Source organism: Arachis ipaensis, chromosome B8 (assembly GCF_059453495.1).
Source record: "Arachis ipaensis isolate K30076 ecotype BB chromosome B8, ASM5945349v1, whole genome shotgun sequence".
NCBI classification, from domain to species: Eukaryota; Viridiplantae; Streptophyta; class Magnoliopsida; order Fabales; family Fabaceae; genus Arachis; species Arachis ipaensis.
The window spans coordinates 79,252,926-79,325,014 of NC_142443.1; the positions used below are offsets into that span (position 1 = coordinate 79,252,926).

General features: G+C 39.5%; 1 protein-coding gene and 1 non-coding gene across 2 annotated transcripts; one reads left to right on the top strand and one right to left on the bottom strand.

Annotated features, from left to right (window-relative positions):
• The first annotated feature begins 47,777 nt into the window (after window positions 1-47,777).
• On the top strand, window positions 47,778-51,798 carry LOC148548563 (uncharacterized). Its single transcript, XM_088495643.1, has 4 exons — window positions 47,778-49,172; window positions 50,043-50,647; window positions 50,762-51,073; window positions 51,639-51,798. Exons 1-4 carry the CDS (start codon window positions 47,778-47,780, stop codon window positions 51,796-51,798), a joined length of 2,472 nt encoding a protein of 823 aa, XP_088351769.1.
• A 10,279-nt stretch (window positions 51,799-62,077) lies between these two features.
• LOC148548564 (small nucleolar RNA R71) lies at window positions 62,078-62,185 on the bottom strand. Its single transcript, XR_015898169.1, has one exon. It is a non-coding gene; the product is annotated as a small nucleolar RNA R71 (small nucleolar RNA).
• Between the last annotated feature and the right edge of the window lie 9,904 nt (window positions 62,186-72,089).

Genomic DNA, 72,089 nt, shown 5'->3' on the forward strand with positions numbered 1-72,089 from the left:
CTAATCTTGCTTTCTAAGGCTTGCTCTTCTTCTACCAATCAATAAATATTTAATGCACAAATACACATATCAAGAGGTCTTTTAAGGGTTGTAATGGGGTTAAGGTCAAGGTAGGATTGTATTTGGTCAAGTCGACTAAAATCTGAATCCGTAATTAACCTAAACTTCTCACCTAACTTAAGACAATCCATATAATCAAAATACAAAATCTAACTATCCATTAACCATATTTTCCACATATTCATGCATCCTAACTATCCATTATTTGCTCTTTTTTTTCTTTTTTTTTTATTTATTTTCTTTTCTTTTTTCTTTTCTTTTGTTTTTCTCAAATGCATATGATTAAATTATTGAATGCATGAACATGTCCTAAACATTTCTTTCACATTTTCATAAAAATATATAACACCCAATTCTTAAACCAAATGTTTCCAAACCCAACTTTCCCACACTTAAATCATGAACACTTTCACTAGTCTAAGCTAACTAAGGATTCAAATTAAGGACATTATTATTTTCTGTTTAGAGTTAGTGATGAGCTAAAGTAAAGAACAAAGGGGTATAATAGGCTCAACATTGGTTTGCAAAGGATAATGAAAGGGTAAGGTCATATGGGTATGTAAGCTCAGTAAAACAAAGGCCTCAATCATATAAGTGCATGCATACATCAAATAATGGAAATGTAGAATTAAGCAAGACAAATATCACAATTTTAGAGAGAAAAACACACACCAAAAATAAAATATTGGTTGATAAAATGCAACCAATCAAATACGCTCAAGAATCTCACAGGTTTTGTGTGTTCGAGCTCTAAACCATGTTCCAGTATAATATTCCTTCAAAAAAGTTTATCAAAAATTTTAAATCAAATTAGTAAAATGTTATAAAAGGTTTCTTGAAAAAGAAAATATTACTTCAACCAAGTATTGGTAAAATATGCACAAAAATCTGACAAACATGCAGTCCAACATGCAAATGCAACAACTAATTTAACAAGAAAAATTAAACATTGGTGTTGAAATAGGAAATGACTAACCCACGGAGATTAGTATCGACCTCCCCATACTTAAAGATTGCACCGTCCTCGGTGCATGCTAAGATGTGCAAGTGGATGGGTGGTTCCAACTGACGCTTTTTCCCAAGGATTGTGCAAATGGACTTGTTGGTCTCCCCATTTAGAAGCTTTCCCTTTTCTTGCTCGGTGCCCATCCTGAAAAGAGAAGAGGAAAGTTACATGTAAAGTTAAGGGTTAAAGCAAGGAAGAGCACAGTACAAGTGATAATCAATGCCAAGGTAAAGAAGGATGACTTTTATCACATGGTCGCGACTACATGTGATCAGTTCATCAATGGAAATATAGCAAGTGCATATGCTGGCAAGATGCAAGATGTTTATTAGCATGCCGGCAAAGGCATGAGTAGCATAGATCAAGCATTAATTGCCCAATTTGATTATCAAATGTTCCAAACTAACAATCTATTTGTATTGACAATTATATTCAATCAATAAAATATTGAAAGGGGTTTTGTGAAAAACAGGCATTAAGGTTGAAGGATAGAATAAGTAAAAATGCACAATGCCATACGGGCTTTTTCACAAACACTTAGCTTGCATGGTGAATATGTTATTGAGAGTATGAAATTTGAACATGCAAGCAACCCTAAGAAGTAATATTACTTATCAAACAATGCCTCAATATACTCACAAGAAGATATAGGAGAAAACAATCACCCAAATAAATTTCGAACACCAATAAACAGGATTTAAAACGAAAAAGAAAGACAAAGAAAACATAGATAATGAAAGTAAAAAGAAAAAGAAGAAGTAAACATATATAAAAGTAATAATGGAAAAGTGAAAGAGGAAGAAGAAAAGAACCTTGATGAGGAAGATGAAGAGGGAAAGAAGAAAGTAAAAAGTAAGAAGGAATAAAGAAGAAAGAAGGAAGAAGGAAGAATTAAGAAGGGAGAAGAAAGAATTAGGACTGGGGGAGAAAAGATAAGAATTCTGGCGCAGATCTAGTTAAACTGTGCGTCGCATGCGACGCGGATGCGTGCATCACGCATTCGCGTGGGTTGCGCTATTTTCAAGTGACGCGTACGCATGGGGGACGCGTACGCGTGACCTGAACTGTGCTATTGGCGCGAGAGCAGCCTCGCGCACGCATAACTCTCTGTTTTAATACGCGGATTGCCAAAATTTAAGGCGATGCGTACGCGTCAGGGACATGCATGCATGAATGACCTGTATTGGAAAAATGAGGTGTACGCGTCAGGGACGCGTACGCGTGATGGGGTTTGTGCTTCCAGCACAATTCCAGCCCCACACCATCATAACTCTCTGGCCAAACACTCATTTACACCGATTTGCAGGGCCACGCGTACGCATGGGTGACGCGCATGCGTGGAGGGCTGATTTTGCAAGCGATGCGTATGCGTCAGGGACGCGTACGCATGGGCGTGTTTGTGCCTAAGGCATGCCTCGAGCCATGCTTCCGCGTAACTTTCTGTCTCATTCTTCTTTATTTTGCATGCACTTATGACGCGTACGCGTCGGCGACGCTTGCGCATCGTGTGCTTCTTTTTTTTTATGCAGTATGCAGAATGCAAAATGCAGATGCTGATGCAGACATGATGAATAAATCACCAAGAAAAATAGAATAAAATAAAACGAAGAATAAAACAAAACAAAATAAAACTAAAACAAAAAAAGAATGATTATACCATGGTGGGTTGTCTCCCACCTAGCACTTTTAGTTATAGTCCTTAAGTTGGACATTCGGTGAGCTTCTTGTCATGGTGGCTTGTGCTTGAACTCATCCAGGAATCCCCACCAGTGTTTGTAATTCCAATAGCCTCCGGGATCCCACACTGTTTGCATAAAGCCTTAAAGCAAGTTAAAGCAAGTGACAAGGCCCCAAGAGTGTTGATTGCTAGACTGAATTCCGGGGTCCCAAACCTTGCTTTTGCACCCGTCTTCTTGTTGATCACCATTATTCTAACCGGGTGGCAGGCAATCTGAATTCTCACTAAGGCATCCAAACAGCTTCCTAGACCTATACAATTTAGTATTCTTCCAACCATGATAATTCAGCCGTGAGCTTTCTACCACAATGAACCTAGGATTGTGTTGCCAACCACTGACCATCTCCCTCTTACTCTTATAGCCACAAAGAGCTCTAAGTTGCCCATCCATCTCAAGTGAAGCATATTCAAGTGGGCTAATTAAGCGCAGAGATGAGAGATTTACCCACTTGAATGAAGGGATAGATGGTGATGGCTTTGGGGGAGAGGTCTCCAACAACCTTGGCAAGGTGATTTCAAGCTCCATTCCCTTGTGCTCTCCCTTGACATCATCCACCTCTTTGCGAGCTTCTTCAGTTTCAACCTCTTCCTCTTGGTAGCTTTCTTCCAATTCAAACTCTTCTTTTCATGGCTTACCAAGGGCATGGAGGGTTGTGCTTCTTCTTCTTTAATCTCCATCTCTTGATCAACCACTGCAAAGTCTTCAACCTTGATATGTCTTGGAGGTTGTACACCCTCCTCAACATCAACATCAAACACCTTGGAAGGAGGCTCTATGACTGGACTTTCCTATGGAGGTTCTGCATCTCCGAAGTCTGCTACCGCTTCTTCCTCTTTAATAATTGCTGCTTTGTCCAGTTGTTTTAGTATAAAATTGTACTCCTCCTTGATGATTTCCTTTTCATGACAACTCCCTTCAACTACTCCTTCATCTTCAAGGGTCTCTCCTATCTCCACATTTTGGGCCTCCTCTTGCTCTAAGACAAAATCAGACTCCTCCTTGATGTCTTCCTTTACTAATTCTTCAACCACTCCTTCGACTTCAAGGGTCCTTACTACCTCCACCTGTAGGGCCTCCTCTAGTTTCTTATGAAGTATTAATTCGCGAAGATGATCCCTTTTCTCTTGTTCCATGTCAATAGCATGACTGGGATCATCTTTCTCTTGGATTGATGGATGTGGGTGCTCTTCCATGGAGGGTGGTGATGGGATGGGAAGATCATTATGTGGTTGAAAAGGAAGCGCACTAGAGTTTGAGGGTTGAATATTGGGGGTAGAGGGTTGGTTCATGTGGGATATAAGATTTTGGAGTGTAGAGGTGAGACCAATGATGTTAGAGATGACTGTGTTGTTATCCACTGGAGGTTGGGATGGATAGGGGGTTCAATTGTTGGGAGAAAGGGCTCATAATACGGAGGTGATTCTTCTTGATAAGGATATGGAGATGGTAAATATTGAGGTGGTGGTTCTAGGTGTGGTTCATATGGTGGTTGGTGTGGTGGATAAGGATTAGGGTCATATGGAGGTGAATGGTGGAAAGGGGCTTGTGAGTATGGTGGTTCAGAGTTATGTTGAGGAAGGAGTTCATAAGCATATGGTGGGGCTTGTTGGTAACTACAAGGGGGTCCACCATATTCATCATCTTTGTACGCTCCCTGGAACGGCTTTTGACCATAGTAATTTGGTGGAGGTGGTTTGTCACGAAAGGGTCCAACATAACTATTGTCTTGGTATGCATCACAGAATAGTTGTTGGTTATAGCGCATTGGAGGGGGTTGTTGCCAAGAGGGTTGATCAAATCCTTGTGGCTCCTCCCATCTTTGATTCTTCCAACCTTGATGCCTGTTCTCATTATAGCTTCCATTCCTTACAACAACATTGGAACCAAACTTAAAGCCAGAGGGGTGAGAATTCATAGTAGCTAATAAAAATTAAAAACAAAAACAAAAACAAATAAACAAGCAAAAGTAAATATTACAATAACCAATAATAAGGAACACGTTTGCAATTCCCCAGCAATGGCGCCATTTTGAACAAACCGATTTTTGCTACTAAAGAATTTACAATAAAGTCTCGTTGCTAGTATAGTTTCTAAACCAACAAAGAATCTTTTCGTACAAAAACTTATTTGTCACTAAAGCAAACCCAATAAAATTTATAACCGAAGTATTTAAACCTCGAGTCATCTCTCAAGGAATTGCAGGGAAGTATGATTTATTATTGGTTATGGAAAAGTATCTTTTTGGGTTTTTGAAATAGGGAACAAAGAAATAAATTGGCAAGAAAGTAAATTAATAATAATGAAAACCATTGCAAGGTATGAGAACTGGAAATCCCATCATAGTTATCCTTATCAATTGTGATGAGAATTGTTCATTACTCTCACTTAGTTAACCCTTACTAAATAAAGAAAAGTCAAGTGGACCAATCAATGGGATTTCTCAACTCCTAGTCAACTCCTATGGAAAGACTAGCTTTAGAGAGATCCAAATCAATCAGCAAATTCCAACTTTCAATCAACAAGGAGTTTGATAACTCAAGTGTCACCAATTACTCAACCAAAGCAAAGGGAGAGAAATCTAAATATTAAAAGCATTAATAACATAAATAGAAGAAACAATCATAAATCTGAAATACCTCAAATTGCATTAAATAGGAATTCAAATCTAACATGAAGAGTTCATAAACCAAATTGGGAAAATAAGTAATTAACAAGTGAAACAGATAAACCAAATTACTAGAATAAATAAAAGTAGAAGAGAAACTAAATTAAAGGAACATTGAACCTGGAATGGAGAAGAAGTAATTCTAAAACTAAGAGAAATCCTAAATCCTAAAACCTAGAGAGAGGAGAGAGCCTCTCTCTCTAGAAACTACATCTAAAACCTAAATTTATCAATATGAAAGTTCTATGATTGAATGAATTGATTCCCCTACTTTATAGCTTCTAATATGTGTTTTTTGGACTGAAAATTGGGTCAGAAATAGCCCAGAAATTGCCCCCAGCGATTTCTGATACGTCCAGCACGCGGCAAAGTCACGTGTATGCGTGGATTGAATTTTCTCCAGGTCACGCGTGCGCGTGATCCACGCGTGGGGTCGCCTATCTTCGGAGCAGCTATGGCAAATTATATATCGTTGCGAAGCCCCGGATGTGAGATTTCTAATGCAACTAGAACCGTCTCATTTGGACCTCTGTAGCTCAAGTTATGGTCGATTTAGTATCAAGAGGTCAGGCAGGACAGCTTTAGCAATTCCTTCAGTTTCTTGTATTCCTTCCACTTTTGCATTCTTCCTTTCCATCCTCTAAGCCATTCCTGCCCTATAAACCCTAAAATCACTTAACACACATATTAAGGCATCGAATGGTAATAAGAGAGGATTAATAATTAGCAATTTTAAGGTCAAAGAAGCATATTTTCAATCAAAGCACATAATTTAAGAAGGAAAATGTAAAACATGCGAATTATATGAATAAGTGAGTAAAGACTTGATAAAAAACCACTCAATTGAGCACAAGATAAACCATAAAATAGTGGTTTATCAAGAATCATCCTCGATGCTAGTGATCAGGCTCATGGTGAGGGTCAACAGTCGTATCTGGCTCTGGCTGGGGCTCAGACTGGGGAACTGGCTCCTCGGGAGCCTGCTGGGTCTCCTTAGTAGCCTGTGCCTGTGGAGGGGCCTCTTGTTGAACCGGCTCCTCAACATGCTCCTCCTCGTGCTCTGCCTCGTGATCCTCCTCATCGGAAGCGGGAGAGTCGGGGAGAGGGGGTAGCTCAATGCCCTGTGAGACAAACACCTGGTCTATGCGATCGAGATGTCGCATGATATCGCTGCACTCCATGAAGCGAAACAGGCGCTGTACTAGCTGATATGTCGGCTCGGGTGCTGGTGGTGGTGGTAAAGGTGCTACTGCTGCTAAAGAAAAAAAGGGTCCTGCCGCTGTTGTAGAGGATGAAGGTCTAGCTGCCTCTACTGCTGCTCTAGCTCGAGAGCGGCACCTGGATGGGGGATTCTCGTGCACCCACGTAACCCACGGAATTGTAACTTCCTTCTCATTGTCATTTGGGGGTGGTGGCGTCACGTCATCGTCCCTCCATGGGGCACCGGCTAACTCAATCATGCTAGTGACCAATGTAGGAAATGGTAGAAGACCACGAATGTGTGCTCGCCACATGCCTCACCTGATCAACCGGGGGAAGTATATCTCCTTCCCCTCCATGACACAGCTAATCAGAAGGAGCATATCCGTCGAAATCTCGAAAAAATGGGTAGTAGGAAGGACATAGTGGGCGAATATCTGCTGCCAAGTCCTAGCCTCTCTAGACAAATAAGCAAATAACATCCCCTTGGGCTTTTGGTTGTTAGAGTCTATCACCCAAGGGGCATCCGGTGTGGCAATAACGTACTTCAGCACCTCATAATCAAAGGTCATAGCATTCATAGCTATCTCTGCCTGTTGGTATGCACATGTGTCACCAGTCTGGGGTAGACAATGCAAAACACCCTCAATAGCAGCCTCAGTCACTAAAACCTGCCCGCCCCGTAGGTTTATTCTTCCCAAATTCCTATCAACAAGAGTCGTACGGAAGAGGTTGCAGTAAAACTCCTTGACCCATGAAGTGTTTATTCTTCCCAAATTCCTATCAACAAACCTTAAGCCTAGTTCCTGAATACGAGTATTAATGGAGCACCTTAGGTCGTTAGGAAGGGCTAGTTTCTTCTCAATGTTCAGCTTTGTCTTCCGATAGGTAGGGAAACGCAGCTCATAGTAGAGATTGGGAAATCTGTATGTGTCAGTGGGTGGTAGTAGCTGATTCTGTTTATCCACTTCATTAAGTGGGTTCTTTGTATAGTTGGGATAAGGAGAGAGGGTGGAGGCTTGAAATTTCTTCCTCTTTCTTGAGGTAGTAGCCTTTGCTTTTCCTCTATCGGCCATCTGAAAGAAAATATGACATGATATAAACAACTAGGCAAATAGGGGATGGAAAGCAACGAATGGCATATTAACATGAAGTGAGTTAAAATGAAGAAAACTTGGAATACAATCAACAGGAAGTAGCATTCAACACAAAAGCCATAAACTAAGAAGTCAAGCAATATATGCACAATGCTTGTTCACTAAGCTCAATGAGCATCATAACAAAAAAGAATGGTTAGAGAGTTAGTTGAAAATTAAAAAGAGAAATCAGCATGTTAGGCAAGTTAAAAGTTAGAAAACTGGTTCAAAGGTTAGGGGTATGATGGTCATTTGCTTATTCACAATGAATCACAAGTATGGATATCAAGCATACTCACAAACATGGGGAGGAAGCAGTCATTGATGATGAAATATGATATTGCAAAAGAAGCAATTAATTGAGAGCGAGTCATCAATCAATGTCACGGTCACTAAAGTTGTAATAAGTGGTGAGAAAGTGTGGATTGCACACTAATGTAACCAAAAGCAAGTTGGAAAAAAATATTGAGGCAACAATGTTGCATTAGTGGAATAGACCAAGTATTGCAAATGAATGAACCATCTTCAAGAAAAATGCAAGTTGAAGCCAAAATTGGAGCTTAACATAAGTAAAAAAAAAACGCATTTGATTCAACTTGACATGTGAGAGCTCATGAAGGTTAGAATAGATGCATATTGCGGGAAACAAAGTAAAGACATGGAAATGCTGACCGATTCACCCTATGAACCGAACTTGGTGAGGTAAAGAAATCTGAATTTTAAAAGTTGCAAGTTCAGTTTTAGGTGTTAATTTTGAAGAACAAACATTTTCTAGAAATTTGGGCAGCATTCCGGTAGTAATTCAGACGTTCCCGAATGACAAATAGCAGTAGGAAAAAAAGGTCACAACAATCCAAAAATTGCAGCAAGTATGGGCAAGTATGGATTTCAGACATACAGGCACCATCAGTCAGGCAAGGTAGTAGGAAAATTGTGGAACAGAGACAGTAAGCAGTAACATGTACACATAATAATCTCTCAACCAACACTCAGCTAACAAACATCATTCAGAAAATGAACACAAATGGAGCACTTATCAGGCCTAGAATCATCTAACCATATCCTAACTACCTAACGCATTTATTTCTATCTAGCCTATCATGCAGGACTGACCAACTAACTAATCTAATCTAAGAATATCAAAATTAATAAGAGCGGTAAAGAAATAGAGCAATGAGGCAGGGGGAACCTGGAAGCAGAGGCAGAACAGAATAGAATTAGAGGAACGGGAGGAATGGGCAGCAAAGTGGTGCTGCCAGTAGCGGCGGCTCACGGCAGCGCAGGCGGTTGCGGTGGTCATGGCAGACAGAGGGCAGAGAAAGGAGGAGGTGAGAGAAGTGAGAATGAGAGGGCGAGGGAGAAATAAAGTGCGAGAGAAGAATAGAGAGGGGAAGATGGAGAGGGTGGCGGCGACGGCGGTGGTGTGGCCGGCGCGGTGGTGGCAAAGCATGAGGGGGGGTTGGCAATGGGGGGAGGAGGAAGAAGAGACGTTTCGGGTTAGGGGGGAGGTGAGGTGCGCGACTGCGTTGTATTTTTTGCATCCCTTAGGGTATATGAATTTAAACCCACGCGTACGCGCTAAGTGCGCGTCCGCGTGAGTGGGACCATGAGTGAGTGGCGCAGAAGCGCCAGGTGCGCTTTCGCGTAGATGGAGGGTGTAGGCATGGGTGCGGACGCGTACAGTGCACGTCTGCGTGGGGTGAGTTAGGCTGGGGGCTCAATGCTAGCCCAGGGCTGACACAACTCTCGGGTCATTGGCCTAGAAACTGCGTCTGTTGATTGGCACGCATGCGGCATGTGCGCGGGCGCGCGCATTGCAGATTATGCCAACGGCGCGAGTACGCGCAGTGTGCATACGCGTACTTACGGTTGTGCCATTGGCCTAGTGTTGGCGCGAGAGTGGCCCAACTCTCTTGACCTCTTTTTTTTCAGAAATAAAATCAAAAATAGCTCAAAATCCTCCTAACAGTACCTAAAGCTCAAAATTAGCCAAAAATGACAAAAATTCTTTTTGGCTTTTTGGGAATCTTCAAATATAAGCAAAAGAAACTTGCTCCACAAGCAACCTATAACCAAATTATTGAAACAAGTATATGGAAAGAAAACTACCTACAATGGTAACTCAATTCACTTATTAATCAAAACTACAAGAGAGTGGAAAGAGTTTACCATGGTGGGGTGTCTCCTACCTAACACTTTTAGTTTAAGTCCTTAAGTTGGACATTTGGGAAGCTTTTTTTTCATGGTGGCGTATGCCTGTACTCATCCTTGGATCTCCAAGGATCCTTGCTCATCAATGGTTGACAGAAGTTCGAACCATCTTCACCAAGTTTGGATGGAGTTCCACCCAAGATATGAGCCCCATAGTTGGTCTTCATGCTTTGAACCGGGATCCCATATCTTATTCTCGCACCCGTCTTCTAGTTGATCTTTATGAATTTTCCATTCGGGTGGGTGATGCGAGCGGAAATTGGTGAGTTAAGAATGATTATAAAATATGCGTTGCAAGTATAGTTCTCAACCAACCAGAAATCCTCTTATCAATTTAGAAGGGTGTCACAGAAATTAAAATTAAAATACTGGGAGTATGAATCCCAGGTCGTCTCCCAACGAGTTGCAGAAAAGTGTGCTATTTTATTAATCAGGTGTTTTCAAAAAGATTTGAGTTGAATGGCAGAAAATTAAATTAGAGAATTTATATAAATTTAAATAAAAGCCTTGACTGGGAGTTGATTAGTTGGAAGCCCTATTCTTGTTGCAGTACTCTCAAGACTAATTGATAATTGGGGATTATTCTATTTAGTTGTCCCTCACTAAGTAAGGGAAAGTTAAACAAGTTAGAATGCTATCTCTATCCACAAGTTCCAATCCGCTCTTGGGAGGATTGGTGTGAGTGACTAGAGAGCAATCCAACAATAAACCCAATTACAATCTTTCTCTTGAGCATCCCAACTCAAGGGTTTCTTTCAATCAACTCCCCATCAGGTTAGGGAACTACTCGCTCATTGTAAATGAAGAATTCATAACATAAGAAAGGAAATTAAAGAAAGACATGATAAATAATGATCAAAAGATTAATTAAAAATAAAAGTAATTCTTGTATTAATAAATGCTAAAATAATCCGATGGTAAAATTAAGTAAATTAAGGAACATGGAAGAGTAAGAGACAAGTAAAGAGAATGAACTAGAATGTCGTAGTCTTGATGAGGTAATAACTCTTCTCAATATCCCGATGCAAAAACAATAAACATAACAAAATCCTAAAAACTATGAATGTGTAGAGAGAAAACCTAGAGGAGAGAAAAACTAGATCTAAAAACTAAAACTCTGCGGAATGAATGTTGTTGTTGGTTTCTGCATGTTTTTTGGCTCTAGTATGCTTTTCTGGGCCGAAAACTGGGTCAAAATAAGGCCCGAAATCGCCCCCAGCGATTCTGCAGATTATGCAGATCGCGTATGTCACGCGGTCGCGTCATCCATGCGGCCACGTCATTCGGCTTTCTGCTTTGCCGCGCGGTCGCGTCATTTATGCAGCCGCGTCACTCGTGCTATTCCATGCCGTGCGGTCGCGTCATCCATGCGGCCGCGTCACTGCGATTTCTTTTCTTTCGCGCGGTCGCGTCATCCATGCGGCCGCGTCACTTCTCGCTAGTCATCTCCTCAATTTCCTGTGTTCCTTCCATTTTTGCAAGCATCCTTTCCAATCTCCGACTCATTCATGCCCTAAGAAGCCTGAAACACTTAACACACAGATCACGACATCGAATGGAATAAAGGAGAAATAAAATACATAATTAAAAGTCTCTAGGAAGCAAGTTTTCAATCATGCAATAACTTTAGGAAGGAATTATAAATGCATGCTTATTTAATGAATAAGTGGGTAAAGATCATGATAAAACCACACAATTAAACACAATATAAACCATAAAATAGTGGTTTATCAACCTCCCCACACTTAAACATTAGCATGTCCTCATGCTTAGTTGAAGGAGATAAATGAATAAGTAAGAACATGTAAAACCTATGAAATGCAATGCAACCTATATATATGAATGCAACTATATGATCTTTGTCCACTTGATCAAAAGTAAATAAGCTCTTCAAAACAATTACAAATCAAATTCCACTAACCCAATTCTTATAAGGCAAGAGCAGATAAAAATGCAAGAAGATAGCTCATGAAAGCAGGGAACACAGAAATTCAAGCATGGAACCCTCACTGATGATGTATGTACACTCTAGTCTCTCTAGTGTATAGGGTCATCACTCTATCCTTCTCTAATCATGCTCTCTAATTTTTGTTCTTCTCCTAATCAATCAACAACATTTAATACACCAATGCAAACATCATGAGGTCTTTTCAAGGTTGTAATGGGGCCAAGGTAGGGGTAAGGATATATATATATATATATATATATGGCTAAGTAAGCTTATAAATTGAATCTTTAATTAACCCAAGCTTTAACATAACCTATATATATTCTATATAACTTTAGAATTCGTACCTAGCTACCCAGAAATCTCTTTCACATCCATACTTATGTACCAATCTTTTATTTTGATTTTATCATACATGCATTGATCTTTGAATGCTTGACTCAGCATTGGGGTAATTTTGTCCCCTTATTTATTTATTGAGTATTTTTGAATTTTTTCTTTTTTTCTTTTTTTTTACGTAGAAACATAAAAATGACATAGCTTATCAATGCACATAGAGTTTTATAGTTTCACATGAGTAGGTATCCAAATTCCCATAATATTATCGTGACTCATTCCCTTATTATCCTTTGTTTCCACAATTTCCCATACTTGATTGACTCACACAATTCTATCCTAAGCTAACCAAAGTTTCAATTTGGGATATATAATTGTTTTTCCGCTTAAGGCTAGTAACGTAGTAAAATATAGAACAAATGGGATTTAAAGGCTCAAAGTGGCTAACAAAGGTAATTGAAAGGGTAGGGTTTATTTGGATAAGTGAGCTAAACAAATAATGGCCTCAATCATATGCAAACATATAAATATAATAAACATTGGACATATAGGATGAAACAAAATATAGATTACAGTCATAGAGAAGTAAACACACAAGAATAAAATAATTATGGTTAAATAATGTAACCATTCATAAAGGCTCAAATCTCACAGGTTGTGTGTTCTTTAGCTCAAAAATCATGTTCCAAATACAACTTCAAGCAAATTTAGCATAAAAGTTTTAATTAAAATTAGTGAAATTTTGTTCCAAAGATAGGGTCTTAGAAGAAACATATTGTCTTTTCAATCAAGCAGAACATGCATGCAACTAATCTATTACTATGCAATTTATCCTATTCTACAAAAGAAAAATCTAACTAAATATCCTAATTTATTGGTGCTAGGAAAGAGAAATTACCTCCGGTACTGACCGACCTTCCCACACTTAAGGCTTTGCACCATCCTTGGTGCCATCTGTCAAGAACAAAGGTGGGCTGGTAGCATTATCTCCACAGTCGAGACTATCATGGCTCCCTGTGCTGGTAAAAGAAGTGGAGTCCGGGGTATCTGAGTCCTTGAATTTTCCCATGATCAGCTCCTTGAGGTATGTGAATCGGCGCTTGTTACGGCGCTTGGTGCACGAAATTGTGATCATCAACAATGGCGCCAAAGACTTGGAGCTCTTAAACGTGAATGACACTTTGTCACAATTCCGCACAACTAACCAGCAAGTGCACCGGGTTGTCCAAGTAATACCTTACGTGAGTAAGGGTCGATCCCACGGAGACTGTCGGCTTGAAGCAAGCTATGGTCACCTTGTAAATCTCAGTCAGGCGGATTCAAATGGTGATGGAGAATTGATAATTAAAAGATAAATAAAACATAAAATAAAGATAGAGATACTTATGTAATTCTTCGGTTGGAATTTCAGATAAGCGTATGAAGATGCTTTGTTCCCCCTGAACCTCGGCTTTCCTATTGCCTTCTTCCAATCATTCATACTCCTTTCCATGGCAAGCTTTATGTTGGGCATCACCGTTGTCAATGGCTACTTCCTGTCCTTTCAGTGAAAACGTTCCAAATATGCTGTCACCGCACAGCTAATCATCTGTCGGTTCTCGATCATGTCAGAATAGGATCCATTGATCCATTTGCGTCTGTCACACGCCCCACAATCGCGAGTTTGAAGCTCGTCACAGTCATCCCTTCCCAGATCCTACTCAGAATACCACAGACAAGGTTTAGACGTTCCGGATCTCAGGAATGGCCGCCAATAATTCTAGCCTATACCACGAAGGTTCCAATCTTAGATCAGAAACCCAAGAGATACGCATTCAAGCCATTGCTAGTAGAACAGAGGTGGTTGTCAGGCACATGTTCATAGGTGAGAATGATGATGAGTGTCACGGATCATCACATTCATCAAGATGAAGAACGAATGAATATCTTAGAGAAGAAGTAGGCGTGAATTGAATAGAAAAACAGTAGTACTTTGTATTAATTCATGAAGAACAGCAGAGCTCCACACCTTAATCTATGGTGTGTAGAAACTCCACCGTTGAAAATACATAAGAACAAGGTCTAGGCATGGCCGAATGGCCAGCCTCCAAACGTGTCTAAGATAGCATAAGACTTCTCTAAGATTAAAAGTAGAAGGTCCTATTTATAGAGAACTAATAGCCTAGGGTTTACAGAAATCAGTAATTAATGTAGAAATCTTCTTTCGGGCCCACTTGGTGTGTGCTTGGGCTGAGCATTGAAGCTTCTATGTGTAGAGACTTTTCTTGGAGTTAAACGCCAGCTTTTGTGCCAGTTTGGGCGTTTAACTCCAGCTTTTGTGCCAGTTTTGGAGTTAAACGCCAGAATTCTTGAGCTGATTTGGAACGCCGGTTTGGGCCATCAAATCTTGGGCAAAGTATAAACTATTATATATTGCTGGAAAGCCCAAGATGTCTACTTTCCAACGCAATTGAGAGCACGCCAATTGGGCTTCTGTAGCTCCAGAAAATCCTCTTTGAGTGCAGGGAGGTCAGAATCCAACAGCATCTGCAGTCCTTTTTCAGCCTCTGAATCAGATTTTTGCTCAGGTCCCTCAATTTCAGCCAGAGAATACCTGAAATCACAGAAAAATACACAAACTCATAGTAAAGTCCAGAAGAGTGATTTCTATTTAAAAACTAATAAAAATATAATAAAAACTAATTAAAATATACTAAAAACATACTAAAAATAATGTCAAAAAGCGTATAAATTATCCGCTCATCAGTGCTCTCTCATCTTAGCTTTGTGTTCTTGCCGATCCAACTTCTCAAGTATCTGCTGGAGCAGTTGGGCTATTGTAGGTGCTTGTGGTATTGAAGAAGGAATATCTTCAACTGGTTCAGTAGGCTGGCTGACAGTGGCTGCTGGAAGTCTAAGGTATTTCCCATTGGGGACAAACTGATCATCCCGTGGAAGCATGGCTTTGGTGTCCCCAGCTTTGTAGGAGACTCCGGCTACTGAGACAAGATCTGAGACTAGGGCGGGAAAAGGTAAGTTGCCCACGATTTGTACGTGTCCCATGGCATTTTGGATATGTCCTGGTAGATTCAGAGGTTGGTCTGTAAGGATGCACCATAGTAGAACGGCCATGTCCGCAGTGAAGGAGGACTCGTGAGTGCTCGAAAAGACGTAATGGGACATAATCTGTGCCCATACGCAAGCCTCTAAGGTAAGTGCTGAAGCTGATATTCCCTTAGGGCGGGTACGATGGTATCCGTAGATCCATCTGCTGCCAGGTAGTGCGATAACTCTGAGAACGACGTCCCAGTCAAATTGGTACAGCTGGCGCTTGAGTGCGGCTTCTTGAAAGGCATCCAATCCTTCTGGAATAGGGACTTAGAACTTTTTGAATGGCCTCTTCTGTAATGGGGGCTTGTTTATGACGGACAAAGACAGACTGCAGGGTTGGAAGGTGGAAGTTGGAGTAGAACTCGACTACCCAAGAAAGATTGACCTGCCTTGGCTGTCTTTGTAGGAAACCCCATTGTCTTCGTGTAATCTGCGGCTCAACAAATGTAGCAATATTGGGCGGGAGGAGAAGAAGGTATTCGTTGTTGTAGCTCCTTTCAGCCAGGATGGGGAACATCTGCTCACAATAGCGATTAGGGAATCGCGCAGTGTCCTTTGTTGGGAACATCTGCTCACAGTAGCGATTAGGGAATCGCGCAGTGTCCTTTGTTGGGAACATTTGCTCACAGTACCTCTTCTTGCTGGTTGTTTGTGAGTGGCTTTCTCTTTTCCTTTCTTGGTGGCCATCCTGAAAAAGGGGAGAGAAAGTAAATTAAATTTAAAGGGGGTAAAGCAAGGAAGAGGGTGATGTGAGTGATAATCAATGCACAATAAAGAAAAATGACGTTAACACATGGTCCGGATTACATGTGAAAAGTCCATCAATGGAAATATAGCAAGTACATGTAAGGACAAATAAATGCAAGGGGTTTATTGCCATGCAGGCAAAGGCATGAGTAGCATAGATCAAGCATTGAATGTCCAATTTAAATATGTTATCACTCGTAACTAACTATCACGTTTGTATTGACAATTAAATTTAATGAATAAAAGAGTGAAGGGAATTTGTGAAAAGCAAGCATTGAATAATAGAGTAAAAAAAATGTAAAGAAGTTCAGAATGCCATATGGGCTTTTTCACAAACACATAGCATGCATGTAGAAGAAGTTCTTGAAAATAAGAATTTGAACATGCAAGTGATCCCTTAAAGAGCAATATATAATTGTCGAACAAATTTACAACAATCCACAAGCATATAATAATAAATAGTGACTCAAATAAATTGATAACACCAAGTAAAAAGGGAAAAAGAAATAAAAAGAAAATATGAATAATGAAGGGAAAAAGAAAAGAAAAGATGACATATAAAAATAAGAAGAATAATAGAAAAGTAAGGAGGGAAGGAGAAAGAAAAACCTTGTTAATGGGGGTGAGAGAGAGTAAAAAGTGAGAAAGAAGGAAGAAGGGAGGAAGGGAGGGAGAAGAAATAAGGAGGGAAAAGAGAAAATAGGATTTGGGGAGAAAAAAGATATGATAATTGACAAATTAGGAAAACTGTGCGGCGCAAGCGACGCGGTCGCGTGGGGCACGCGGTCGCACGACCTGTGATTAAACTTAATGACGTGATCGCGTCGGTCACGCGGTCGCATGACCCGTTTTAGGCTAATGGCGCGAGGGTAGCCTCGCACTCGCACAACTCTCTGTTCAAAATCATATTAGTGCCAAATTTTGGGTGACGCGATCGCATGGGGCATGCGATCGCGTGAGTGGGCTTTCAGAAGGATATGATGCGGACAAGTGAGCCATGCGTCCGCGTGGATAGAATTGTGTGTTCAGCACCAAGCCAGCACCACTCTAGCACAATTTTTGGTTGTGCACCCTTTTTACGTCGAAATCCAGGGTCACGCGGCCACGTAGGGGACGCGGTCGCGTGGGAGGCCATTATTCCCATATGACGCGGTCGCGTCAACGACGCGGTCGCGTGGGGTGGTTTGTGCCATTGGCACGCCTCCAGCCCTGCTCCTGCGTAACTCTCTGTTCATATTATTAATGTCTCCCAGCTCCCTGCGACGCGGTCGCGTCAATGAGGCGGTCGCGTCGCGTGATTTTTTTTTAAATAAAGGTATGTAAATGCAGATGCACGAAATGTACTAATGAAGAGAAGAGTTATTGAACAAGAAAATTAAAAATAAGGAAAAGAACGATCATACCATGGTGGGTTGTTTCCCACCTAGCACTTTGCTTTAACGTCTGTAAGTTGGACGCTCCACTAGCTCAGTCTTCAGCTATGTGGGGATCTTCCAAGAGGAAGATCTCAAGCTCCTTGTTTTTCTTCAGCTTCTCGCTATGGTACAGCTTTAAACGATGTCCATTAACTTTCATAGGTTCAGAGCTTGAAGGATGACTTAGGTGATAGACTCCGTACGGTTCGGCCTTCTCTACTCTGTATGAACCTTCCCATCTTGATCTCAACTTGCCTGGCATGAGCCTCAGTCGAGATTTGTAAAGGAGGACTAAGTCCCCAGGTTGGAACTCTTTCCTCTTGATGTTCTGATCATGTACAGCCTTCATCTTCTCCTTGTATAGTCTTGAGTTCTCATAAGCTTCTAGGCGAAGGCTCTCCAGTTCCTGCAGTTGCAACTTTCTTTCAGCTCCAGCTCTTTCAATTCCCATGTGGCAATCCTTTACTGCCCAAAAGGCTTTATGCTCTATTTCAACAGGGAGATGACAAGCTTTTCCATAAACTAAGCGAAAAGGACTCATCCCAATGGGTGTTTTTGTATGCTGTTTTGTATGCCCAGAGTGCATCTTGTAGCCTGGTGCTCCAGTCTCTTCTATGAGGTTTGACTATCTTCTGCAAGATACGCTTTATCTCTCCATTTGACACCTCGGCTTGTCCATTAGTCTGAGGATGGTAGGCTGTTGTAATTTTATGAATTATCCCATGCTTCTTCATTAGTCCTGTTAGTCTCCTGTTACAAAAATGGGTGCCTTGATCGCTCACGATTGCTCGTGGTGATCCAAAGCGACAAATAATATGGTTTCTCACAAAGGAAACAACAGTGTTAGCATCATCATTGCAGGTAGGAATTGCTTCCACCCATTTGGAAACGTAATCTACAGCAAACAATATATAGAAATAACCATTAGAATTTGGAAATGGACCCATGAAGTCAATGCCCCAAACATCAAAAATTTCACAAAAAAGCATAATCTGTTAAGGCATCTCATCCCTCCTGGATATATTACCAAATTTCTGGCATGGGAAACAAGATTTACAAAATTCACTAGCGTCCCTAAAAAGAGTAGGCCACCAGAATCCACAGTCTAAGATTTTTCTAGCAGTTCTTTGAGGGCCAAAATGTCCTCCACTCTCAGATGAGTGACAGGCCTCTAAGATGGACTGAAATTCTGATTGAGGCACACACCGTCTAATTATCTGGTCAGCGCCACATCTCCATAAATATGGGTCATCCCATATATAATATTTAGACTCGCTTTTCAGCTTGTCTCTTTGATGCTTAGAAAAGTTTGGAGGAAAAGTGCGGCTAACTAGATAATTAGCTACAGGTGCATACCAAGGGACTATCTCAGATACTGCTTGTAGGTTATCAAATGGGAAATTATCAGCTCTGGGAGTGGAATCATCTGTAATGTGCTCAAGGCGACTCAAGTGGTCTACCACTAAATTCTGGTTACCACTCCTATCCTTAATTTCTAAATCAAATTCTTGTAATAGTAGTATCCAACGTATAACCCTTGGTTTGGACTCCTTTTTAGATAATAAATACTTTAGAGCTGCGTGGTCTGAATACACTAATACCTTCGTACCAAGTAAATAGGCTCCAAATTTATCCATAGTGAAAACAATACGAAGAAGCTCTTTCTCAGTAGTAGTGTAATTCGACTGAGCGGCATCTAAAGTTTTAGACGTGTAAGCAATAACAAAAGGATCCTTACCTTCATGCTGAGCCAGTGCTGCTCCTACTGTATGGTTGGAAGCATCACACATTATTTCAAATGGTTGGCTCCAGTCTGGTCCTCTTACAATTGGAGCTTGAGTCAGTGCAGTCTTCAGCTTATCAAACGCTTGTTTGCAATTTTCACTGAACTCGAACTCAATATCTTTCTGCAGTAGCCTGGATAAGGGAAGTGCTACCTTACTGAAGTCCTTACTGAACCTCCTGTAAAAACCTGCATGGCCAAGGAAAGAACGGACCTCTCTCACAGAAGAGGGGTAAGGTAAACTAGAAATAACATCCACCTTTGTTGGATCTACAAAAATGCCAGTATTAGATACAACATGTCCTAGTACAATCCCTTGTTTAACCATAAAGTGGCATTTTTCAAAATTTAATACCAGGTTTGTACTGACACATCTATCTAACACTCTAGATAATCCATCTAAGCAAAGGCTAAAGGAATCGCCATAAACACTAAAATCATCCATAAAAACTTCCATACAGTCCTCAATAAGATCAGAGAAAAGACTCATCATGCACCTCTGGAAAGTAGCTGGTGCATTGCACAAGCCAAAGGGCATTCTCTTGTAAGCATAAGTCCCAAAAGGACATGTAAAAGTGGTCTTTTCCTGATCCTCAGGAGCTACATGAATCTGGAAATAACCTGTGTAACCATCTAGAAAACAATAATGCGATTTACCTGACAGGTGATCCAGCATTTGATCAATGAATGGAAGAGGATAGTGATCCTTACGGGTTGCTTGGTTGAGGCGTCTGTAGTCAATGCAGACCCTCCAGGCGTTCTGAACTCTGGTTGTCAGGAGCTCTCCATGCTCATTCTTCACTGCAGTGACTCCAGACTTCTTTGGCACCACTTGTACTGGGCTTACCCATTCACTGTCTGAGATGGGATAGATGATATCTGCCTCTAGTAGTTTGGTCACTTCCTTTTTGACAACCTCTAGGATAGTGGGGTTCAGTCTTCTCTGGGTTGACGGATAGGTCTTGCTCCCTCTTCTAAAAATATTCTATGCTCACAGACTTGAGGGTTGATGCCTACTATGTCTGCCAAACTCTACCCAATTGCCTTCTTGTGCCTCCTCAGCACACCAAGTAGCTACTCTTCCTGTTGAGAAGTGAGTTCCCTTGCAATGATAACCGGAAACTTATGCCCGTCTTCAAGGTAAGCATATTTGAGGTGTGGGAGAAGGGGTTTTAATTCTAACTTCTGATCATGTTCAGGCTCTGGGTTGTCTGGAGCTGGTAACAGTGGTAAGGCACTGTCATTGTCCTCTGAGAATGTCCCCACACTTGGACTTTGTCCCGTATGCTTCTCTTTAAATTCCTCCCGATGGACTTCAGCCACGGTTTGATCTATAATGTCACACTTGAGGATAGAGTGATCCTCTGGAGGATGTTTCATAACTCCATTCAGATTGAAGATCACTACTCGGCCATCTATTTCAAAAGAGTATGTTCCTGAGAAAGCATCTAATTTAAACCTTGAGGTCTTCAAGAATGGCCTTCCGAGTAGGATTGATGATGGCTTGTCTGAGTCATTTTGGGGCATTTCCAGGATATAAAAATCAGTGGAGAACGTGAGTCCCTTAATGCCCACTAATACATCTTCAGCAACTCCAACCACTGTAATAATGCTTTTATCCGCTAACATAAAACGAGCTGCCGACCTTTTTAAGGGAGGAAGCCTCAAAACATCATATATAGACAAAGGCATTATACTCACACATGCTCCTAAATCACACATGCATTCAGAAATTATCACACCACCAATAGTACAATTAACTATACAAGGACTTGGGTCACTACATTTTTCAGGTAAACCTCCCATTAAAGCAGATATGGAACTTCCTAAAGGAATAGTTTCTAATTCATTAATTTTGTCTTTATGTATACATAAATCTTTTAGAAACTTTGCATATTCAGGTACCTGTTGAATAACATCAAAAAGGGGAACAGTTACCTCAACCTTTTTGAATATCTCTACCATTTTGGGATCAGGTTCTAGCTGCTTCCTGGGCTTCCTTGCAAGTTGTGGAAATGGAATAATAGTGGTGTCTTCTGCAGTGTCTCCGCCTTTTAGTGCTTCCTCTCGTGGTTGCACTTCTTCTTCTTCAGCTATGTCCTGTATGTCTTTTTCCTCTTCAACATCTTCTATTTCCACTACCTCTTCAGCTGAGGCGTGTTCTGGTGGGTTTGGCTCCTCTTGATTCCTCTCCTGCAGTGTGGTTCCGGACCTCAGGGTGATGGCATTAATACTACCCTTGGGATTGGGTAATGGTTGAGAGGGAATCCCACTGGAGCTCAATGGTTGATTATTGGAGTTATTCATTGAACCAATCTGTGAGACAAGAGCTTGCAAAGTAGCGTTCAGACCATTTAGAGTGGCATTAATGTTATTTTCCATGGTCTGCTGTCTCCGATCAATAGATTGTAGTAAGTCATCATTGGCAGATGCAGAAGGATGGGTAAATTGAGAGGTCTGCTGTTGGGTATTCTGTGATCCTTGGGATTGCCTTAGGTGAGGTACTCTGTAAGGCTGATTCTGATTCTGCTGCCTGTTGTTGTTGTTATTCCACCTCTAATTTCCCTGAATATCTCTGCCTCCTCTATTGTTATTGTTGTCCCTCCAATTCTGGTTAGAATTGTCTTGCCATCAGTGGTTGTAATTGCCACCTTGATTGTATCCTGGGTTGGGGCGGTCATAGAAGTTATGTGTAGCTGCCACGGTGTTGTCTTCCTGCTGGATCTGCGGACATTCGTCAGTATAATGGCTATAATCAGTACAGATTCCGCAAACTCTTTGTGGGACTAACTGTTGGTTTTGCTGTGCTGGAGAAGGTTGAGCTTGCTGAACTTGTTGTTGATTCAATTGCATTTGCTTCAACAAGTTGGTCATTTCACAGATACTCTGAGTTAAAGCGGCAGTCTCTCTACTAGAGGATACTTCTGCCACGGCTTTTGCACGGCCTTGTTTCTGCCTCTGATTCCTAGTAGATTCAGCTAAGTCGTTGATCAATTGCCATGCCTCATCAGTGGTCTTGTACTTTTTCATAGACCCATTGCTAGCACTTTCCAATGTGGTCTTATCTTGGGGCCTCATTCCTTGTGTGACATAACCGAGTAACACTATCTTGTCAATCATATGGTGGGGGCAAGCTTCCAGAATATTATTGAAGCGCTCCCAATATTCATAAAGCGTCTCGGATTCATCCTGAACAATCATGGAAATATCTTTCCTCAGTTTATCAGTAACTTCAGCTGGAAAGAACTTTTCCAAGAATTCTCTTCTCAGTGTATCCCAGTTGGATACAGTTACTGCTGGTTGAGTGTAGTACCACTCTCTTGCCTTTCCCTCAAGAGAAAATGGGAAGGCTTTCAGCAAAATTGAAGTTGCATCTGCACCATCACGCTTAACAGTAGAACAAGCTGCCTGAAAATCTCTCAGGTGCTTGATAGGCTCTTGAATAGGTAAGCCATGAAACTTGGGCATTAAATTGAGCAGTGCGGTCCTTATCTCAAAGTCTGTAGCTACCGCTGGGTGATGCGCTTGAAATGGTTACATTGTAAAATTAGGGGCTCCAGCCTCCTGGATAGTAACTCTCCTGGCTGCTGCCATGTTACCTGCGCGTGAAACAACCAAATCAGTAGAACGAGGGCTGGTTTCTTTCTCAAATGACGTTTCAGATACGCCCTTAGAGAGGACTAACCGACGCCGAGCTTGCCTTATTCGTGAAATAGTTCTTTCAATCTCAGGATCGAATATTAGCAAGCTTGGATCAGGAAGCGAACGTGTCATCTAACGAAAGAAACAAGCAGCTCATAGTAGCAAAATAAAATAAAATGCAAATAAATAAATTCCAATTAATAACTTTAGCACTCTATTGCAACTCAACGGCAATGGCGCCAAAAATTGATGCGAGCGGAAATTGGCGAGTTAAGAATGATTATAAAATATGCGTTGCAAGTATAGTTCTGAACCAACCAGAAATCCGCTTATCAATTTAGACGGGTGTCACAGAAATTAAAATTAAAATACTGGGAGTATGAATCCCAGGTCGTCTCCCAACGAGTTGCAGAAAAGTGTGCTATTTTATTAATCAGATGTTTTCAAAAAGATTTGAGTTGAATGGCAGAAAATTAAATTAGAGAATTTATATAAATTTAAATAAAAGCCTTGACTGGGAGTTGATTAGTTGGAAGCCCTATTCTTGTTGCAGTATTCTCAAGACTAATTGATAATTGGGGATTATTCTATTTAGTTGTCCCTCACTAAGTAAGGGAAAGTTAAACAAGTTGGAATGCTATCTCTATCCACAAGTTCCAATCCGCTCTTGGGAGGATTGGTGTGAGTGACTAGAGAGCAATCCAACAATAAACCCAATTACAATCTTTCTCTTGAGCATTGACGTTAGGATTTTTGCCAGTAAAGAATGTCATAAAAATAGTCGCGTTGTAGATATAGTCTCTAAACCGACAAAAATCCCTTCGTACAAACATTTTGGTTGTCACAAGTAACAAACCCCTTTTAAAGTTGATAACCGAGTATTTAAACCTCGGGTCGTCTTCTCAAGGAATTGCAGGGAGGTATGTTCTTATTATTGGTTATGAGTTTGTAAATTGGGGTTTTGGAAGTAAGGTGGGAATATGTTATATGACAAGTAAAATAAAATAATACTAATAAAATCTCTTGGCAAGATATGAAGAACTGGAAGTCCTATCCTTATCAATTGTGATGAGAATTGGATTTTAATCCCACTTTGTTAACCTTTACTAAACAAAGGAAAGTTAAGTGGACTGATTAGCTTGATTCTCAAGTCCTAGTCAACTCTTGTGGAGAGACTAGCTTTAGAGCAATCCTAGTGCAATCAGAATCTGCCAATTTCAACCACTGTTTTATTTGACAGCTCAAGTCTTACCAATTACTTGAAAGCCAAAAAGGGGGAAAATATCTAAATTATTTAAATAAAGCAAACATAATTCTGAAATACCTCAATTATATTAAATAAAATATTCAAATCATAACATGGAAAAGTTCATAAATTTAATTGAAAAAATAAATAAAAAGGAATGTTGAACCTAGATCGAGAGTCACTCTTAAAAACTAAGAGAAGTCCTAAATCCTAAGAGAGAGAGGAGAGAACCTCTCTCAAAACTAATCTAAATCATGAGAAGTGAATTATGAGAGCCTCTTCATGAATGGATGCATTCCCCCACTTTATAGCCTCTAATCTGTGTGTTCTGGGCTGAAAATTGGGTCAAAAGTAGCCCAGAAATCGCCCCCTGCGATTTCTGTTACGTTCAGGTCGCGGAAAGGTGACGCGGCCGCGTCGTCCATGCGGCCGCGCGGATTGGGTGTTGGCCAGGTCACGCGTCCGCGTGACCCACGCATTCGCGTCGCATGGCGTCGAAACAACTATGGCAAATTATATATCAAATCGAAGCCCCGGACGTTAGCTTTCCAACGCAACTAGAACCGCATCGTTTGGACCTCTGTAGCTAAAGTTATAGCCTTTTGAGTGCGAAGAGGTCAGGCTGGACAGCTTAGCAATTTCTCCAACTTCTTGTATTCCTTCCACTTTTGCATGCTTCTTTTCCATCCTCCAAGCCATTCCTGCCCTATAATCTCTGAAAGAACTTAACACACATATCAAGGCATCTAATGTTAATAAGAGAGGATTAATAATAAGCAATTATAAGATCAAAGAAGCATGTTTTCAATCATAGCACAAAATCAGGAAGGAAATATAAAACCATGCAAATATTATGAATAAGTGGGTAAAGAGTTGATAAAATCCACTCAATTGAGCACAAGATAAACCATAAAATAGTAGTTTATCAAGCATCCCAACTCAAGGGTTTCTTTCAATCAACTCCCCATCAAGTTAGGGAACTACTCGCTCATTGTAAATGAAGAATTCATAACATAAGAAAGGGAATTAAAGAAAGACATGATAAATAATGATCAAAAGATTAATTAAAAATAAAAGTAATTCTTGTATTAATAAATGCTAAAATAATCCGATAGTAAAATTAAGAAAACTAAGGAACATGGAAGAGTAGGAGACAAGTAAAGAGAACGAACTAGAATGTCGAAGTCTTGATGAGGCAATAACTCTTCTCAATATCCCGATGCAAAAACAATGAACATAACAAAATCCTAAAAGCTATGAATGTGTAGAGAGAAAACCTAGAGGAGAGAAAAACTAGATCTAAAAACTAAAACTCTGCGGAATGAATGTTGTTGTTGGTTTCTGCATGTTCTCTGGCTCTAGTATGCTTTTTTGGGCCAAAAACTGGGTCAAAATAAGGCCCGAAATCGCCCCCAACAATTTTGCAGATTATACAGATCGCGTATGTTACGCGGTTTCGTCATCCATGCGGCCGCGTCATTCGGCTTTCTGCTTTGCCGCGCGGTCGCGTCATCCATGCGGCCGCGTCACTCGTGCTATTCCATGCCGCGCGGTCGCGTCATCCATGCGGCCGCGTCACTGCGATTTCTTTTCTTTCGCGCGATCGCGTCATCCATGCGGCCGCGTCGCTTCTCGCTGGTCATCTCCTCAATTTCCTGTGTTCCTTCCATTTTTGCAAGCTTCCTTTCCAATCTCCGACTCATTCATGCCCTATGAAGCCTGAAACACTTAATACACAGATCACGGCATCGAATGGAATAAAGGAGAAATAAAATACATAATTAAAAGTCTCTAGGAGGCAAGTTTTCAATCATGCAATAACTTTAGGAAGGAATTATAAATGCATGCTTATTTAATGAATAAGTGGGTAAAGATCATGATAAAACCACACAATTAAACACAATATAAACCATAAAATAGTTGTTTATCAGTGGGTGACAAGTAGAATTCTCTTTAGCGCACCAAGTCTTCTTCATAGATCCACGTGAAGTAGCATTCCTCCAATCATAGTTCCTATACCTTGAGAACTTGACCTCAATGAGCCTAATTCCGAACTTCCAACCACTATACAACTCTTTCTTACCCTTAGTTCCGCAAAGAGCTCTAAGTTGTCCATCCGTTTCAATCAAGCCATATTCAAGTGAGAAAGTGAAGCTTAAGGGTAAGAGTTTTACCAACTTGAATGTTGTGTTGGATGGTGGCTTAGGGAGAGAAACCTCCCCACACTTAGACAATGCAAGGTCGACTTCCTTATGCTCTTCTTTGGGTATTTCCACCTCTTGACAACTTCTTCCATCTTCTTCTTGCTTGTTGACTTCTTCCAATTCCTCCTCCTCATCAATCAAGTTAAACTTGGGAGGTTGTGTGAAATGTACTTTCATATCAACTTTACCTTTGATAAAAGAGTTTTCAATGAGATCACCAACATTATTTGGTATTGAGTTGTCTTCAATAGATTCAATTTCACGTTCCATGGGAAAGGATTCAATTATTGATAAGAAATCATTGATGATTGAGTCCATCTCTTGATCAACCTTCTCATATTCTTCAATCTTTATATGCTCCGAAGGTTGTTGAGACTTCCATGGTGGTTCCGCATCTCCTAGATCTTCAACCACTTCTTCCTTTTCTTCAATGACCCTAGGCGTCTCCAATTGTTCCAATACAAAGCTCGACTCTTCCTTCTTCCCCACCGGATTTTCCAATCTCTCTTTCATGCTTTTCTCATCTTTTGATTTCTCACACGTGGCCACGGATGCACCTTGAGTGTTCAAGCATTGGTAGGCTAAAGTATGTACTACCTTAGTCAAATTAGTCACAAACTCTAGGGTGTTCCTTTGCATATCCGCTTGGCCTTGAAGTAGCAAGGTAAGAGAGTCATCTGTTGGGGCTTGGGGCGGATAGGAAGGTTCATTATTTTGGAGGAAGGGTTCACAGTGGGAGGGCAGTTCTTCTTGGTAAGGGTACGGAGATGGTTTATATTGAGGTGGTTCTTGGTAGTAATCATGATAGAATTGTGGTGGTTCTAAAGGTTCTTGCTCATAACGGTCACAAGGAAATGGCATGGATGATTGGTCATACGATGGATACGGATCATAGGAAGGTGCTTGGTGAAGATGGGCTTGTGAGCATGGTTGATAGTCATGTTGAGGGTAACGTTCATAAGTATATGGTGGTGGTACTTGATCATCACAAAAAGAGTCACCATAGCAATTGAATTGACATGCATTAGGATGGTAGTTATACTTATAAGTATCCGGAGGTTGTTGCCAATAGGAGTGATCAATTCCTTGAGACTCCTCCCATCTTGAAGTGTTCCATCCTTGGTACATGTTGTCGTTAAAGTCCACATTGCCTACAACATAATGAGAACCAAACTCATAGCCAAAGTGAGAATTCATAGTGGAAAAACAAAATGAGACTAACAAAAACTAGTAGAAAAGCAAGAGACAAACCTATTCACACTATTCACATATATACAATAACCAATAACATAACACCATTGCAAGTCCCCGGCAACGGCATCATTTTTGGTGAACGGATTTTTGATGGTTTAGAATTCACAATAAATTTTCGTTGCAAGTATAGTTTCTAAACCAAACAATGATTCTTTCATACAAAAGATTGTTTGTCACAAGTACAAACCCCTAAATTTATAAACCGAAGTATTGGAACCTCGGGTCGTCTCTCAAAGGAATTGCAGGGTAGTGTTCTTGTTATTGGTTATGAGTTGTATATTTTGGGGTTTTGATTAAGGAACAAGAAAAGTAAATAACAATGGAAATGTAAATGATAAAGCGGTCTTGGCAAGGGTTGGTGGTCAAGGATCTCTATCCCTATCACTAACCACAACATGAGAATTGGCAAGGATCAATCCCACTAAGTCATCCTCTAACTAATAGTAAAGGAAAGTCAAGTGAACTATATCAATCCAAGTCCATAAGTCCTAACTCTCCACTAATTGAATTAGTGAGAACTAGAGTCAATCGTTCCCAATCATCAATTACTTGGACATTAGCAACTCAAGAGTTCCTAAGTTACCTTCCCAAGACAAGAGCATAAAATTATACTCTAACATCCTTCCAAGCATTTCATCAAAAACTTGGAAGGCACAAAAGGAAAACATAGTTTGACAACAAGAATAGAATCTAACAAAAATTATTGCAAGGAATTAATAACAACAATCAAAGAAAATAAAATGTACATGAATTACCTCAAATTGCATTAAAGGAAAATAGAATGAACAAAAGTAGATCCACAACAAAGCATGGGAACAAAGTAGAAGAATAATGAATGTAACAACAAAGAATTGAACATTAAAAGTAGATGAAAGTAAGAATTAAAACCTAGATCTAAGAACTAAACCTAATCCTAATCCTAATCCTTAGAGAAGAGAGAGCTTCTCTCTCTAAAAACTAACTAAAACTAGATCTAAAGTGTGTTGTGTGATGGAGTCCCCTCATCCCCCTTCATTCCTTGGTCTATTTAGCCTTTTCCCGCCAAAAACTCAGCTCCAGATGGGGCCAGAAACCCTCCCAAATTGCCAGGCACGAGTTCTTTTTTAAAAATCACGTGCGGCCTTCGGCGCGTACGCGTACAGTGCGCGTACGTGTCCCTAGAGCATTTCGCAATCCGCGCGTAGGCGCATAGTGCGCGCATGCGCCCATGGGCTTTTCCAAATCTTTGGCTTTTCATGATTTCTCCACTTTGTATGCTTTCCTTCCACTCCTTTGATCCTTTCCTAGCCCTTTCCAATCTAAAATCACTAGCAAACACTTCAAGGCATCTAGTATAATCAAAGGAAGATAAAAAATCATCAAATTAATGGTCTAAAAAATCATGCTATTTTATTGAATAAATGTGAGGAAAGGTTATCAAAATGATTTGGATTCAACACAAGATAAATCATAAAAAGGGGGTTTATCATCCACCAATTGATTCCCATTGAATTGTACAAGTTTGCAAACAGGATGTCAACCCAAGCCAAACTGGCCTTTCCAAACCTTATCTCTCGCTTGTGTAATGAGGTTAGAGTCCTTATTAATAGGGACTCGTGTATCCTAACAGACAACCCAATTACTAAAGCAGTAATGGAAAGCTCCAGAACACTGGATGAACACCCCAAAAGGAAGGCACCTGAGCCTCAGCAAAAATAGAATAACCCTCCAATAGAATATTAGACTCAGTTGGAAGCATCTGTGGCGAAATTGTAATCCACCTTGGATCAATTAAGAGAGGAGCAAAAAGCCGAAACTAGCATGCTTTGCAAACTACTTAAGGAACAAGAGAAGCAGAAGCTTGAATTAGAAGAATGAAGCGTCAGAAATTATTCCCTGAAGAGAATAATGACCACCAAGACTAAGGTGGTTGAGTTTCATCCTATCTAAATCTTATTTTATTATTTTATTTCTCTGTTTTTTAATTTAAGAATTGCATAATCACTATTAGGATTTTAAGTTACCTTTCATTTTCCTTCTATCAATTAAGTATAAAATATTCCTCTTATCATTCCATTGAACTTGAATAAAAATTTTGATTTTTTTAGAAGTAGTAAAGATGCATAAATTTTGAGTTATATAAGAATAGTCCAATTATTTGATGTGGTGGCATTACTTTTCTCTTTCTGAATGCATGAATTAACAGTGCATATTTGATGTTAGAGTTAAGAATGTTGGCTCTTAAAAGAATGATAAAAAAGGAGAAGTATTATTGGTGATCTAAAAAATCCAAAAGAATTGATTCTTGAAGCAAGAAAAAGTAGCAAAAAGAAAGAAAAAGAAAATTATGCGAAAAAAGAGAAAAAAAAAAGAAAAAGCCAATAGCTCTTTAAACAAAAAAGCAAGAGCAAGGATCCAAGGCTTTAAGCATCAATGGTTATGAGGGCCTAAAAGAAACAAAATCTTGGCCTAAAAAGTTCAAATGAGCTCCCCCCTAACTAAATGCTTGTGGTGTGAAGGTGTCAAGTGTCTGTTGCGTTTATGTATCCGGTGGTAATATGAGAAAACAAAGTGCTTAGAGTCACGGCCAGACTAAAAAAGAAGCTGTGTTCAAGAATAAAAAAGAACTAAACTAGGAGAGTCAATAATATCATCTAGATTCTGAGTTCCTAAAGATGCCAATGTTTCTGAGCTTCAAAGGATAATGAGATCCCAAAACTATTTAGAAGTAAAAGGCTACTAGTCCCGCTCATCTAATTGAAAACTGAGCTTCATTGAAGACTCTGAGATTTATTGTATTTTTCTCTTCTTTTTAATCCTATTTGTTTCTGGATGCTTGAAGACAAGCAACAGTTTAAGTTTGGTGTTCTGATGAGCAGATATTTTATACACTTTTTGGCATCAATTTCACATTGTTTTAGTTATGTTTTCTTTAAGTTTCATTACATTCTCATAGGTTTTAGTGAAAAATTCATATTTTTGGGTTCTACTTTGAGTTGTTGTGTTTTATGATGATTTCAGGTAAATTCTAGCGGAAATTAAGGAGCTTTGGCAAAGTCTGATTCAGAGGCAAGGAAAGCGTAGTAGATGTTGTCAGATTCTGACCTCCGTGCACTCAAACGAGCATTTCTGGAGGTTCAAAGGTCCAAATGATGCGTTCTTAACGCCGTTAGAAAGCTAACTTCCAAAGCTTTCCAGAACTATATAATGATCTATAACGTTTCTCGAAGAAGCCTACCCATACTAGGCGTTGAACGCCAATGAGCTGCCCCTTTGCTGGTGTTCAATGCCCCAAGGAGACAAGCTAGCGTTGAACGCCCAAAAACCACCCCCTTTGGGGCATTCAATGCCACCAAGAGTCACAAGGCAGCGCCAATCACCCTCAAATGGGCATCCAATGCCCATTCCTCAAGTTGGACGCCAAGCTCAGCCCAAGTACTCAACCAAAGTAGGCCCAAGGATGGATTTCGCACCTCTAGTCTAGTCTATCATACTTCTTGTACTTCTTAATTATTAGATTAGTATTTAAAGGAGGAGATCACCCTTGTTTAGGATCTTCTTCCCCACTTTACTTTCGAACACCATTGTTTTCTTTAAGCTATGAGCCACTAACCTCCTAAGTTAGGGTTAGGAGCTATGCTGATTCTCATGGATTAATAATATTACTGTTTCTATTTCAATACATGTTTGATTCCATTCTCTTGTGCATTTTTGTTCTTCATCTCATGAATTGAGGATGATCTGTGATAATCATCCTTGTTCTACATGGGTTTCGTGTGAGTCCTGACCCAGATAGCATTGAAACACAGTTGGAAAGTGCACTACGGATTCCAAGAACGTGCCTGGGCGACTTTGGATAAGTGACATAAAATCCCGTTGACCGTGGGTTACTGAGGTCTCTATGGCATTAAGGCTAGAGTCTGAGAAGCAGCGTTCCTTAATCCAGAAGATCTGACCTTGTCTGTGGCATTTTGAGTAGGATCGTGAAGGGGAGTGGATTGCTTAGGTCTTTACCTTCGGCTATAATGGGAAGCCATGAGTTAACTTGATAAGGATGCTACATGAGTTAGTCAATTACAGCTGCCATTGAATGAATCATTCGTTATTCAAGTAGACAGTAAGAAAAGTTCTTCCGGATAGAATACGCAATATTCGCACAGAAAGATCGGCAAGTGCACCGGGTCGTCCAAGTAATACCTGAGGTGAGTGAGAGTCGATCCCACATAGATTTTTGGTTTGAACAAGCAATGGCTATCTTGTAGATCTTAGTCAAGCGGATAGAAAATATAGTTTGTCACAAAAAACGCATAAAAACAGAATAAAATAGAATTAATTAATTAGTGTGAAATCAGTGATTGGAGAACGGTTGAGGCTTCAGAGATGCTTCCTCCTTTTGGATCAACTTTTCTCACTGTCTACTCCAACTTCTTCCTTCAGAGATGCTTCATTCCATGGCAAGTTGTAGGTGACTAATGCCAGGTCAGTAGTCATTAATCTCCTCTGCTTCAAACCAAACGCTGGGTTAGCGGTCATCCAATCTAAACGGGGGTGAAGCTCTAGCAATCCATTCCCTTGGTGATCCTACTCAATGCGCCATAGACAATGCATGGTCGGATCTTCCAGATCAGAGAACGCTGCTCCAATTATTCTAGGCTATACCACAAAGGCCCTAATCACCCCGTACCTTGGCTGAACTAATGTCTCCAAGTTCCCAACAAAGTTATAGATTAGCTGTCTAAGAGATGTATAATCAAGCTTATGGTTCAGTACTATCCTGTTAAGGACTCGCAAGAACCCACGTAGAATAGGGATGACGGTCAAGTTACACTCCCAATTCATTAGGATGAAGAACGAAAATACATCTTAGAATAGAATCAAGCATAGATTGAAGTAGAATAGTGATATTGTTAATCCATAAGAATCAGCAGAGCTACTAACCTTAACCTAGGAGGTTAGTAACTCATAGCTTACAGAAATAGTAAATTATTCGAATGGAGGAGGAAGAAGATGATGAGGCCGAAGATCCTAAACATAGGTGATATTCTCCTATATATACTACTCTAGTAACTAAGGATTACAGAAATAAGATAGACTAGTTTGATAGTGCGAAAATCCACTCTTGGGGCCCACTTGGTGAGTGTTTGGGCTGAGCTAAGGGTGATCCACGAGCTAGTACCCTTCTTGGGCGTTGAATGCCAATTTCGGACCTTCATTTTCGAAGCAAAGTATGGACTATTATATATTGCTGGAAAGCCCTGGATGTTAGCATTCCATAGCCATTGAGAGCACGCCATTGGAACTTCTATAACTCAAAAAATGCTGCTTCGAATGCATGGAGGTCAAAATCCGACAGCATCTGTAGTCCTTTCTCTATCTCTAAATCAGACATTTTCCAAAGCTCCTGAATTTCAGCCAGAATTTACCTGAAATTATCGTAAAACATAACAACTCAAAGTAGAATCCAAAAGTGTGAATATTTCACAAAAACCTATGAAAATATAATAAAACTAAAACAAAACATAAAAAAAACAATATGAAAATGATGCCAAAAGGCATATAAAATATCTGCTCATCAGAACACCAAACTTAAACTGTTGCTTGTCTCCAAATAACCAAAAACAAAGTAGGATTAAAAAGAAGAGAAGGATACAATGAATCTTAGAGTTTTCAATGAAGCTCAGTTTCAATTAGATGAGCGGGACTAGTGGCTATTCACATCTGAATAGTTTTGGCATCTCGCTATCCTTTGAATCTCAGAAGTGCTGGCATCTTTAGGAACTCAGAATTCAAATGATACTATTGATTCTCCTAGTTTAGTTCATTTTAATTCTTGAACACAGCTTCTTTTGAGTCTTGGCCATGACCCTAAGCGCTTTGTTTTCCAGTATTACCACCGGATACATAAACGCCACAGACACTTAACTGGGTGAACCCCTTAGGATTGTGATTTAACTTTGCTAGAATCCCTAGCCAGTGGTGTCCAGAGTTCTTAAGCACACTCTTTTGCTTTAGATCAAGACTTTAACTACTCAGTCTCAAGCTTTTCACTTGACACCTACACACCACAAGCATATAGTTAGGGGGAGGAGTTCATTTGAACTGTTAGGCCAAGATTTTGTTTCTTTAAGGCCCTCCTAACCATTGATGCTCAAAGTCTTGGACCCTTGCTCTTGCCTTTTGGTTTAAAGAGCTACTAGCTTTTTCTTTTTCTTTTGCTTCTCTTTTTTCTTCTTCTTTCTTTCTCTTTTTTCTTTCTTTTTCCTACTTTTTCTTCCTTCAAGAATCAATTTTTAGATTTTTCAGATTACCAATAATACTTCTCCTTTTTTCATCATTTTTTCAAGAGCCAACGTTCTTAACTCCAATATCAAACATGCACTGTTCATTCATGCATTCAGAAAATAAAAGCAATGCCATCACATCAAAATAATTGAACTATTCTTATGATATAACTCGAAATTCATGTATCTACCTATTCTTTTTGAAATAAAATTTCATAGCTTTAAGACATATGAAATATTTCATATCTTTAAGACATAGATAAAGATGATCATGCACTAGAAACAGGAAACAGACATAAAACATAATAGAAAATAGAAAATAACATAGGCAAGGGAATTAAGGGAACGGGACCACCTTAGTGACAACGGCTACTACTCCCTATTGGGGAATCCAATGGAGCGCTTGATTTCTTCAATGTCTCGTCCTTGCCTCTATTGCTCTTTTTCCATGGCTCTCTGATCTTCTCTTATTTCATGGAGGATGGTGGAGTACTTTTGGTGTCCCATCCTCAGCTGATCCATGTCGGAGCTCAATTATCTCAAAAAGGTATGTAATTGGTCCCAATAGCCTTGGGAAGGAAAATGCATCCCTTGAGGCATCTCAGAGATTTCTTGTTGAGGCAGCTTTACATGCTCTTGTTGAGGTGCATGTGTAGGCTCTCTAACATGCTCCATCCTTTTTTTCGTGATGGGCTTGTCCTCTTCAATGGGGATGTCTCCTTCTATGACAATTTTGGCTGAATTGCATAAGTGACATATAAGGTGAGGGAAGTGGAAGCAAGTTCCTTTCCCTTCTTCTTCCTTGAGGTTTCACCAGTCTTTGGTGCCATACTTAAGAGTGGTAAAAGTAAAAAAACAAAGCTTTTGCAACACCAAACTTAAGAGTATTGCTCATCCTCGAGCAATTATAAACAATTAGGAAGAAGAGAGTAGAAATAGAGGGAGGAAAGGGGAGGGATCAATGATAGGTAGGGTATGTGTAGAATCTGTGGGCCCCAATGATCCTGAGAGGCTAGGGAATTGAGTTCCCTGCCCCTTTGTAGGCATTGAATGCCCAGCTTCTGCTCCTTAGCTAGCATTCAATGCCAGCTACATGCTCCATATTGGGCGTTGGACGCCCATTGAGGACCTCCATCCTGGCGTTCAACGCCAGGCCTCTGCGAACGCCAGCCTCTTGCTCCATTGTGGGCGTTGGACGCCCATGAGATCCTCCTCTCTAGCGTTTAACGCCAGGTCATCGCCCCCTCTAGGGGGTTGAACACCCAGCCTATGCCTCCTGGCTGGCATTCAACGCAAGTCTCTGCCTCTTCTTGGGCGTTGAACGCCCACTAGGGACTCCCTAACTAGCGTTCAACGCCAGCAAGGTACTTGCTCCAGGGTGTTCTATTTCCATCTCTGAATATTTCTATCTATGTTCTGACTACTGCACATGATCACAAACATTAAAAAGCAAGGGAAAATTCTGAAAAGAAACTAAAATAAACTCAAATGAAAATCAACAGAAGAAATAAGAACAGAAATACTCTACTCATGGTTGGGTTGCCTCCCAACAAGTGCTTCTTTAATGTTATTAGCTTGACACTCGATTTCTAACTTTCTTCCTCTTCTTCCAGTTGGTTAACAGAAATGACTCCATGGTAGAAGAAGAGGAGATTAGTGCCCTCAGATTTGAATTTCTCCTAACAAGCTTTCTTTTAGTGTGATCAGCTTGATTCTCCTTGCTTGTTAGGATAGGGGTTGTATTGTTTCTCCATCCCCTATGCATCTTCCTCTTGGGACCTTCCTCCTTGGTGGGTAGTGACTGCCCAACACCAAACTTAAGTTTGATGTCTGGGGAAACTGTATGATTTTTTACCAAGGGAGGAGGCTTCAATATTGTACTCTGCATGGAAGTACCTCCTTTGTCAGGGGGTAGTGGACGCTTAAGGACCTTGATAATCATGTAATCCTTATGTAACCTCATCACTAATTTGCCTCTCTCAACATCAGAGAGGTTTCTTCCAGTAGATAGAGACCATTGCACCAAACCTCAGCAAAAGGAATATTGAATTGTAACTTCTTAAAGCCTTCCAAGGACTGTGAGAAATGCTCGTCCTTGGTCTCCTTTTGGGGCTTCTAAGGGTGTGGTACTTCAGGCTTTCTTCCCATAAGAGGGGCGTGTAACATTGTACTTCCAGCCTCTTCTTGAGTCTCTTCTTCATTTAGTTCCTCAACAGTGTATACCACCTTAGGCTCAGTCTCCTCCATTTCTTCGGGTGCCTCCAGATCAGGCTTGGCATCATAAAAGATGTCGTCCAGCTCTTCTTCGAGTCTCTCAACTATATTTACCTCTTCTACCAGGGAATCGATGATATTAATGCTCATGCATTTCTCTGGGGTGTCTGGATGCTTGAGAGAAGTATCTCCTGAATTGATTTCCATTACCCCCCTCTCTAGGCATTGAACGCCCTTGGTGATACCTTCTTGTCATTCAACGCCAGTGTTGCTCCCTTCTGGGAGTTCAACTTCAGCTCTGCTATGGTTGTGAATATCACCTTGAGGGAGGTTACCACTCATATCATAATGAGTATCTGGAGGATCACTATGAACCTCAGTAACTTGATTCTTCATGCTACTGTATATTTGTTCCAACATAAGTTCATTCCCAACAATCTTTGCAGCTATAGTCTCCTAAGATGAGTATAAGTGATGGTTATTAACAACCCTGTCAATGAGCTCATCTGCCTCTTTGAATGCCATTTTCTAAGGGTGTAGAGAGTCACCTGTAGAGTGATCCAAGAACCTCTTGGCCATCTTAGAGAAACCTTCATAGAAGATCTATATCCTGCGCCAACATGTGAACATGCCAGGGGGACATTTCCTGATCATCCGCTTGTACCTTTCCCAAGCATCGTAGAGGGATTCTCCCTCTTTCTACTGAAGGTCTGAATGTATGTCATTAGCTTAGTCCATCTTTGCGAGGAGGAGAACCTATTAAGGATTTTTCTAACAGCCTTATCCCAAGTGTTCACACTTCCTCTGGGATGATAAATCCACCATAGCTTTGCTCGATCATTCAGAGCAAATGGGAAGAGTATTCGCCTGTAGACTTCAGGCTCTATTCCATTGGTCTCTACAGTGTCACAAAACTGCAAGAAGTCAGAGAGAAATTTGTTCGGATCTTCCTGTAAAACTCCATGAAACTGGCAATGTTGCTGTATCAGCATGATCAGGTCGAAGTTGACCTTAAAGTCATCTGAATCAATAGAAGGTCCACTAATATTCCTTCCATAAAATTCAGGAGTGGGGATAGGGAAACTTTAAAAATTAAGAAGAAATAGATTTTTAAAAAAAAAATTAGTTTTGTTTTTATTTTACTCATGTAATTAAAAAAAAAGAAAATAAAGAAGAATTAAAGACAATTAAAAGCTAAGACAACTAATTAACTAAAAATATTTGGAATTTAAATGTTGATTTTCGAAAATAGAGAGGGAATGAGAGATAAGAATTTCGACAAAGAAGAAGAAAGAAGTAGTTAGGAAATTTTGAAAAAGATGAAAGAGAAAAAGAGAAATAAAGATACACCAAAACTTTTAAAATTGAAATAAGATAAAACAAGTAACCAATTAACTAACAAGATTTGAAAACAAAAATGAAAAGATTTGATTTTGAAAATCTTGAAAAAGAAAGTCAAACAAAGATCTTGAAAATTAAAATTTGAAAGAATAAGTCAAACAAGATAAGATAACATTTGGAAAGATTTGAAAAGATTTGATTTTGAAAATTTATGAACTTAAAAAGAAGAGGAGATCAAAGAAAGATTTTGAAATTTTAAATTTTGAAAGAATAAGTCAAACAAAGAAAGATAAGAATTGAAAGATTTGAAAAGATTTGAAATTTGAAATTTGAATTTTGAAAATTTTGAATTTTAAATTTTTTATTTTGAAAATTGAATTTGAATTAGGATAACATAAGATTTTAAATTTTGAATTTTGAATTTTGAATTTGAATTTTAAAATTTGAATTTAAAGCTTGATAAGATAAGATATTATTATTATTATTTTTTTTTTGAAATCCAAAGAAAGGAAAGACAAGATAAAGATTTGAAAAGATAACAAGATAAACAAAAAGATAACTAATTGGACACAAAACTTAAAAATTTTAAATTCAAAACCTATTAAACTCGAAAATCACAAAGGAGAAACACAAAAAGACACCATACTTAAAAATTTTGAAGATCAAGGACACTAATTTCGAAAATTTGAAAAAGAAAAAATATTAAAAGCCACTAAACTTAAAAATTTTGGAATCAAACAAAGAAAAACACTAAGAACAATTCGAATATCAAGAAAGAAAAACAAGATCAAATTTTCAAAAACTTAAGAAAACACAGACCAACTAAAGCCCAAGAGACAGAACAATATTAACCAAACTGACACCAAACTTAAAAATTTTTGAAATCAAAGCATTTATTTTTGAAAATTTGCAAAGACAAACACAGAAAGACATGATGAGTGAGATTTTGCACCGATTTGGATTTTCACACTTAAGATAACTTCCGTTGCAAGTATAGATTAAACCGGCAAATTAAATCCCAAACATCAAAGTTTAATATTTCTAATTTAAACCGAGAGTAATCAAAACTCGGGTCATCTTCCCTAGGAGTTGCAATTAAGTGTCTATTATTGGCTATGTCGAGAAATGGGGGTTGGAGGATAGCAATTGGTAAGAAATTAAAATACAAGAAGGTAACTTAACATGCAAGAAATTAAATGAAGGCACGTAAAGGCAATGGAAATGGAAATTGAAAGCTAAAAAGGACTCTTGGCAAGAAGTGGGTAATTAAGGATTCCTATCCTAGTTGTGGACCACAAACATGGTAATTGTGTGTGAATTAATCCCAATTAGTCAACCCTTAATCGAGGATAAGTCAACTAGGCATAATTAATCTCAATCCCTAAGTTCTAAGTCAACACTAGTGGGTTACTTAGAGTCAAGGGAAACCAAATTAATTAACAACCCTCACACAATGTGGAATGGACATCCACCACTCAAGTTCACCCAAACCACACAATTTCTCAACCAAGAGTGAGAAAAACTAAGCAAAATCCCAACCAAGCATTTTGTCAAACTCTTGGTGGGTATGTGAAGAAAGCATGGTAAAATGACAAGAAATAATAAATGCTACAACTACCAAGCAAGGAAAGTAAAGATGGCAACTCAATAAAGCAATAAATGACATGAAAACTTAAATTTCATTAAATGTAAATTAAAATAACAAGAGTGTGCTTAAGCATAAAAAGCAACAAAATGAGAAATTAACATGATAACATAAGGAAATTAAGACAAGATAACAAAGAAAGGTGGAGGAAACTAGATTAAAAATAAGAATTAAACATAAAAATTACAAGAAATTAAACTAAGGAACCCTAATTCTAGAGAGAGGGGAGAGCTTCTCTCTCTAGAAAATGAACTACATGACTACAATCTAACCCTAATTGCTCCCCTCTTCAAATGGAGTGAGGCTTTGCTTAATATAGGAAGAATCAGCATCAAAAAGTCCAAAAACTGGGCTCTGGAGGCCCAAAAATCGCCCAGCGATTTCCATTAAATGAGTCACGCGCTGGGACGTGTGCGGACGCACAGGTGTGTGCGTCGCATACATGCTGATTTTCCGCTTGTGCATACGCACACATGGTTTTGTGGCTTTTGTGCGTACGCACAGGTGGATGTGTGCACGCACACTCCAATGTGTGTTTCTCCTTTGTTTTCTTCAGGTTTTCTCCCTTTGTACATGCTTCCTTCCGCTTTTGCCTTCCCAAACTTGCCTTTAGGACCTAAAATCACTCATCAAACATGTCATGGCATCGAGTGGCATAAAAGTGGGATTAAAATAACTAATTTAAGCACAAAAACGCATATTTTCACATTTAGGCATAATGTAGAGAGAAAACACAAAAGCATGCTATTTGGATGAATAAATGTGGGCTTATATGATAGAATCCACTCAAATCAAAGCAAAATATATCGTCAAATATGGACTGATCAATTCCCCCACACTTAAACAATAGCATGTCCTCATGCTAATCACAATCAAAGGAGAAGGATAAGGAGGGTAAGCAATTTATTAAATGCAACTAACTACGTGCATGCAACTACACTAAATGCTATCAATATATATGTACACTATGGTTCCTATCTAGTTTGGTACAAAACAAACAAGAGATTCTAATTAATCTGAAACAAGCCTTAGGGCCAAGGCAAAGAGTCAATACACTATGATCAAAGTCCAAATAATTGAATTGAGATTTTCAAAACTAACCAACAAACAACTTGCAAGAAGATACAAGATAGTGCACAAGAACATAGAATTGAGCGCCCGAACCCCTCACCGGATGTGTATTCACTCAATTCGCTCAGTGTTTAGGGCTTAATCACTCAATTCTTCTTTAGTCATATTTTTCAAATATTTGCAAGTCATCTAACAATCAACAATTATTTAGTGCATGCATCCAAATATCATGAGGACTTCCACGGTTGTAATGGGGTTAGGGTCAAGGTAGGATGCATATGGTCATGTGGACTAGAATTTGAATCTTTGATCAACCTAAGCTTCCCACTAGCCTATGACAACCTATACAATTCAAAGCTAACCTAGCTACCCATTCTTCACTTCTTCACACACTCATGTATTCTCTTTTTAATCATCACACATATGCATTGATTCTTATTGACTTCACTTTGGGACATTTTGTCACCTTTTTGCTACTTTTCTTTTCTATTTTTATTATTATATTTTTTTTTCAGAACATCAATGCATATGGTTTAACATAATTCAAACATGAGTATGTACCCAATTCCCAAAATTTTGACAAAAATATAAAAACGCCCTTTTATCCCAACTAATGTTCCCAAACTTTCCAAACTTGAATGATGAACAACACACTCACTAGCCTAAGCTAATCAAAGATCCAAACAAGGGTCATTTATTATTTTTTCACTTAAGGCTTATGATGTGCTAAAATTAAGAACAAATGAGTTTAGTATAGGCTCAAAGTTGGTTAACAATAGAATATGAAGGGTAGGCTATTTCGGTAAGTGAGCTATTTGAAACAATGCCCTCAATCATATACATGCATTCATACACAAAATAATGGACATATATATTCAAGCAAATCAAAGATTACAATCATAAAAGGAGTTTATCACACAAGAACAAACTTTGTGGTTGAAGATGTGCAACCATACAATTAAAGCTGAAATCTCACAAGGTATGTTGTTCTAGCTCTTTTCTATGTTATATGAAAAATACTTCAAGAAAGTTTGAAAGACAATTTCTCAATTCAATCAATGGCATGCCTTAAAAGGGATTTCATGAAAATTTCTCGTTATTTTACCAAACTTATTTAATATAACATGCAACATGCAAATATTTACTACCCTAATACTATAAGCATTAAAGAAATATTTACAAACAAACCAAACTAAACAAAGTGCAAATAAGACAAAAACTGCAAAAATTGAAGAAAAAGAACAAAAAGAATATTCCAAAGTGTGTAAGAGAAGAATTTTACCCCCTTGAAGTTGGCGATCGTCCCCACACTTAAATTGTGCACGGTCCTCCGTGCATGCACATGATCTGGGGGATGAAGGACTATGAGACTCCACCTTCAGCCGGTGGGCTCCGGGGGTTCCGGTTGCTGTGGAAACAAATAAATAACAATTGAGGAGAAGTTAGATGTGAGTGTGGTATGATAGAAAACCATGTATGTATTCCAATTATACGCGCGGCTGGAACACACACAACGGCCGGATAAAATGACATCCACACATTCAAAAAGTAATAGCATGTGTTCCTCAATTAAGTAACCTAGGTTGCAATTAAAGAATAAGTAAAACTTTAGGCACAAGGAATCCTAGGTAACCACAAAAGTGAATTGAGTATTAGATATTGTTTATTGAAATTGTGCAAGTGAAAGCACAAAATTGGTATAAAATAGCACAATAATCAACAACCAATCCATTAAGGAACGGAAACTTCTTATTCATCATGAAACATAATGAAAAAGTCACATGGAAAGGTACTTGTTACAAAAAGTGATAAGCTTGATAGGAATCAAGTTAAGTCACTCAAACAAATGCAAAGCATTAACAAAAAACAAGTACCGGACATGTGATGAATTTGATATTCAAATCATGATGAACAAGTAATTTCAACTCAAATCACTTAATCCAATGCACTTATATAATTTGTCCTAGTGGTATAATCAAAATATGAGTAGCCAAACCCACTAGGTACTTGGTAAGTTAAGGCAAAGTATAAGGGCATTGGTGTAAGTTTCAAGCAAGAGCAACCCTATCAAAATTAAGCAACACTTGTAATTTATTCACTTAACAAGCAAGTAAAGCAAAACTAATAAAATTACTAAAATGAAAACAAAATGCAAACAAAACAGACATGAACAAGCATGAAATAGGGTGAAAGAGGAAGAAAAGAGAGGAGGAGTGATGAACTGATTTTCTATCGGTTTAGAATTTTTAATAAAAATATATTCGCGTTGGTAGTATAGTTTCTAAACCAACAGAGAATCCTTTCGTACAAAAGTTTGGTTTTCACAAGTAACAAAACCCAATAAAATTTGTAATCGAAGTATTTAAACCTCGGGTTGTCTTCTCAAAAAATTGCAGGGAAGTATGATTTATTATTGGTTATGGAAATTGTATATTTTTTGCTTTTTAAATAAGGAACAAGTAAATTAAATGACAAGAAAAATAAATTAATAATTAGAAAAATCTCTTGGCAAGGTATGAGAAATTGAGGTCCTATCCTAGTTATCCTTATCAATTGTGATGAGAATTGGATTTTTCTCCCACTTTAAATTAACCTCTAACTATGAAGGTAAGTTAAGTGGATGAATCAATTTGATTCCTCAGGTCCTAGTCAATTCCTAAGAAAAGACTAGAGTTATTGGAATTCAAATCAATCAGCAAAGAATTCCAATTTTCAATCAACAAGTAGTTTGATAACTGATGCATTCGCATATTTGCTATATTAGCTAGTTAGTTTAGTCAGTTCTAACTTAGTTTCATTCATTAGCATTAAAATAAATAAGCATTTTTTGTGAGTTTTCTCTCCATGCATTCATGAACCAAGAACTAGGTGAAATTTGGCATAATCTATGCAAATGATTCAATAAGTTTACAAATGAATTAGTATGAATGAATCTCTTGAAATTTATTGTATAGAATGGCAAGACTTTGAGGAAGTTTCTTTGGTTAATGATAGGAAATGAAGCAAGAAGGCAATGGAGCAAGAATTTGAGCAAGAAAGATTGAGGACATAGCAAGCTAGGCAAGGAGAAAGGGACTTGGGCGTTGCTAACGCCAGGAACAAGGGCGTACTCCTAGGCAACGCCAGGAACAAAGGAAACAACCCTCGGAAGTGATCATGCATGTTGCCAACTCCAGGAAGAGCTGGAGTGTTTGCCAACAACGCCCAACAATGCAAGATAGCCCTGGCTCTCCCCCAAGCACGTTACCAACGCCACCAACAATGGCGTGTTTGAGGATAACGCCAGCAGCCATGGATCTTCACTCATGCACATTGCCAATGCCAGTTTCTATAGGCGTGTTTAGGGGCAACGCAGCAAGCAACTTTGGGGAGCAAGTCCAAAGCTCGAGCACGTTGCCAGCCAAGAGATGCAGGGGCGTGTTTGATGGTAACGCAGGCAAGCAACGCCAAGCAAGAAAGCTTGCCTAGGAAAGGAAGCCAGCACGTTGCCAATGCCAGAGTCCAAAGGCGTGTTTAGGGGCAACGCTGCAAGCAAGGCTGGAAGCTATAAGGCATCACTGGAGGGAAATCCCAAGACCTCAAGCACGTTGCCAATGCTGAGTGTATGGGCATTTTCCAAGGCAACGTCAGCAAACAAAGTTTAGTGCCATGGAGAGATTCGAGCACGTTACTACCATGCTAGAACAAAGGCGTGCTTGTGGACAACGCTGGCAAGCAACGCAGCAAGAAAGCAAGGCCTTGGAGAGGAGCTAGGGAAGCTCGAGCACGTTAGCAACGCCAGCTTTTATTGGCGTGTTCCAAAGCAACGTTGAGCTAGAAGACTTGGTCCAGGAAGGGGGCACGTTGCCAACGCCAAGTTCTATGGGCGTTTTCCAAGGCAACGTAGCAAGCAAAGCTTGGTGCCATAAGGAAGGCTCGAGCATGTTGTTGGACTGGGAGAGCATGGGCGTCTTCCAAGGCAACGCCAAGCAAGGAGGCAGCCCTGGAGAGGTCATCGCGAGCGCGTTGCTAACTTGGAGAAAGGGTGCGTGTTCCATGGCAACGCAGGCAAGCCAGGATTCTGGGCCAACAAAGAGCTCGAGGACGTTGCCAACTTGGGAATGAACTGGTGTGTTCATCAATAATGCCAGAGACAAGATTCTGGGCCAACAAATAAGCCAGCACATTGCCAACTTGGAAGAAAGGATTCGTGTTCAGCAACAACTCGAGCAAACTTGGCAGCCTGACCTTACCTTCTTTAAGGAAGCATAACTTGAGATAGGAAAATTTAATTGAGATGATCCCAAGTGCATTAGGAAGAAGATATTCTAAGCTTTCCAATGATGTATGATAGTCCATATTGAAGCAGAGGATTGAAACTCGAATTCTGGGCAACATTAGGCATGAAAAGTGGAGCCAAGAAGAAGAAAAGCCAAGTTGTTAGCAACAACTTGGGCTAACAACGCCCAGCACAAAGCTCCCAGCCCAAGAAACTCATGAGCACGTTACCAACGTTCCTTTACACTGGCGTGTCTACCAGTAACGCTAGGCCATTGGGCCAGAAGCAATGAGAATGATCCCTGCTCCCTCTGTTTAGCAACACTTCTTCCATTGAGCCAAGAATTCAACAAAGATAAAGCCCATATTGCTAGCCCAATTGAAGATCTCTGAAGGAGTTTTAGGAGTAGTATAAATAGAGAAGATTTTTGTACTTTTGGAGGACTTTTAACTTTTACTTGTTTTTAGACTTTTGGACACTAAGACATTTTTCTATTACACTAGCATTTTACTTTTTACTTTTTCTTACCGGTCTTCTATTTTGTTTTGCTTGCAACTTTGGATTTCAGTTTGAAGAAATTATTCTTCATTCTTCTTTATTCTTCTTCATTCATCATCCTTCTCTATTAAATTTTAATGTCTACTTTTGCACTTGTTGTTGAATCTAGAGCTATGATTCACTAAACCCCATTTTTATTAGGGGGAGGAGCTCTGTGTATCTGAATGGGTTGATAACTCTTCTTCTCCTTCTCAATTCAAGTGGTTCATCCAAGAGGAAACTCTTGTTCTTCAAAGATTCAATCACCATCGAGAGAGGGGTTAAATCTATATGAATTGTATGGTGAACTTGAGAAATGAGCCATATAATTCTGTTTAGAGTTCATCCTTTCATAATTTCCTTGATTAATACACTTTGGGTTGGTATATGAGATGTAACCACCCTTGGTTGAGATCCTGAGAATTGTGTGGCTTGAAGGATCAGTTAATGAGCTTCATCTCTTCTCATGAACAATTAGATCACGAGAGTGGCAATTGGTTGTGTTGAGAGAAATTGAGTTACCAAGAGATTGGAATGCAATTACCTACAATCTGCCATGGATCTATACCCATGATTGAGAAGGAATTGATCAACATCAATTCATGAAAATTTGCATCTCTGATCCCTAATGATCTCTTCCATCATTAATTCTCATTTCTTTTGTTCTTTAGTTATCTTAAATACCCACTACCCAATTCCCTTCTACATTCTTGCAATTTATCATTCTGCCATTTACATTTTGCTCTTAATTTACTTACAATTTAATTTCTGCACTTTATATCCATACACTTTACTTCCTTGAAATTTATCTTCAATGTCATTTAAGTTTCTTACAATCTAAGTTTCCGTCATTTACTTTTATTCTCCTTCTTCATTGCAATTCTTCAAATTCCTTATCATTTAATTTTTGCAATTACTTTCAAGTGTTAAAATCTCATGAAATCAAAACCATGTTTGCTCAACTAAACTACCAATTAACTAAAGTTGCTTAATCTACCAATCTCCGTGGGATCGACCTCACTCCGGTGAGTTTTACTACTTGATACGATCCGGTATACTTGCCGGTTAAACGTGAATGTCTAATTTTCACGTATCAAGTTTTTGGCGCCGTTGCCGGGAATTGGCAAAGATTAACAATGATTAAGTGAATGGTAGTTTAGATTAAGCATTTTTCTTTTCTTTGTTATAGCCTACTAACTGTTTGATATTTTGTTTTGCTAACTTTAACTTTACTCTAGCAATAGAGTGTTTCATGTGTATTGTTGGTTGGCGTGTGTTTGTGTATGTCAGAGGCAAGGAGATTTGATCCTGAAGACGAGAGAACCCTCTGAAGGTTAAGAAGAGAAGCAATAGGAAAAGGGATAATTGGTGAGGAGGATTCAGAAGGAGAAGACTAAGTCATGGAGGGCAATTCGCATAACCCTCCTGAGGGAGTTGCCAACAATAACGGCCCACCTCAAAGGAGAGTTCTAGCTTCTTACACTTTCCCAAATCCAAGACACTATGGGAGTAGTATACTCACTCCCAATGTTCATGCAAACAACTTTGAATTGAAGCCTCAGCTCATCACTCTCGTGCAAAATAATTGTTCCTATGGAGGAGGTCCCCTTGAGGATCCAAATCAACACCTATCTGTCTTCCTGAGAATATGTGAAACTATCAAGACAAATGGTGTGCATCCAGATATTTACAAGCTGCTGTTGTTCCCATTTTCTTTGAGGGAAAAGGCATCTCAATGGCTGGAAACATTCCCCAAAGAAAGCATCAACACTTGGGATGATCTGGTGAATAAATTTCTATCTAAGTTCTATCCACCTCAGAGGATCATCAGGTTGAAGACGGAGGTGCAAACGTTCACTCAAATGGATGGGGAATCATTGTATGAGGCATGGGAAAGATACAAAGCTCTGATTAGGAAATGTCCACCTGAGATGTTCAGTGAATGGGATAAACTTCAAAATTTCTATGAGGGGTTGACTCTAAATTTCAAGAGTCCTTGGATTATTCTGTAGGAGGCTTGCTACAATTGATGAAGACAGCCGAGGAAGCTCAGAATCTCATAGACATGGTGACAAATAACCAATACTTATATGCTTATCAGAGGCAACGCCAACCCGTTCAAAAGAAGGGTGTGTTGGAACTGGAAGGAGTGGACATGATCTTGGCACAGAACAAGTTGATGCACCAACAAATCCAGTAACAAATAGAAATGATGGCTAAGAGAATAGATGGCCTCCAGCTAGCTTCAGTGAGCATAACAAATCAACCTTCAATTGAATGGGGTCAAAATGAAGCAAGCCATGTTGAGCAGCAACAAGAACAGGTTCAATATATGCAAAATGCCTCAAATTCTTCTCAAAATGACTTCCATGGTGACACATACAACTCATCCTGGAGGAATCACCCAACCTGAGATGGGTTGATAATCAAAATCATTGGCAGAAGAACAACAACTCCAACCATTCCCGTAACACACACAGCCAAAATCACTCATCTAACAACACTAACCAGTACAAAAAACCACAAAACACATATCAACCATCCCACAACAATCCACAAACTCATCAAAATAACTTTCCCGCACCAACATCCAACCCACAAAACTACCACACCAGCCCTTCAAACAATTTCCAGCAACAACAATCAGCTCCCATCATATCACCAATTGACCATCATGAAAATAGGATTTCAAGTCTTGAGGCAGCCCTACAAACAATTGCTCAGTCCACTCAAACCTTGATCAAAGGGCAAGAGAGATATGAAGCTACCATGAAGAACTTTGAACGGCAAGTGGGACAATTAGCCAAACAAGCTGAACGGCCAACTAATGTGCTTCCAAGTGATATAATTCCCAATCCAAAGGAAGAATGCAAAGCTGTGCAGTTGAGAAGTGGTAAGATAGTTGGAAGAGAAGTCAACAAAGAAGCAACAGAGCATGAAGTGGAAGATACAATAGACAAGAAGGAGGATGAAAAGGCATCAACATCCAAAAAGAGCAAAGAAACTGAGGAGCCACTAAGCAAGTTGCCAACTCAAAACAACAATACCAATAACAAGGAAATTGTGAAGCCACAGCAAGAGGAAAGAAATGAAGGGGTAAAATCTTATACACCCAAGCTCCCTTACCCAACAAGGTTACACAGAGGAATAAGAGACCAGCAATTCCCAAAATTCTTAGAGATCTTTAAGAAGCTTGAAATTAACATTCCATTGGCCGAAGCTTTGGAGCAAATGCCATTGTATGCAAAGTTTCTTAAAGAATTGATCACCAAGAAGAGAAGCTGGCAGGAGAAAGAAACCGTGCTCCTCTCTCAAGAGTGTAGTGCCATCATTCAAAAGGGACTGCCACCAAAACTCAAAGACCCAAGCAGCTTCGTCATACCATGCACAATTGGAAACATGGCCATTGATAAATCACTTTGTGACCTGGGAGCAAGCATCAACTTAATGCCTCTTGCCATGATGAAGAAGCTGATGATAGAAGAGGTTAAACCTACAAGGATATCACTATGGCTGGCTGACAGATCTCTCAAAATACCAAATAGAGTAGTGGAGAATCTCTTGGTAAAAGTGGGAAATTTTATATTCCCAGCCGATTTTATGGTCCTAGATATGGATGAAGAGGGGAGCAACTCAGTTATCCTTGGTAGACCCTTTTTGGCCACAGCGAGAACAATCATTGATGTGGAAAAGGGAGAGATGATTTTCAGAGTACATGATGAGCAAATGACCATAAATGTCTTCAAAGCAATGCAGTACCCCGCTAAGAAAGAAAGTTGCATGAGGGTTGATATGGAGGATTCTTTGGTTGAAAAAGTATTTGAAACAAACCATCAAGTGAAACAGGAGGAAGTCCAGGACATCCAACAACAAGAAGAGAACAAATTGGAAGCACCAGAGGAACCAAGTGAAGCCAAAAAAGAAAAGGCGCCACAACAAGAGTTGAAACCATTACCCCCTCATCTTAAATATGCATTCCTTTGTGAAGAGGACAGCTTCCCAGTGATCATCAACTCTACATTGAGTGGAGAGGAAGAAGAGAAACTCCTTGTGGTATTGAAAGCTCACAAAGATGCATTGGGATGGACCATTAATGACTTGAAGGGCATAAGCCCTGCCATATGTATGCACAAAATTCTCTTGGAGGAAAATTCTAAACCAGTGGTACAACCTCAGAGAAGATTGAATCCCACAATGAAGGAGGTGGTTCAAAAAGAAGTACTGAAGCTATGTAATGCTGGGATCATTTACCCTATCTCTGACAATCCATGGGTTAGCCCAGTTCAAGTAGTACCAAAGAAAGGTGGGATGCCTGTCATTGTCAATGAGAAGAATGAGCTTATTCCAACAAGAACAGTGACTGGATGGAGGATGTGCATTGACTATAGGAGGCTGAATGATGCCACATGAAAGGAACATTTCCCCCTCCCTTTCATTGACCAGATGCTGGAAAGGCTGGCTGGCCATGCTTATTACTGCTTCCTTGACGGATACTCTAGCTATAACCAAATAGTAGTTGACCCCATGGATTAAGAGAAGACCTCCTTTACCTGCCTTTTTGGAGTCTTTGCTTACAGGAGAATGCCATTCGGATTGTGTAATGCCCCAGCTACCTTTTAGAGATGCATGTTATCAATCTTCTCAGACATAGTAGAAAAATTCATTGAAGTTTTTATGGATGACTTCTCCATTTTTGGTGATTCTTTCAATGCTTGTTTGCACCATCTTACCCTAGTCTTGAAAAGGTGCCAAGAAACCAATTTGGTTTTAAACTGGGAGAAATGCCATTTTATGGTACCCAAAGGAATTGTTCTTGGTCACAAAATTTCAAGAAAGGGTATAGAGGTAGACAAGACAAAAGTAGAGATTATAGAAAAGCTTTCATTGCCAATAAATGTAAAAGCTATTAGAAGTTTCTTGGGCCATGCTGGATTCTATAGACGATTCATCAAAGATTTTTCTAAAATAGCAAAACCACTAAGCAACTTGCTTGTGGTGAGCAACCCTTTTTCCTTTAATGATGAATGTAAACAGGCCTTTGAGACTCTAAAAGCTAAGCTCACCACAGCACCAATTATCACACCCCCAAGTTGGGGATTGCCTTTTAAACTTATGTGTGATGCAAATGACCTTTCAATTGGTGCTGTGCTGGGGCAGAGGAAGGACAAGAAGTACCATGTCATCTACTATGCAAGCAAAGTATTAAACGAAGCTCAAAGAAATTATACCACAACGGAGAAAGAGCTACTAGCTGTGGTGTATGCTTTTGATAAATTTAGGCAATATTTGATTGGTTCCAAAATTTTAGTTTACACTGATCATGCTGCTTTCAAGTATCTAATGTCAAAACAGGATGCCAAACCAAGGCTAATTAGATGGATATTGCTTCTACAAGAGTTTAACATTGAGATCAAGGACAGAAAGGGTAGTGAGAATCAAGTTGCCGACCATCTATCAAGGTTGCCACAAGGGACAAGCCAAGATACATCTCAATCAGTAAATGAGAATTTTCCAGATGAGTACCTCTTGCAAATCCAACAAACCCCTTGGTTTGCAGACATGGCTAACTACAAAGCAGGAAGGAGCATTCCACAAGAGTACACAAGGCAACAAGTTAAGAAGCTGCTACATGAGGCTAAGTTATTCTTGTGGGATGAGCCCTTCCTATTCAAAAGATGCCCAGATGGAATGATTAGAAGATGTGTGCCGGAAATTGAAATGAAGGACATACTATGACATTGCCACAATTCAAGCTATGGTGGCCATTTTGGAGCTGAAAGGACTGCTGCAAAAGTCCTCCAAAGTGGGTTCTATTGGCCTTCTATCTTCAAGGATGCTATAGATTTTGTGAGTCACTGCAATGAATGCCAAAGAACAGGAGGCTTGACAAAGAAGAATGAGATGCCTCAAAAGTTCATTTTGGAAGTGGAACTCTTTGATTTATGGGGAATAGACTTCATGGGACCCTTCCCTCCATCGTACACATTCGAATACATCTTGGTGGCAGTGGAGTATGTTTCAAAATGGGTAGAGGCAATAGCCACCACTCCATGTGATGCTAATTGGTATTGCAATTTCTAAGGAGAAACATCTTCACTAGGTTTGGGGTGCCAAAGGGACTTATAAGCGATGGAGGAAGCCACTTTTGCAACAAATAATTGAACTCCCTCCTCCATAGATATGGAGTAACCTACAAGGTAGCCACACCCTATCACCCACAGACAAATGGACAAGCTGAACTTGCAAACAGAGAGCTAAAGAGAATTTTGGAGAAAACTGTGGGAGCAACAAGAAAGGATTGGGCAAGAAAGCTGGATGATGCACTCTGGGCATATCGGACAGCATTCAAAACCCCATAGGAAGATCTCCATTTCAGCTGGTATATGGGAAAGCATGCCATTTACCTGTAGAGCTAGAACACAAAGCTTTTTGGGCCACAAAACTTCTAAATCTTGATGCCCAAGCAGCAGGAGAGAAGAGATTGTTGCAACTCAATGAGTTAGAAGAATTCAGACTTGAAGCATATGAGAATGCCAGAATATACAAGGAAAGAGCAAAGTGGTGGCATGACAAGAAGATCACTCCAAGGACATTTGAACCAGGTCAAAAAGTGCTGCTCTTCAACTCTAGGCTAAAGATTTTTCCTGGAAAGCTTAAATCCAAATGGACTGGTCTATACACCATCGCAAGAGTTTCCCCTCATGGCTATGTGGAATTACTTGATGAAGCATCAAAGGAGACATTCACAGTCAATGGTCATAGGGTAAAGCTCTATCTTGGAGGCCCCTAGAGCAAGGAAGAAAGTGTCCACTTGTTAACATAAGCAAGGGAGCTGCAATGTCAAGCTAAGGACAATAAACAAGCGCTTTATGGGAGGCAACCCATGCACAGGAGTCTTTTATTTTCATGATTTAGTAATCAATAATAAGAGGATGAATCATATGCATCTAAGAGAATAAAGATTGAACTAGCACATAGTGTATGCAAGGTACTAAGTTTGGTGTGGCCAATCTTAATGCAAATGCAAAAGTTATTTTTTTTTACAACACTTAGTCACAAACTAAGTTTGGCGTCCACACATATACGAAATGCTAGATCAGGGGGCAAATATGTAGTCATTTCCCTTAGGCATATGCAAGCAACCATTAGATTTCAATTTTGTCTTCTTTTGCATCATAATTCCCTTGAAAATTGTAGTATTAGTCCAAACATCATAAGGAATTCTAAAGTACTTCTATTCTTGCTGCAGGGAAGTGAAAGAAAGAAGTGATGGAGAATCTTGAAGGGGAATCATGGACATACATACAAGAAAGGAGAAGTCACATGTGCCTTGGGTTTTGTGCATTGGGAAGAACACCTTCACATGCATTAGCTAGAAGATTCATGCTCCCCATGACTTGACCAAACCATCAAGACTAACCTTCCATCATCAATGTTGCTGTAACGCTCCAACCACAACCATCAAACCTCACTTCATCCTCAATCCTATATATACCACTCTCCATCACCACACTTCATCAATTCACCTCAGCCAAAATTACACTCACCTCTTTAAGCATTCTTGCTTCACAAATTTCAACCTTAACCCTAAGAATTGCTCAGCAAAAATTCATAATGCACCATTCCCCTTAGCCTACCCGAACCAACCCCTCCTCTTTCTCCTTTACAATCATTTTCAAGCTTGCATTCCTCACCTTTTGGCCATATCCATCTAAAATTCCTTCATAAACATTTTATTTATGCTTGAGGACAAGCATTCCGCTAAGTTTGGTGTTGGAAGATTCGACCCTTGCAATTGAATTTCAATGGCCTCATCATCAAGAGCTAGAAAGGGAAAGGACAAGCAACCGGTAGAAGAAGAAGGACAAGAAGGATAAGACATGTTTGATCGAAGAAGGTTCAAATCCAAACGCAATGAGTGTGTCTTTAATTGGATGAGAGGCAAAGACGTTGTCCCGGAATTACCTTTTAAGCTAAGAAAGGAAGAATACTCTGAGATACAAAAAATAATTAGAAAAAAGGGATGGGAGCTTCTTTGTGATCAACCCCAAGAAGTGAGCACGGTTCTCATCCATGAGTTTTATACCAATATGATAAGGGAATTTGATGATGAAGAGCCATACAAGAGCTATGTAAGAGGGGTGACTGTTGACTTTAGTCCAAACACCATCAACAGGGTACTAAAGATCAAACCAAAACAGTTCAAACAAACTAGCTATAAGGAAAGGGTTGCGCGTGAAGCAAGATGTGAGGATGTGCTAAGTGACTTGTGCAAAGTAGGCACGGACTCGGTGTTGGATTCACATGGGCTACCACTCAAACTTAGAAGAGGTGATCTCACACCTCAAGCAAAGGGATGGCATGACATAGTGAGAAGATCACTAATTCCTACTTCAAACAACTCCGAGGTGACAGTGAACAGAGCGATAATGATCCACTGCATAATGAAAGGAGGGGAGATTGATGTGGGAGAAGTTATAGCAAATAACATCATTGACATAACTGAAAAGGTCAAACAAGACAGTTGGCTAGGATATCCTAGTACTATTCTGCGCTTATGTGAAGAAGCTAGAGTACCTCTTGAAGAATTCAAAGAGAATGATGTGATGTCCATTGGAAAGCCTCTCACCAAGAAAAGATTGGAATTTGTCACCACGACCCAATTGGAGAGGCAACCTCTAGCAAGAAGAAAGAAAAGGAAAGAAGCAAGACAAGAGGAGGAGCAAGAAGAAATGGAAGAACCAAATGCCTTGAACATGAATCAACTCCAAGCCGCTTTGGAAGGAATCTCTGGGCAATATTTACAAATTCAAAGAAGCCAAGAGGAACAAGCTCACAACAAAGGGATCTTTGGCAAATAATGAATCAGCAAAGAAAAGTTCAAGTTCAATGGATGGGTCAGCAAAGTGAATATCAAACACACATGATGGAACTACAACAAGAACAATATGACAAGATGTATGAAGTCATCAACAACTCAGCTGCTGAATATGGAAGATCCATGGAGAAAGTAATACAAGAACAAGCTCAACTAAGGAAAGAGCAAGCTCAGCAAAGGGAGCTTCTCTATAGGATGGATGCTAGACAAGACATATTTCACAGAGAATTCAATGAAAGCAGAATGTTCAAGGAGGCCAGACATAGAGACAGAATTGATTATGATATATGCACCCAAGAAAAACTCAGCTACCTTTGTGGAACACTCCCAGTGCTCAACCCATAAATCCAAAAATTTAATGAAGCGCACAAGATATTAGAAGAGCAGGAAATTACAAGGGTGAAATTTAATGCTGAGAGGCTAAAGGAGAGGATGATAAGCTCAGGAATATGGAAAAGAGAAGAGGAGGACTCAACAAAAACAACAAGGAGAAGTAAGAAAGAAGAAGAAAGAAGATCCAAAGGGCAAAGGGAAGCAAGGAGAATCAAGCAAAGGAAAGGGACATAAAGACTAAAGGTGGTGAAGTTTTTTTTTATGCTCTATTAAATAAAGAAGATGTATGTCTGAAACATGGTATACCTTCTAGGTTGTTTTCTTTTATGCATTTTCATTTATGTGGCTTATTCCATGTATCACTCATATGCTTGGAATTTTTGCTTGTCTTAAGTGCTTTTACTTGCCAATGGAATAAAAGATGTAGTTTGAACAAGAACAGAGAGAAATCTAGCTTAGAAAGAATAAGGTTGTCCAGTAAAAAGTGCTAGTATATATGCTTTCTTTGTGAACGAATCAGGGCTCAAGAAATTAAAAGAAGTTAAGATGCTTGCTTATACAAGACTAGTTGGTTAAGGGTTATAAGACTCAAGAAGTTAGAAGCACAAAGATTCTTGACAATGGAGTAATACACAAAAAAAAAATTGAAGAGCAGAAAAAGAGAAATAAAGAAAACAAAGAACAAAGAATGAAAAGCTAGGCATCAAGGACAAAATTTGGATATGTGTCTGTGGTGATTGATGTTAGAAGACATACTTGGGCTAGTAAATCTGAGGGGTGCTTCATCACCCGGTAACTTGAGTTAACTAACTCGGGATTATCGATTGAAAACTCACATTCAAGAGTATCTCTATAACAGAACATTTAGCAACCCAAAGAGGTGCTGGACACCACTATCCAAATAAAATTCCAATGTTATATGCCTGTGATTGAATGTGTTAAGGAGAGAGGCTTGAGTTAGTAAATCTTTAAGAGTGTTTCAACACTTAACAACTTAAACCAACTGGTTTGGGATTGTTGATTGAAAACTTATGCTAAAGAGCCACCTTAAGACAAGATTTTTAGCTCAATTGAAACAAAGGAAACTTAAAAAAAAAATAGAGAAAAGAGAAGCAGAGAAAAGAATAGTTTAAGGATTAGGTGCTAAGGTATAGAAAAAGAGTCTAGAAAAGTTAACCAACCTAGTATTGAAGCAAGCATCTTAACCAGAGAATTTGGATTAGCCTTGATCATTTGCATTAAACAAGTGACTACACAAATAAGGATGACATGTTCCATGAAAGAAATGTCTCTCTGTTCAGACGTTCAACTATTATATCTTAAATTCTTTTGTCAATGTCTTCTATCTTTTGCTTGAGGACAAGCAATATTTTAAGTTTGGTGTTGTGATGCATTCGCATATTTGCTATATTAGCTAGTTAGTTTAGTCAGTTCTAGCTTAGTTTCATTCATTAGCATTAAAATAAATAAGCATTTTTTGTGAGTTTTCTCTCCATGCATTCATGAACCAAGAACTAGGTGAAATTTGGCATAATCTGTGCAAATGATTCAATGAGTTTACAAATGAATTAGTATGAATGAATCTCTTGAAATTTATTATATAGAATGGCAAGACTTTGAGAAAGTTTCTTTGGTTAATGATAGAAAATGAAGCAAGAAGGTAATGGAGCAAGAATTTGAGCAAGAAAGATTGAGGACATAGCAAGCTGGGCAAGGAGAAAGGGACTTGGGCATTGCTAACGCCAGGAACAAGGGCGTACTCCTAGGCAACGCCAGGAACAAAGGAAACAACCCTGGGAAGTCATCATGCACGTTGCCAACTCCAGGAAGAGCTAGAGTGTTTGCCAACAACGCCCAACAATGCAAGATAGCCCTGGCTCTCCCCCAAACACGTTACCAACACCACCAACAATGGCGTGTTTGAGGATAACGCCAGCAGCCATGGATCTTCACTCATGCACGTTGCCAATGCCAGTTTCTATAGGCGTGTTTAGGAGCAACGCAGCAAGCAACTTTGGGGAGCAAGTCCAAAGCTCGAGCATGTTGCCAACCAAGAGATGCAGGGGCGTGTTTGATGGTAACGCAGGCAAGCAACGCCAAGCAAGAAAGCTTGCCTAGGAAAGGAAGCCAGCACGTTGCCAACGCCAGAGTCCAAAGGCGTGTTTAGGGGCAATGCTGCAAGCAAGGCTGGAAGCTATAAGGCAGCACTGGAGGGAAATCCCAAGGCCTTAAGCACGTTGCTAACGCTGAGTGTATGGGCGTTTTCCAAGGCAACGTCAGCAAACAAAGTTTAGTGCCATGGAGAGATTCGAGCACGTTACTACCATGCTGGAACAAAGGTGTGCTTGTGGACAACGCTGGCAAGCAACACAGCAAGAAAGCAAGGCCTTGGAGAGGAGCTAGGGAAGCTCAAGCACGTTACCAATGCTAGCTTTCATTGGCGTGTTCGAAAGCAACGTTGAGCTAGAAGACTTGGTCCAGGAAGGGGTCACGTTGCCAACGCCAAGTTCTATGGGCGTTTTCATAGGCAACGTAGCAAGCAAAGCTTGGTTCCATAAGGAAGGCTCGAGCACGTTGTTGGACTCGGAGAGCATGGGCGTGTTCCAAGGCAACACCAAGCAAGGAGGCAGCCCTGGTGAGGTCATCACGAGCGCGTTGCTAACTTGGAGAAAGGGTGCGTGTTCGTTGGAAATGCAGACAAGCTAGGATTCTGGGCCAACAAAGAGCTCGAGGACGTTGCCAACTTGGGAATGAACTGGTGTGTTCATCAATAACGCCAGGGACAAGATTCTGGGCCAACAAATAAGCCATCACATTGCCAACTTGGAAGAAAGGGTGCGTGTTCAGCAACAACTCCAGCAAACTTGGCAGCCTGACCTTACCTTCTTTAAGGAAGCATAACTTGAGATAGGAAAATCTAATTGAGATGATCCTAAGTGCATTAGAAAGAAGACATTCTGAGCTTTCCAATGATGTATGATAGTTGATATTGAAGCAGAGGATTGAAACTCAAATTTTGGGCAACATTAGGCATAAAAAGTGGAGCCAAGAAGAAGAAAAGACAAGTTGTTAGCAACAACTTGGGCTAACAACGCCCAGCACAAAGCTCCTATCCCAGGAAACTCATGAGCACGTTGCCAACGTGCCTTTACACTGGCGTGTCTACCAGTAATGCTAGGCCATTGGGCCAGAAGCAATGAGAATGAGCCCTGCTCCCTCTATTTAGCAACACTTCTTCCATTGAGCCAAGAATTCAACAAAGATAAAGCCCAAATTGCTAGCCCAATTGAAGATCTCTGAAGGAGTTTTAGGAGTATTATAAATAGAGAAGAGTTTTGTACTTTTGGAGGACTTTTTACTTTTACTTGTTTTTAGACTTTTGGACACTAAGACATTTTTCTATTACACTAGCATTTTACTTTTTACTTTTTCTCACCGGTCTTTTATTTTGTTTTGCTTGCAACTTTGAATTTCAGTTTGAAAAAATTATTCATCATTCTTCTTTATTCTTCTTCATTTATCATCCTTCTCTATTAAATTTTAATGTCTACTTTTGCACTTATTGTTGAATTTAGAGCTATGATTAACTAAACCCCATTTTCATTAGGGGGAGGAGCTCTGTGTATTTGAATGGGTTGATAACTCTTCTTCTCCTTCTCAATTCAAGTAGTTCATCCAAGAGGAAACTCTTGTTCTTCAAAGATTCAATCACCATCGAGAGAGGAGTTGAATCTATATGAATTGTGTGGTGAACTTGAGAAATGAGCCATATAATTCTGTTTAGAGTTCATCCTTTCATAATTTCCTTGATTAATACACTTTGGGTTGGTATATGAGATGTAACCACCCTTGGTTGAGATCCTGAGAATTGTGTGGCTTGAAGGATCAGTTAATGAGCTTCATCTCTTCTCATGAACAATTAGATCACGAGAGTGGCAATTGGTTGTGTTGAGAGAAATTGAGTTACCAAGAGATTGGAACGCAATTACCTACAATCTGCCATGGATCTATACCCATGACTGAGAAGGAATTGATCAACATCAATTCATGAAAATTTGCATCTCTGATCCCTAATGATCTCTTCCATCATTAATTCTCATTTCTTTTGTTCTTTAGTTATCTTAAATACCCACTACCCAATTCCCTTCTACATTCTTGCAATTTATCATTCTGCCATTTACATTTTGCTCTTAATTTACTTGCAATTTAATTTCTGCACTTTATATCCATACACTTTACTTCCTTGCAATTTATCTTCAATGTCATGTAAGTTTCTTGCAATCTAAGTTCCCGTCATTTACTTTTATTCTCCATCTTCATTGCAATTCTTTAAATTCCTTGTCATTTAATTTTTGCAATTACTTTCAAGTGTTAAAATCTCATGAAATCAAAAGCATGTTTGCTCAACTAAACTACCAATTAACTAAAGTTGCTTAATCTACCAATCTCCGTGGGATCGACCTCACTCTGGTGAGTTTTACTACTTGATACGATCCGGTATACTTGCCGGTTAAACGTGAATATCTAATTTTCGCGTATCAATAACTCAAGTGTCTCCAATTTATCAATTCATCAATTAAAACCAAGAACATAAAAAGCTAAATAAAAATCATAAATCTGAAATACCTCAAATTGTATTAATAAAAGAAATCAAATCTAACATGAAAATTCATAAATTAAATTGGGAAAATAAATAAAAGGAACATTAAACCTAAAATTGAGGAATAACCATAAACTGAGAGAAATCCTAATTCTAAAAATATAAATCCTAAATTCTAAGAGAGATGAGAGAGCCCCTCTCTCTCTAAAACTACATCTAAATCCTAATATTGTGTATATTAAAGCTTGATTCTATTGTTATTTTATGAATGGATGCATTCCCCCACTTTATAGCCTCTAATCTGTGTTTTCTGGGCAGAGAACTGGGTCAAAAGCAGCCCAGAAATCGCTGGGGGCGAAATCTGTCATGCTGATTTTTGTCACTGCGATGCATCCGAGTAGAGCACGCGTTCGCGTCACCTAGCTATACGGCCACTATGGTAAATTATATATTAAATCGAAGCCCCAAAAGTTAGCTTTCCAACGCAACTAGAACCGCATCATTTGGACCTCTATAGCTCAAGTTATGACCGTTTGAGTGCGAAGAGGTCAGGCTGGACAGCTTAGCAATTTCTTCAACTTCTTGTATTCCTTCTACTTTTGCATGTTTCCTTTCCATCCTCTAAGCCATTACTGCCCTATAATCTCTGAAAACACTTAACACACATATCAAGGCATTGAATGGTAATAAGAGAGGATTAAAATTAGCTAAATTAAGATAAAAAAAACATGTTTTCAATCATAGCACAAGATTAGGAAGGAAAATATAAAACCATGCAAATCATATGAATAAGTGAGTAAAGAATTGATATAAACCACTTAATTGAGCATAAGATAAACCATAAAATAGTGGTTTATCAAAGAGAAAAGAAGAAAAGAAGTAGAGAGAAAGAAGAAGGGAAAAGAAGCATAAAAGTGAGAAAACAGGGGTGTGCGTACTCACAGACACGTGTGCGTACGCACACTATGAGGAAAAAGGAGGGTGTGCGCTCGCACAATCTATGTGAGTGCTTAATAAACCATTATTTTATGATTTATATTGTGTTTAATTGAGTGGTTTTATCAAGTCTTTACCCACTTATTCATATGAATTGCATGATTTTATAATTCCTTCCTAGTATTGTTTATGGTTGAAAACTTGCTTCCTAGAGATCTTTTAATTATGTATTTTAATTCTCCTATATACCATTCGATTCTATGATCCGTGTGTTAAGTGTTTCAGGCTTCATAGGACAAGAATGGCTTAGATAATGGAGAGAAAGATGCAAAAATAGAAGGAACACAAGAAACTAAGGAGATGACCAGCGAACAACGACGCGAGCGCGTGCCTCACGCAAACGCGCGGAATGAAGAAAATCGGAGTGACACGAGCGCGTGCCTGACGCGAACGCATGGATTGGAGTCTGCACAAATGACGTGAACGCGTGGATGATGTGAACGTGTGATAAGGAAAATAGCTGAATGACGCGAACGCGTGGACGATGCGTACGCATGACCGGCGCGATCTGCAGAAATAACGGAATACGCTGGGGACAATTTCGGGCCGCGTTTTAACCCAGTTTTCAGCCTAGAAACACAGATTAAAGCCAGGAAACTTGAAGAGACTTAGGAGGCATCCATACACATTGAGATACATTCACACACATTGATATTAGGATTACTTTTAGTTTGAGATCTGAATCTAGATTCGCTTTACATTGATAGTTTATGCTTTTGCTTTGGATTTTGGATGTTGAAGAGTCATCACCTCCGTTGAAGTTACTAATTTAGTTTGTTTCCTTATTCCTTTACTCTTTTCAGTTGATCATTGACCCTATCCAGATAAGTATATTGCATTTTGAATTTATTAATATATAGAGTTACCTTTACTTTTAATTAATTATTAATTCTCTATTTTATTTTATTTAATTTATTATGTCTTTTTATATTTTTATGAGTATTATATCCCTGTCAATGGAGTAGTTTTTCTACTTGACATGGGGGTTGATTAAGAGGAGACACTTGAGTTGGAATGCTCAAGTGCTTAGTTAAATTGGACGTTATTAGCTAATTCTGTATCTACTAACGCTAGACCTTCCTAAGGGAGAGAACTAGGATTTGCGGATAAGAGTTAGCTCAATCACTTGACTTTCCTTTATTTAGTAAGGGTTAACTAAGTGAAAACAACTACCTCTTTACACTACAGTTGAGAAGATTCCAACAAGGATAGAACTTCCAATTAATCAATTCCCCAGTCAAGGCTTTTTATTTAGAATATCAATAATTATTCTTAGTTTATTTTTATTGCCTCAATTTACAATTATTTTAGTTACTCATTATCCAACTCAAACTTTCTGGAAAATTTCTGATTAATAAATTAGCACTCTTTCCTGCAACTCATTAGGAGACGACCTGGGACTCATACTCCTAGTATTTTTAATTCTAATTTTTGTGACAACCCTTTTTAAATTGGTGAGGCGGATTTTAGCTGGTTAAGGGCTATACTTGCAACGCTGTTCTCTTATTAAAATTCTCTTAATTAGTCTAACTTCTGCCACGCATCAGTTTTTGGCGTCGTTGCCGGGGAGTTGCAATAGTATGCTAGATTATTAATTAGTGTACATATTTTTATTTATTTGCCTATTTTATTTTTATTTTGTTACCATGAGCTATATGTCTTTCTCATTGAATGACGCGTTCACTGCCTGATCCGAGCTTAGCCGCTTTTGATCCTGAAATTGAAAGAACTCTTTCACGTATTAGGCGAGCTCGATGTCGGTTAGCCTCTGAGGGTGGTAAAGTGATAGTTATCAATTCACCAGTCTCATCTGAGGGCGAATCTGAACCGCCATCTAAGAGCAAAACAAGCTCCTTTACTACTGATTCAGTTGATTCTCGTGCAGATAGAATGGCAGAACCTAGGAGGATTACTCTCTAGGAAGCTGGAGCCTCAGATTTTACACTACATCCTTATCAAGTGCATCATCCAACTCTGGCTGCAGATTTTGAACTAAAAACTACACTAATCAACTTGATGCCCAAGTTTCATGGCTTACCTGCTCAGGAGCCTATCAAGCACCTAAGGGATTTTCAGACAGCCTGTTCTACTGTTAGGCGTAATGGTGCAGATGAAACTTCTATTTTGTTAACTGCCTTCCCGTTTTCTCTTGAGGAAAAGGTGAGGGAGTGGTACTACTCCCAACCTGAAACAACTGTTACCAACTGGGATACGCTCAGGAGAGAATTTTTGGAAAAATACTTTCCAGCTGAAGTCACAGATAAACTGAGGAAAGAGATCTCCTGCATTGTTCAAGGAGAATCAGAAACTCTTTATGAGTACTGGGAGCGCTTTAAGAACCTTCTAGACGCATGCCCCCATCATATGATTGACAGACTGGTGTTGATCAGCTACTTCACACAAGGCATGAAGCCTCAGGATAAAACTACACTGGATGGTGCTAGTAATGGTTCTATAAAAAAGTACAAGACCGCAGATGAAGCATGGTAACTGATCAGCAATTTAGCTGAGTCCACTAGGAATCACAGGCACAGGCACAACCACTCAAAAGCTATTGCAGAGGTTTCCTCTAGCATTGAGACTACTACTCTTACACAGAGTATATGTGAAATGACCAACCTACTGAAGCAAATGCAGTTGAACCAACAACAAGAAGCTCAGCCTCACCCACCACAACAGAGCCAACAGTTAGTTCCCCAAAGAGTATGCAGAATCTGTGCTGATTATAGTCATTATACTGATGAATGTCTGCAGCTCCAACAAGAAGACAACACTGTGGCAGCTACTCATAACTTCTATGACCGCCCAAATCAAGGATACAATCAACAAGGCAGCAATTACAACCAAGGTGGAAACCATAACCAAGGATGGCAGGATAACTCCAACCAAGGTTGGAGAGATAATCCCAACCATGGCTGGAGGGACAGCTATAACAGAGGAGGCAGAGATAACAATGAAAACCAGAGGAGGAATAACAACAATAGAGAGCAGAATCAGAACCCGCCTTACAGAGCACCTCACCTAGGACAACTTCAAGGATTCCAGCATAACCAACAACAAGTTCCTCAGATCACCTATCCAAATTCCACATCAAATGACGAGATGCTTTGTTCTCTTGCATAAGGACAGCAAGATATGCAGACACAACTAAACTCTACTTTAAATGGTCTGAATGCCACTTTACTGGCTCTCGTCTCCAGGATAGATTCATTACCTAATCCCATTAACCAACCTTTAAGCTCCAGTGAAATTCCTTCTCAACCCTTACCTAATCCCAAGGGTGGCATCAACGCCATTACTTTGAGGTCCAGAACCACACTGCAAGAGAGAAACCATGAGGAGCCAAGCCCACCAGAACACATCCCAGCAGAGGATGTGGTGGAAGTGGAAGATGCTGAAGAGGAAGTGGACGTACAAGACATAGTTGAAGAAGAAGCAGTTCATCCAAGGAACGAAGAACCAAAGGAAGCCAAAGCTGTACAGAACGCCATTCCTATCCCATTTCCACACCTCGCAAAGAAATCCAGGAAGCAGATGGAACTTGATCCCAAAATGGTAGAAATATTCAAAAAGGTCGAGGTAACTGTTCCCCTTTTTGATGTCATTCAACAGGTACCTAAATCCGCAAAGTTTCTAAAAGATTTGTGCATACACAAAGATAAAATTAATGAATTAGAAACTATTTCTTTAGGTAGTTATATATCTGCTTTAATGGGAGGTATACCTGAAAAATGTAGTGATCCAGGTCCATGTATGGTTAACTATACCATAGGAGGTGTAATATTTTCTGACTGCATGTGTGATTTAGGAGCGTGTGTTAGTATAATGCCATTGTCTATATATGATACTTTGAGGCTCCCTCCCTTAAAAAGGTCGGCAGCTCATTTTGTGTTAGCAGATAAAAGCATTATTACAGTAGTTGGAATTGCTGAAGATGTATTAGTGAGCATTAAGGGGCTCACATTTCCTATTGACTTCTATATCCTGGAAATGCCCCTTAGTGACTCTGGAAGACCATCATCAATCCTGCTTTGAAGACTATTCCTGAAGACTTCAAAGTTCAAGCTGGATGCATTCTCAGGAACTTACTCCTTTGAGATAGATGGCAGAACAATGAGTTTCAATTTAAATGAAGCTACGAAGCACCCTCCGGAAGATCATTCTATCTTCCAGTGTGGCATCATTAATGAAACTGTAGCTGAAGTTCACCAAGAAGAAATAGAAGAGAAGCATATGGAGCAAGGTCTAAGTGTGGGGACACCTTCTGAACACAATGAGGACACTTTGCCATTATCACTAGCCCCGAATGATCCAGAGCCTAGCCAAGAGCCTAAATTAGAATTAAAGCCCCTCCCTCCACACCTCAAGTATGCTTACCTTGAGGATAATAAGAAATTTCCAGTTATCATTGCAAGGGAACTCACCTCTCAACAAGAAGACAACTACTCAGTGTGCTGAGAAAACATAAAAAAGCAATTGGATGGAGCTTGGCGGATATAGTAGGCATCAGTCCCCAAGTTTGTGAGCACATAATATATTTAGAAGAGGAATCAAAGCATGTCCATCAGCCTCAAAGAAAATTGAATCCCACCATCTTAGAAGTTGTCAAGAAGAAAGTAACCAGACTACTTGAAGCAGATATCATTTATCCCATCTCAGACAGTGAATGGGTCAGTCCAGTACAAGTGGTGCCCAAGAAGTCTGGAGTCATAACAATAAAGAATGAGCATGGAGAACTCCTGACAACTAGAGTACAGAATTCATGGAGAGTTTGCATTAACTATAGGCGTCTTAACCAAGCCACTCGCATGGATCATTACCCCTTGCCATTCATTGATCAGATGCTTGATCGCCTGTCAGGTAAATCCCATTATTGCTTTTTAGACGGTTATACAGGATATTTTCAAATTCATATAGCTCCTGAAGATCAGGAGAAGACCACTTTTACATGTCCCTTTGGAACATATGCTTATAAAAGAATGCATTTTGGCCTGTGTAATGCACCTGCTACTTTCCAAAGATGCATGATGAGTATCTTTTCAGATCTTATTGAGAACTGTATGGAAGTTTTTATGGATGATTTTAGCGTATATAGTGATTCATTTAGCCTTTGCTTGGATAGTTTATCTAGAGTATTAGACAAGTGTGTTAGTACAAACCTTGTATTGAATTTTGAGAAATGTCACTTTATGGTAAAATATTGAATTGTACTAGGACATGTTGTGTCTAATACTGGCATTTCTGTAGATCCAGCAAAGGTAGATGTCATTTCTAGTTTACCTTACCCCTCTTCCGTGAGGGAAGTCCGTTCGTTCCTTGGCCATGCAGGTTTTTACAGGAGATTCATTAAGGACTTCAGTAAGGTAGCATTGCCTTTATCCAGATTGCTGCAAAAAGATATAGAGTTCGAGTTCAGTGAGGATTGCATGCAAGCGTTTGATAAGCTAAAGATCGCCCTGACTTAAGCTCCAATTGTGAGAGGACTAGACTGGAGCCAACCATTTGAAATTATGTGTGACGCTTCCAACCATGCAGTGGGAGCAGCGCTGGCTCAGTGTGAAGGTAAGGATCCTTTTGTAATTGCTTATGCGTCTAAGACTTTAGATGCTGCTCAATCTAATTACACTACTACTGAAAAAGAGCTTCTTGCTATTGTTTTTTCTTTGGATAAATTCCGAGCCTATTTACTTGGCACTAAGGTAGTAGTGTACTCAGACCATGCAGCTCTAAAATATTTATTAGCTAAAAAGGAGTCCAAACCAAGGCTAATACGTTGGATACTGCTGCTACAATAATTTGATTTTGAAATTAAGGATAGGAGTGGTAACCAGAATTTAGTGGTAGACCACTTGAGTCGCCTTGAGCACATTAAGGATGACTCCACTCCTATAAATGATACTTTCCCATTCGATAGCTTACATGCAGTATCCGAAGTAGTTCCTTGGTATGCACCTGTAGCTAATTATCTAGTTAGCCACACTTTTCCTCCAAATTTCACTAAGAATTAAAGAGACAAGCTGAAAAGCGAGTCCAAATATTATATATGGGATGACCCATATTTATGGAGGTGTGGTGCTGACCAGGTAATTAGAAGGTGTGTGCCTCAATCAGAATTCTAGTCCATTTTAGAGGCCTGCCACTCATCTGAGAGTGGAGGACATTTTGGCCCTCAAAGAACAGCTAGGAAAATTCTAGTCTGTGGATTCTGGTGGCCTACTGTTTTTAAAGACGCTACTAAATTTTGTAAATCTTGTTTCCCTTGCCAAAGGTTTGGTAATATATCCAAGAGGGATGAGATGCCTCAACAGATTATACTTTTCTGTGAAATTTTTTATGTTTGGGGCATTGACTTCATGGGTCCATTTCTAAATTGTAATGGTTACTGTTATATACTGTTAGCTGTAGATTATGTTTCTAAATGGGTGGAAGCAATTCCTGCCCGTACTGATGATGCTAACACTGTTGTTTCCTTTGTTAGAAACCATATTATTTGTCGCTTTGGATCACCACGAGCAATCGTGAGCGATCAAGGCACCCACTTTTGTAACAGGAGACTAATAGGATTACTGAAGAAGCATGGGATAATTCACAAAGTAGCAACAGCTTACCATCCCCAGACTAATGGGCAAGCAGAAGTCTCTAACAGAGAGATTAAGCGTATTCTAGAATAGATAGTAAAACCTCATAGGAAGGACTGGAGTGCCAGGCTACAAGATGCACTCTGGGCATATAGAATAGTGTACAAGACACCCATTGGGATGAGCCCTTTTCGCTTAGTATACGGAAAGGCTTGCCACCTTCCAGTGGAGGTGGAACACAAGGCTTTCTGGGCTGTGAGAGAGTGCAACATGAATTTTGAGGAAGCTGGTGCTGAAATGAAGCTGCAACTAGCAGAACTGGAGATCCTTCGCCTAGAAGCATATGACAACTCCAGGAGATACAAAGAAAAGATGAAGGCTATCCATGACAAGCACATAAAAAGGAGAGAATTCAGAAAAGGGGAGTTAGTTCTTCTTTATAACTCTGGACTGAGGCTTATGCCAGGTAAACTGAGATCAAGATGGGAAGGTCCATATAGAGTAGAGAAGGCAGAGCCATATGGAGTTTTTCACCTGCATCATCCTTCTAGCTCCAAATTCTTAAAGGTTAATGGACATCGCCTGAAGCTTTATCATGGTGAGAAGATGAAGGATCACAAAGAACTAGAGATCTTCCTCTTGGAAGACCCACCAATAGAAGCAGAATGAGCCTGAAGAGCGTCCAACTTAAGGACGTAAAAGTAAAGTGCTAGGTGGGAGACAACCCACCATGGTATGGTTGTTCCATTTTAGTCTTAGTTTTAGTTTACTTTATTCTATTTTTGCTTTTGTTAATGACTCTTCTCATAATCTCTTCATATAGCCTACATTTGCATTTGCATTATGCATAAAAAAAAAACGCACGCGACGTATAAGCGTCGCTGATGCGTCCACGTCATAGTTGCGTTGGGAAGAAAATAAAAGTAAACAAAAAGTCATGCGAAAGCGTGGCTGGAGGCGTGCCTTAGGCACAAACATGCCCGCGGGACCGTGTCGCTGACGCGGCCTCGACATTTTGAAGAATAGCCTCTCACGTGTCCGCGTCACCCACGGGAACGCGTGACCCTAAAAATCGACGTAAAAGAGGTGTATGGCAGCAAGTTATGTTGGAGCTGGGCTGGAATGATGCTAGAAGCACAAGCCCTATCACGCGAACGCGTGCCCCACGCATCCGCATCGTTTTCAAAATATGGCCATTCACGCGATCGCGTCACCCACGCGAATGCATCACCCTAAATTTTCGCAAAATGAGTTTGAGACAGAGAGTTGCGCGAATGCGAGGCTACTCTCGCGCTACTAGCACAAATCAAGTCACGCAATCGCGTGACTCACGCGTCCGCGTCACTTGAAAAACATCGCACACCAAGCGACCGTGTGACTCACGCATCCGCGTCACATGCGGCGCACAGCTTATCCAGATCAGCCAAATATCATATCTTTTCTTCCCCAAATCCTAGTTTTTGTTTTTTCCTTCTTATTTCCTTCTTCTCCCTTCTTCCCTCTTTACTCTTTCTTACTTTCTTCTTCTTCATCCCTTATTTTTCACAACAATTATCAAGGTTCTTTTCTTTCTTTCTTTACTTTTTACTTTTCCTTTATTACTTTTATTTGTGTTTATGTTTTCTTCTTCTTTTTTCTTTTCACTTTCATTATCTATATTTTCTTTTTCTTTCTTTTTCTTTTTATTCTTTTAATTGGTGTTAGAAATTTAATTGGGTAATTATTTTCTTCTATATTTTGCTTGTGAGTTATTAAGGAATTGTTTGACAATTAATATTACTTCTTAAAGGGTTGCTTGCATGTTCAATTTACTACTTTCAATAACATATTTACCATGCATGTTATGTGTTTGTGAAAAAGCCCGTATAGCATTGCACATTATTTTTAATTATAATATTCTACTACATTAATGCCTATTTTTCACAAAACCCCTTTTATATTTTATTAATTAAATATAATTGTAAATACAAACAGAATGTTAGTTTGAAAGGATTGGTAATCTAACTTGCACATTGAATGCTTGATCTATGCTACTCATGCCTTTGCCGGCATTACAATAAACATCTTGCATTTAATTGCCATCACATGCACTGGCTATATTACCTTTGATGAACTTTTCACATGTAGTCTAGACCATGTGTTAATGACATCCTTCTTTACCGTGCATTGATTATCACCCATAATATTCGCTCCCTTGCTCGAGCCCTTAGCTTTACATATTACTTTCTTCTTCCTTTTTCAGGATGGCCACCAAGAAAGGCAAGGAAAAAGCTACTCCCAAACCTCCAGCAAGAAAATGAACAAAAAGAACATCAGTGGCAGAGCCATCTTCAACACCGGTGAAACCCTCAACAAAATGAATCAAGAGGATCATCAAGGTCGATGAAAAAGAGAAAGCCTTTCCAGCAAAGGACACTGCGCGGTTCACTAACCGCTACTGTGAGCAGATGTTCCCCATCCTGGCTTAATGGAATTATAACAATGATTATCTTCTTATCCTCCCGACCAACATTGCTGAAATTGTTGAGCCCCGCATTGAGCAAAGACAATAGGGATTCTTACGGAGACAGCCACGGCAGGTTAATCTTTCATGGGTAGTCGAATTCTACTCCAATTTTCACATGCCGACCATGCAGTCTGTCTATGTCCGTTAGAAGCAAGTCCCTATAACAGAAGAAGCCATTCAGCGAGCTTTAGATCTTCCCCCTGCTCCAGAAGGATTGGATGCATTTCAAGAAGCCTCACTCAAGCGCTAGACATACCAATTTGACTGGGACGCCATTCTCAGAGTTATCGCACAACCTGGCAGCATATGGATCTACGGATACCATCGTTCCTGACCTAAGGGCATATCGTCTTCCGCACTCACCTTGGAGGCCCGAGTATAGGCACAGATCATGTCCCATTACGTCTTTCCGAGCAGTCACGAGTCCTCTTTCACTGCAGACATGGCTGTTTTACTCTGGTGTATCCTTACAGACCAGCACCTCAATTTACCAAGACACATTCGACATGCTATGGGACACGTACAAATTATGGGTAACTTACCTTTTCCTGCCTTGGTTTCAGATCTAGTCTTAGCAGCCGGAGTCTCCTATAGAGCTGGGGACACCAAGGCCATGATTCCACGAGATGATCAATACGTCCCTAACGGGAAGTATATCAGACCTCCAGCAGCCACTATCAACTGGAGTACAGAACCAGCAGAAGATATCCCTTCTTCTTCCACATCACAAGTACCTTCAACAAACCAACTGCTCCATCAGATACTTGAGAGGCTAGACCGGCTTGACCGGAAAGGAAAGCAAAGAGAACGCCGTAACAAGCGCAACTATCCACCTAAAGAAAACCCAAACACCCCGGACTCCACTTCATTTACAAGCACAAGGAGCCATGACGGTCCCGATGATGGAGATGTTGCTACCAGCCCCCCTTTGTTCCTGACAAATGGCATCGAGGACGGTGCAAAACTTTAAGTGTGGGAAGGTCGGTCAGTACCTGACTTCCGGAAGTAATTTCTTTTCCTTAAAACAACAATAAAATAGGATATTTAGTTAATTTTTCTTTTGTTTAGGATAGTATAAATTGCATAGTAATAGGTTGATTGCGTGCATGTTCTACTTGATTGAAAAATAATAAGTTTCTTTTTAAGACCCTATTATTTTTTTAAAAAATTCCACTAATTTAAATCAAAATTTTTGTGTTAAAGTTGTTTGAAGTTGTAATCGGAACATAGTTTAAAAAGCTAAGAACACACAACAAGTGAGACTTGAGCCGAATAACATGGTTACATTATTTAACCATAAATATTATTCTTGTGTGTTTACTTCTCCATTATTGATCTTTATTTTGTTCCATCCTATATGTCTAATGTTTAATGTGTTATATGCATGCATATGATTGAGGCCATTACTTATTTTGCTCACTTATCCCAAATAAGTTTACCCTTTCAATCACCTTTGTTAGCCACTTTGAGCCTTTTAAATCCCATTTGTTCTACATTTTACCACATTACTAGCCTTAAGCGGAAAAATAATTAAACACCCCAAATTGAATCTTTGGTTAGCTTAAGATAGAAATTGGGTGTTAATTGAATATGGGAAGATTGTGGGAACAAGGGTTAATAAGGGAATGTGTCATGATAAAATAATGGGAATTTGGATACCTACTCATGTGAAACTAGAGAAATTGAAAATCTATGTGCATTGATAATGATATGTTTATTTCTATGCTGAAAAAAATTAAAAAAAATTCAAAAATATTCAGTACATAAATAAATAAATAAGGGGACAAAATTACCCTAATTATAAGTAAAGATAAGCTCCAAGGTCAATGCATATGTGATAAAATTTAAAAGAAAAGTTGATACATGAGTATGTAATACAAAAGTGATAATTTTGGGTAGCTAGGCATGATTCTAGAGTTATATAGAGTGTATGTATGTTAGGGTGAGAGCTTAGGATAGTCAAAGATTCAATTTATAGCTCACATAGCCGTATATATATATACCCTTACCCTTACCTTAGCCCCATTACAACCTTGAAAAGACCTCATGATGTTTGTACTGGGACATTAAATATTGTTGATTGGTTAGGTGAAGAACAAAATTTAGAAAGCATGATTAGAGAAAAGTAGAGTGATTACCCTATACACTTGAGTGACTAGAATGCATATACACCATCAGTGAGGGTTCAATGCTTAATTCTATGTTCTCTGCTTTCGTGAAGCTGTCTTCTTACAATTTTACCTGTTTTTACTATATAATTTGAATTAGTGGAATTTGATTTAGGTTTGTCTTGAAGAACTTATTTTATTTTAACCAAATAGACAAGAATCATATAGTTGCATTCATATATATAGGTTGCATTGCATTGCATGAGTCTTACATTTCCCTACTCATTTACTTTATCTCCTTAAGCTAAGCATGAGGACATGCTAATGTTTAAGTGTGGGGAGGTTGATAAACCATTATTTTATGATTTATATTGTGTTTAATTGAGTGATTTTATCAAGTCTTTACCCACTTATTCATATGAATTGCATGATTTTATAATTCCTTCCTACTATTGTTTATGGTTGAAAACTTGCTTCCTAGAGATCTTTTAATTATGTATTTTAATTCTCCTTTATACCATTCGATGCCGTGATCCGTGTGTTAAGTGTTTCAGGCTTCATAGGGCAAGAATGGCTTAGAGAATGGAGAGGAAGCTGCAAAAATGGAAGGAACACAAGAAACTAAAGAGATGACCAGCGAATACTGATGCGAGCGCGTGCCTCATGCGAACGCGCGGAATGAAGAAAATCGCAGCGACGTGAGCGCGTGCCTGACGTGAACGCGTGGACGACACGAACGCATGATAAGGAAAATAGCTGAATGACGCGAACGCATGGACGACGCATACGCATGACCTACGCGATCTGCAGAAATAATAGAATACGCTGGGGACAATTTCGGGCCGCATTTTAAACCAGTTTTCGGCACAGAAACACAGATTAAAGCCAGGGAACATGAAGAGACTCAGGAGGCATCCATACACATCGAGATACATTCACACACATTGATATTAGGATTACTTTTAATTTGAGATCTGAATCTATATTCGCTTTACATTGATAATTTAGGGTTGCGCTATGGATTTTGGATGTTGAAGAGTCATCACCTCCGTTGAAGTTACTACTTTAGTTTGTTTCCTTAT

What these genes read in the sequence shown, in the direction of transcription:
- LOC148548563 (XM_088495643.1), top strand. Translation starts at nt 47,778, where the DNA reads ATGAAGAACTTTGAACGGCAAGTGGGACAATTAGCCAAACAAGCTGAA. An exon ending in AGGAAAATTCTAAACCAGTG is followed by an intron (nt 49,173 to 50,042) that starts GTACAACCTCAG and finishes GAATGTAAACAG; the next exon opens with GCCTTTGAGACTCTAAAAGC. An exon ending in AAGCTGCTACATGAGGCTAA is followed by an intron (nt 50,648 to 50,761) that starts GTTATTCTTGTG and finishes CCACAATTCAAG; the next exon opens with CTATGGTGGCCATTTTGGAG.